This window comes from Atractosteus spatula, chromosome 5, assembly GCF_055471065.1.
Source record: "Atractosteus spatula isolate fAtrSpa1 chromosome 5, fAtrSpa1.hap1, whole genome shotgun sequence".
Lineage (NCBI taxonomy): Eukaryota > Metazoa > Chordata > Actinopteri > Semionotiformes > Lepisosteidae > Atractosteus > Atractosteus spatula.
The window spans coordinates 15,456,925-15,529,013 of NC_142710.1; the positions used below are offsets into that span (position 1 = coordinate 15,456,925).

At 41.2% G+C, this 72,089-nt stretch overlaps 3 protein-coding genes across 3 annotated transcripts; 2 read left to right on the forward strand and 1 right to left on the reverse strand.

Annotated features, from left to right (window-relative positions):
• Positions 1-906: 906 nt before the first annotated feature.
• Positions 907-5,535, forward strand: fuom (fucose mutarotase). The gene is made up of 6 exons (XM_088917325.1): positions 907-1,044; positions 2,162-2,230; positions 2,462-2,532; positions 3,628-3,726; positions 4,090-4,163; positions 5,187-5,535. Exons 1-6 carry the CDS (start codon positions 960-962, stop codon positions 5,251-5,253), a joined length of 465 nt encoding a protein of 154 aa, XP_088773451.1. The 5' UTR covers positions 907-959; the 3' UTR covers positions 5,254-5,535.
• A 417-nt stretch (positions 5,536-5,952) lies between these two features.
• Positions 5,953-10,202, reverse strand: LOC148834593 (uncharacterized). The gene is made up of 4 exons (XM_088917413.1): positions 10,133-10,202; positions 8,560-8,626; positions 7,795-7,832; positions 5,953-6,767 (listed from the first exon to the last, which is right to left on the reverse strand). The coding sequence occupies exons 1-4, from the start codon at positions 10,138-10,140 to the stop codon at positions 6,233-6,235; spliced, it is 648 nt and encodes a 215-aa protein (XP_088773539.1). The 5' UTR covers positions 10,141-10,202; the 3' UTR covers positions 5,953-6,232.
• A 1,926-nt stretch (positions 10,203-12,128) lies between these two features.
• On the forward strand, positions 12,129-33,562 carry caly (calcyon neuron specific vesicular protein). Its single transcript, XM_088915373.1, has 5 exons — positions 12,129-12,248; positions 22,540-22,683; positions 23,256-23,375; positions 23,484-23,597; positions 29,170-33,562. The coding sequence occupies exons 2-5, from the start codon at positions 22,555-22,557 to the stop codon at positions 29,371-29,373; spliced, it is 567 nt and encodes a 188-aa protein (XP_088771499.1). The 5' UTR covers positions 12,129-12,248; positions 22,540-22,554; the 3' UTR covers positions 29,374-33,562.
• The last annotated feature ends 38,527 nt before the right edge of the window (positions 33,563-72,089 follow it).

Genomic DNA, 72,089 nt, shown 5'->3' on the forward strand with positions numbered 1-72,089 from the left:
TACAGCAATGCTATAGATTGTACATCAGAATGTACATGAAATAATAAATATACATGTCCATGAAAAGCTATCCGCAGCACAGCTCGAGTCATGTTACAGCACAAGAATTTATACCGAGTTACTTCCACCCCGATAAAGCAACCAACCCGGCGCGCAGTACCTGTCTTCGCCGACAGAGGCCGCTCCGCATATTGGACTAACAAGAGCCGTGCGGACCAGAGGCGGACAGAACTGCCTCCTCGGATTCTCGCCACCAATAGGATATTGGAGAGTATTTTTAGAGCGGTTAATTTTTCACACAGTTTGTGATCTGTAAAGACCAACATTTCCTCACGGCGCTCAAGGGTTTTACAAGACACGAGCGTCGTCCTCCCGAGCAGTGAAAAAAAGAGATCTCATGCCAAAGATTACATTTGGTCACCGAGTAAAATGAAATAAAAGGTTTCCGCTTTGGGGTGGGTGTGTGTGTGTGGGGAGGGGTCGATTTGCTGATTCAAAACACGTTGCATCTAAACGGCCAAAGATAGCAGGATGCTAATCACGGCTTTACATCCCTGGATGAAAACGTATTGAATGCTGTGGTCCGGCCACTCAGTGCGGCTGCTCCGCCTGGTCCAAAAGAACCGCATCCACCGGCAGAACCGCGGACACGTTGCTAGCCCTCAACTCAAATGCTGCGAATCGTTTTGGATGACAGCCGTCTGACACTTGGGCGCGCTGAGTACACTTTCAAGATTCAAGTTAGTGCTCCCACGGCGCTTGGATTGGGGTCCCTTTCAGCTCCCCGGTAAGGTAACGCAGCCCCCCGCAGGCACAGGGCTGCATGTGCACAGAGAGAGAGCGAGCGAGCACTTCCTCATTGCGGACCAATCGCGGAAGGAGACGGCCGTCATGTGACTTCCCTATTTCCACCCTCCCGAGTCTGTGTTGCTGTGTCCAGGCGGTGCTCTGCTGCAGAGATGGTCGTTTTGAAAGGAATACCGCCTATCATTTCTCCAGACCTGTTGTATGCGTTGGCGAAAATGGGTCACGGCGATGAGCTAGGTAAACGAGTGATTTCGCTCGGACAGTGCGCACGTACAGGCCTCTCAATGACAACAATATACAGGCTTATAACACGACTACGGCAACTATTTACTATACTTTACCCCCACCGGTCTTAACTTACTTAAAATACTATGCGGTAGCATGAAAGGGGAATGACTTCAACTTCCGTGTCCTTCATCAGAAATAAAGGCTGTAGAGAGAAGGAAATCTGGAGACGAGCCGGAAAGGGCGCTTTGACTTGCCTTTTAACTTTGGACCCCGATAGATGCGCATGCGTCTTAGATGTGCCCCGTTCGCTATTAAAGGCTTTCACCACTCAATAGTTTCTTAGTGCCAGCACTTTTCTTTTAAAAGGCAAACTTCCTTCTCTTGCAACGATCTGACCGAATAACTCAATGCTTGAAAGCCCTTGGGACCTCCTTTGATATTATTGAAGTATAATGTCCCCAGTTATCACTGAAGGACAAACGCTCAACTGTAGTTATAAAGGATTATGAATAAAACTGTATCGTTTCTGTTGCTATAAACACACACATATCACAGTAAAATGTTTGCACCTGCTGAAGTCAACTGAAGTTTCTTGTTGTTAGCTTTGTCACCCAGGTAGAGGAGGTTTAATGTGTGTCCACTAAGAGCACCGTAGGTAACATACAGCAAACAGGAGAGACCTGTACCAACAACCTTCCAGCTGCATTGTTAGAAAAAGAGATCCAGCAATCAGACTTTTAATGTAGAAAAGAGCAGAAGGAAGGTTGCAAACAAAACATCGTTCTGTCCACCTTACTCTGTTGATAGTTTAGTAAAGTCGGTCAACAACATGTATTCCAGCCCTGTCTAAATGGGTGCTTCTTAAAAACGAAGGTGTAAAAGACATTAAAACAATCTTTTAATGCCTCCTTTGTTTACTCCAGTGAATTGTAGGAAAAAAAAAGTTTCCTGGCTCAAAAACTGATTTGAAAAGCAAGAAAAATAAGACATTCCCCTTTTCTTTCCCTAGTCTGGTATCTTCATTTCAATTCGGATCAGGCCCTGCCGTGAAGCATACAGTACACACCTTGCAGTGACATCTTTTCAGCAGGGAGCTGCAGGACTGGGAATTGTTTTCTTCTTTCAGTTCTTGCAGATGCGAACTTCCCTACTTCTTCCACGTGCCGGTGTGGGCCGGCTGAAATCAGGGCTGATGGTAAGGGAGCCCCTCTTGTCCTTTTTTTTCCCCAGCTGGTAGTTTCTGAGCTTGGTGGTGTGAAAGCAGGTCTTGGCAGGTCCAGCCTGTGGGATGTCTGTGTCAGACAGTGAAACTGTCCTGAGGGGTGTGTGAATGGGGGAAAAACGGTGCGCTTTTTTTTAAAAGGTGCCACGAATTGCACATATCGGTTTGCTTCGTCAGTTGCTCTCATGATAAATTTCTTCCTAGGCCTGCGCATTCCAGAGCTCCTGGGAGCCATATTGAAGCTGTTTCCACTGGACACTTACGTCCCTTGCCCGGTAGGTTCGTACACAGGTCTGTCATTACAGCTCCTTTAGTGTCATTTGTTCTTTCCTGGTACTAAATAAAACAAGAGATGAACTGAATAATGACATCATTGCCTCATCTTTGGCTTTTGTATACAATGTTAATGATCTTATAAAGGTGGTCATTTAAAACGGTGCCTTTTAAGAATTATTTCTAAACTGCCACATCAGCATGTCTTTTATGTGTCCCACTTGATCTCCTGAATTTGAAGGGCCCAAATCTATCTGCAGCTCCTTCTGCAAATTTAGCCAGAGAGACAAATGGCTGTCAGTTGTCTTCCAGCAACACAGCCTGTCGGAGTCATTATTGCTCTATACACACTCCATACTCCACATACATTAACTCCTACACCACTACATACACGACAACTGAATGTAAGCCGAAATTGTACTTAAAACTGTACAAGTTGCACTATTTGTACTCTTTATTAATCGCCGTATTACTTTTGCACTGTTCGCCGTATTACTTTTGCACTGTTTTTTTCCTGTTTGTATACTTTCTCTGTTTTGCGGATTTGCACAGTTTTGGACAATTTTGCACTGGCACCATACTGCTGTTTACACTGTTATTGTTGTTGTCTTTCTGTCAATTCTCTTGTCTGCTGTTCTATTTATATACTGCACCTGAGAGACTAAGTGTAAGTATAATGACAAATAAAGTTGCAGTTCAAGTTTGCTGGTGGGTCAGTGAGTTTCAGTCAATCCCGTGTGCCGCGGACCTTGGGTAGGCTGGGTTTAGAAAGCACAATCTGGCCACCTCTGTTTGCTCCCTTCATTCAAAGAGCAAGGCAGTGGTCCCCCAGTATGAAAGTACAGTGCGTGATTGCTGATCATCCAGCTTATGACTTCCATATGTCAAAGTCGTGTTTAAATTGATAATCCCTGCAGGGGGGGTCTAAAGAAGGAAATGTCATGTGCCAGCTCACACTAGCATCTCGGCACTCTCACGAGCTAGAGGTGTCAGTTCCAGCCGCAAAACTAAAATGGTGCCACGAGTCCTCTGTGCACTGCTCAAGTCAGCGATGGCGCCCTTTCTCTAATGGCCAGCGTCTGTGTCTGCTGTGACAGGCGGCTGTGATGGACGTGGTGGACAGTGACAAGCAGAAAGGGGTGGAGGTGCACGTGTGGGACGTGTATCAGGAGCTTCTGCATCAAGCTGGATCGGATGTCAGTGAGTTAATATTATAGTGCAATCAGGCGATCAGATGAGTCTTAGGGACTTCAGCTTTTATCAGCCTTTTGCAGCTTAAATAAAATGCATCATGTGCTTCTTGCTTAATATGTTGATGTAAATGCATGCTCCAGTTCAGTCATACTGTGGAGGATAACTGATGCTGAGTGGCCAGGTTTTTTCTCAGAAGCAGCTGTCTTTGCAGAAGACACAGAAGTCATAAGAACTGTTAGGAGGTGGTATATCAGCAAGGTTCCTGTAATTTGCATTCCTTCATTTGGAGTAGAAGATGGTATTGTAGATAACAGGAGGCTTTTGGTAAGTGTGTCTGAGGGATCTGATTTCTTTCATTCCTCCAGAAACCTTTAGAAATGCTGGAAAGGTTTGCATTTTATGAACGGGCTAAGAAAGCATTTGCTGTTGTCGCCACAGGGTAAGATTTATTTATTTTTTATAGGTTTTAAAAGAAGAAAATAATAATTACTCTTAGGTGTATTAAAGCTCATCATACTGGGCGTGTGCAGTAAACAGATGGAACAAAAGATTTTATTTGAGTTTCCTTTCAGTAATTCACTGAATTCCATGTTAAGCAATGTATGTGTCTAAACATCAAGTGAAGTTAACCCTTTACAATCAGGCCAGAGCAGGTTGTCAGCAGGTAGTCACTTTTCTATATATGAAACGTCCAATAATAATAATAATAATTAATAATAATTGCTTACACTTATATAGCGCTTTTCTGGACACTCCACTCAAAGCGCTTTACAGGTAATGAGGACTCCCCTCCACCACCACCAGTGTGCAGCCCCACCTGGATGATGCGACGGCAGCCATAGTGCACCAGAACACTCCCCACACATCAGCTATCAGTGGGGAGGAGAGCAGAGTAATGAAGCCAATTCATAGATGGGGATTATTAGGAGGCCATGATTGGTAAGGGCCAATGGGAAATTTGTCCAGGATGCCGGGGTTACACCCCTACTCTTTTCGAGAAACGCCCTTGGATTTTTAATGACCACAGAGAGTCAGGACCTCGGTTTAATGTCTCATCCGAAGGATGGAAATATGGTCTTGTGCATAAATCCCAAATTAAAATCAGCCCACTCAGTTAGCCCAAATGTTTGTTCATTGACTGGCTGCAAATGGTGAGAACAAGCGTTACTTCCACATGTGAATGTCAAACTTAGGCTCTGCTGCTGGTCAGTACCCAGTTCAGCTGGTAGGTCCAGTCAGAATCGCCTGACCTTGCCTTATCAGAATTCCCTAGCCTGAAAAGAATAAACCATTGCTTTACTGGACATAGATTTTTAAATTTACCATTGAGAGATAATGAAAAACAGTATTCAGGGAATGTCATTGAAATAATAAAAACTGGATATACTGTATAGGTCTTGATTTCCATGCACTGAAACTTGATCTTTACTTACACAGCACCTTGTCTTGCATCTGTTCTCAGAGAGACCTCCTTGTATGCTAACCTGATCATCAAGAAAGGTGTCATAGGAGCGGAAGACTCCTGCTGACTGGAAAACTGCCTTTGATCTCAAGCTCAGGGTCCCGGGACATCTTAAAAAAGTGAGGTTCTTGTCAGTCTGCAAGCAGGGAGAGGTTTTTTAAGAAAAGTTTGTTTGGTCGGAACCCGAAACAAGGCAAACAGTTACCTGCACATTAAATAAAATCAGTCTTTTAACATATTCAAGGGATGCACCAGTTTATACAGTATATACATATTGTAACATTGTTCAACAAAAGTTGTCTAATGCATTTGTAATAAATGTTTAGCTTTCTGGGGGGCAAGAGTTTCAGAGATGTATTGTGCATTTTTACTGTTCCATGCTGAGACACTGCTGCATGGCTGGAAGTCTGGAGCAGTGAGGGGGGTTCAGGTTGATGGCACATTGGGGGTCCTGACACATGGGACCTGTAGAGGGGTTGCATTTGAGCCTGAGGTCCCCAGGTGCAATGGGGAAATACATGTGTAGAATAGTTGAGAAGTATTTAAAATAGAGAAGTGGGATGCAGGGAACTCGCAACAGGGCAGCTCTGGTGGGATCAGAAAAGCCCTGGGCAACACCAAGAACAATCTAAAACAACTCATCCATTCTTACACGCTTATGCCACAAAGCCGAGTATGTTCAAACCAAAGCAAATACAGACTGGTTCTAGCTGTATTTTTTTATGAACGCTCTGGCTTCTTTTGAAAAATATGACAAACACATCAAAACGGTTAACAATAGCTTTTATTTTAGCCAATTTATGCAGAAGTGTTCCATGTTTAAAGAGGATTTCAGTTGAGATCTTACTCGGCCAAGCTTTCAGTGTGACAGAAGACAGTCGCCTGTGACGAGAGCGAGGTTCTCCCCATTAGAAAACAGCTCTTACAAACTAATCCTTCTTCTGCGCATTTAAAGACAAGTCGACCGAGTAGCTTTGGTTAGGCCTGTGATTTAGCATCAGTTATTCAGAAATGAAGCAGATGGAAGAGTGAACCAGCCCTGGTTTTTAGACGCCGTGGTGGATGTGGTCCCGGTCTTCTTCTGGTTGGTGCTTCACCTCGTAGCTCACCGGTTCCGTCTTGAGCGGTGGGTTGTGTCGCGGGCCAGGCTGGGGGGGGTGGTGTATGTGATCCACATCGTCTTCAGGTTCCTGGTTCTGCGAGGCGTACAGGCCCGCAAAGTCCCGGGGGAGGTGGAACTCTGCATCCTGGCGGGCCTTTGCGGAGTCCTGGGCTCCGGGAAAGGCGTGGTAAAGCTCGACTGCGTCAGGCTCTGCCTCCTGGTGTCTCTCGGCAGCAGCGGCGTTCCTGATGCCCAGCTCGGGGGACTGCCGGGGCCCGAGGGCCTGTGCCAGGTGTTCGGCAGAGAAGGGGTGGTCCAGATCGTCCCTGTCCTCTTCGGCTTTGAGATGGGTGTGCTCTGTCATGTGTCTCACAGCTTTCCAGATTGCCATTCCAGGGTGGACATCCTCATCAGTTATCGCTAACCCTTCCGGAGGTTCGATCTGCCTGATGCCCACAGACAGCTTCCCATCTAGATCTCTAGATGTATGAGAATAAAACAGGTTATCTCAATATGGTCTCCTAAATATGTTCTGTTTTAAGAAAACCACCATTGAGGTGGCTGGCTGGCAAGAACATCATTTTAATATTATTGTCATGACGTGGGATGTTATCACTGTTATTTATGACCAGGTTCTGTCAGCTAATGCTGACGTCACACTACATGGCTCGACCCGACTTCTAGTTGGAGAGCATGTCAAATTTCACGACTGCAGTTGCTGAATCTTGCTGCCTTTTCTGTCCTAGAGGGTGTCAAATTAAATGACTAGGAATCGCAGGGGGTGACAAAGTACACAATTCCCTCACAACTTTTCATCACGGTTCCAAATCTCGTTTTGCACCGTGAAAGTACCGCAAGGTCGCCTCATTTTGGCAGCCAATCAATGTGGAGCACACCGGAATAAGAAGAGGAGCACCACACAAAGGTAAACAAACAACAACCACGAAACATCAAACGGACGTCTGTGCTGGCTCCAAAGTTCGACGAGCCTCTCCTCCATTTGCACAGTTCTAAACACTCACTTTCCTTCCTTCCTTGCAGCCACCATTGTTCTTCACTGTTTGTGGGCATTGTCTGTATTGTACTTCTGGATGAGCGCTCATTGGCTGTTGACTGTTGCAGACGCTAGAGCCCACCTATACAACTTGTGACTCGCCAGTTTGATTTTGTCGTAGCGAGTCGCAGAGAGTTGTAGGGGCGGTATGACTGAGTCGCTGGGGGTGTCACACTACACAACTGACGGTAATGACAGCCGCGCTGTGATTTTCTTACGATTATGTAAAGGAAGGCTACGACTGAAAACCCTAGGAAAAGTCCTGTAGTGTGACGCCGGCATTAGACAGCTCACCAAGTCTTTGGCTTTCCTTGGGCTTGAAGAAGCAGAGTGACAAGCGAAGAGCAAAGATGCTGCTTTTCAACAGGAAGGCTTTGGGTTTTATCACAGTAACTACCATGTGTTCTAACCATCTCAGTAAGGGATTAACACAGGGTAAATAAAAAACTTACAACACAACATCTTGATATTGACCAGGGTCCACTTCTTCCTGGAAAGATATGACAGTGTTAAAAAAACCTTCATGTGACACTGCAACATGACTTCACAAATCAATTATGCTTCACAACTGAATGACTCACATGTGGAGTAAAATAATAAAATTGGTTGGAAATTAATACTGGATCCTGTCCTGAGTACAGAGAGCATGTAGTTTTATGCTCTTTCAAGAGTGGGCACTCAGCAGCTAAACACAGTCAGGTATATCAAACTGCTGTGTTTATACATTTCTGTAAAGCAAAAATCACTGTTGCTTAGCATTTAATTGATTAGGTGCCAGTGATCCACATTGTCTTTCAACATCTAGAAATTATAAAAGTATACTGCTGATACTAATGATTAATTGCTTGCATTTACTGTATATAGCTGTGTATGAGGGAACCCACTTCAAATTGTAAAGACAATTTAATTTTCTACCTGAATTAACGCAGTTGTTCGCTTTAAAAAAGCATCCTGGCCAAATTCCCCCCTGGGGCTTTACCAATCATGGCCTCCTAATAATCCCCATCTCTGAACTGGCTTCATCACTCTATTCTCCTCCACACTGAGAGCAGATGAGTGTACTGGTGTACTATGGCTGCCGTCACATCATCCAGGTAGATGCTGTGGTGGAGGGGAGTCCCCATTACCTGTAAAGTGCTTTGAGGGGAGTGTCCAGAAAAGTGCTTTATAAGTGTAAGGAATTATTATTATGAATACAATACCAAGATCATACCTACCCAGGTCAAATGTGGCCTAGCAGTGCTGGCACTGAGGAAGACAGAGATGGTGGACAAAAGGAAAAGCCTGAAAGAGAGTAAGGACAAAAGCAAAATAGGGATTATGGTGAACGTTTGCGTCTAAGAAAACACTTTGTAGTGCACAGTGGACTTTATAAATTAAACTTCTAATTTGGCTCTTGCCTGATTACTAATTAAACTACTAATTTGCCTCTGTCAGCCAATCATGACTCAGTCATGTCAGTCATGCGTAAACAGTAGCAACTGAAGCCCATGATTGTATCTTTTGCATTCATGAAAGCTACATCTTTTTAATTGGCTAAACTTATTCTTAATCAACTCACTTTGGTTAGTGTAACCCAACACCACGCATAAAACTGGCCACCCAGCCTGTTTCTGAAATCATTCCTTGAGCTCAGTGTTTTGTTACAGCATAGAGCAACACTTCTCAATTATAATAGTGTTATAGTACAATGCTCTGTTCTTCCAGTCTTGAATAAATCCTGTGTTTTAAGATAACCTTAATGTTTCTACCATTTTTTCCAAAAAAATGAACATATTTTCTAGTCATACATTTCACAATACATTAAAATAAACGAGCAGTAAATTATTTTTGCATGATACAGTACGTAACTGGTAATTAACTACAAACATCACTAAAACAGTCAAGTTTCAAATCAGTACAATTAGTACAATGGTACTAAACAATACAATTGCACTAAATCAGTTCAATTTCCTATTAGTGTGGCAAAACTGTAAACTACAATGTCTGATACAATAAATTATACAAGAGTTCTAATTTCCATGTAGACAGTTTAACAATTATAATGAAAACTTATTTTATTTTTGTTCGATATGCTACATTTGCTGATTATCATAGCTGAGTTTCTAAATAGGCAGCAGATGGTTTATAAAGAAAACAGACAAGGAGTTTCTGCTCTTGACAGTATGAGTATCTGTCAACCCCTAATTTGTCGTTGATTGTCAGTAAAATTATGGATAAAAGACGTTTTGGAGGATCATCACTTTTGAGTGCAGTTTTTAAATTATTTATGAAAATAAATTCCTACAATAAATTCTTTATTCATATCTATTTAAAAATGTCATTTTCATCAGATATAAAGTTTATTGCATATATAGTAAATATAAGATTTATAAAAAACAAAAAAATCTAATTAAGCCACCTACATATAATTCAAGCTGTCTTTTTTGTTTCTCTTGAACACATAATCTTTTCTGACAGATGTTAATGAATTGTTACATCCCATTAAATAGAATTATGTAAAGATGTGGTTTGCTTTGTAATTTTCATGTTTTTGCAAAGGCTTTAATGAGTAAGTATCTCTAAATGGAGTGGTCAGCTACAGAGGATATGAAAATGTTTTTAAAAATGTTGGTAGATGTCTGTTTAGATGGTATCTGGGTCTGTGTAAAAACCATAAGTTTAACTCTCAAACTAATCTGGGTAAATTTTAATGACAGAAGATTAGCTGGAAGTAAAAGAGTCATGTTTCCTTCCCTTGTCTTTCACTTCCACAGTCTAAAACAGAAATCGACTTTAAAATATCCTTACCTGAACATGGTTTCGTCTTGGATGTACCCGTTAATTAACACAGAAGAAGACAATCTGAACAATCTGGCCACAGAATAAAACCACAGTGCTATAAAACAGGGTAAAGGTCGTATAATAAAGACATGCCTGGCACTTTGTACCTTCTTGTTAATTGTTTACTCTCTCAAACAGTGCAGGCTAACGCAGCTTACACGTAAGAGGAACAAGAAATGAATTTGTCATAATTCACGTATACATTGGTTTTAATACTAATGCAACCTGCCGTTTTCACATTTCTTACTGAGCAATGCCATGGCACTGGCTTCTGAGAATACAGAAGCAGCAAATATTCTGATGCGTTAGGAGTGTCCCATTTAATGAGGAAAGAGACAGAGAAAAGTATAAGGGGCACTAAAGGATTTGATTAAAAACAATTTGATTAAAGTGAAAAATAATTAAACGTACAAACTGACAGACAGGGTATTTGTCTTTTTGTCTGATCTCAGAAGCTCAGTAAAGCTGGACCTGGTCAGTAGTGGGGTGGGTCAGTCCTGGACCGGGTCAGGACACTGCTGCTGTAAAGCAGTTGGTGGACCAGTAGGTGGCGCTCTTCCCTCTGAACCAGAATTTCCCAACCAAAGCCCCAGTATGGTGATGGCGAACCCTGTCCTGTAGGAGGCTCCACCCATTCGATGAGACTTTAAACCAAGGTGCTTGGTCAATAATGATCTCATGGCACTGCTTGTATGTATAGAGGTGTTAATCTCGGTGTCCAGTGTAAATTCCACTCTGGGGTTGTGAAAGCTGACCTTTCTGAGTTCCCCCCTTGATTCGATTGCTGAAGACATTTCTCACTTTCCCACCTGGTGTGCCGTCTGTGTCCAGCTGGTGGTGCAGAACGGCTGCTGTGTGTCAGTGGGGAGTGAGACCCCTCCTGTATGTGCAGCTCTTTGGGATGCTTTGGCATGATAAATGCTATATAAATGCAAAGAATTATTATGAATTATTGGCACCCATCCCTAATAATGCATGAATCCAGCTTGCTGACTGTGTGGTGTAGTCCTTAGGGCCCTGGCACAGTAACTGGAGGCCTGTGAATTCTGCTGAGAGAGTTGTGCTGTTTTGCAAGCGGTACTTTGCTCTGATGGCAGCAGTAAAATGCCAAGCTGTATAAAGGAGTACAAATGTCAGCTGCTTTGGAACAAAGCACCAGGCCAATAAATTAATAATAACAGACAATAATCGAATTAGTATTTTATGATATCGGAGTGGGGAGCTGTGCAGTGTGTGTTGGCTGTAAAGGACAACGCAAAGTTTGATTCCACAATGAAAAGTGGAAAGAAAAATCTCAACGATTCAGCCGTTGAGTGATCTTCAGATGTGAAGAATTTACCTTCACTTGTTCTTTTAATATTTAATGAACCGATAAATGAGAGGTAATTTTTTTAACTACCTCCTGAAAACAAGTGTATCAATACTAGGCAAGGGAAAGAGTGGGGTTTCTGAACTCAAGATGTTGGATTGAAAGTGCAAACTAGGAATTATTGTCAGGGATCTTTCTCTGGGTGGTTTTGGTAGATTAATTTACACCCTTTGTTTTGCTGACAGTAACTAACAAACAATTATGACGTTGGTTCTCCTAACACACACATAAAGAGTGTGTGAGATGGGGCTCAGTAATTGAAGCCTGTCTCACCTCGCTATCTTTCCGTCGTGACTGAAACAGTAGGTCTGGGGAACTTTTCCTTACGAAAATCTCTTCTGGTCCCCTGTCCTGTGAAGACGGGTAAAATATTTAGATAACATTTTGTGAAATTAGCATAACATGGAAAACTGAAACGGTAACGTGTTCGTTGTTGATAAAAGTGTGAGAATTACACATTCACACTTTTTGAGCTCACATGAGTGCCGTTTTAAATTAAATTAAAAGTCTGAGCTGTGCAGTAACTCCAGCAGCCAGCGCGCACGGAGAGCGTCTTCCAAACGCCAGCCTCATCTTCCTGGAGGAAGCAGCGAGCGCCAGAGCACTGAAGACCGCATCACCACGGCAACCAGTCTCCTCCAGCATCCTCCTGCTCTCACGCACTGTAGAAGCACCGAGGGCGCATCTCTACCGTCTTCAGCACCAGCAACAACCGTAAGTCATTACATGCTTAAATGAACATATGCTGCAAACTGTGCGTGATTTCCTGGTTCTTTGACTTTTAGATGATATTTCTGGGCTAAAGTAAACTGTGTATTAATCATAGACCGAAAAAAGCAAAAGACAGCTAGGGATTTAAAGAGGTTTACTAGGACAAAGGATAGCACCGGCAAACCCGCTTCTTCGGAGAAACAAGCTAAACCTTATAGTGCAAGATTTCACCCCTCCGCATTTTTACAAACAGAATGGTCGTCAACTTGACATGCTTCAGGATTAATGCGTGTCTACAATTTTATGTTTTACTCTCTCAAGTACTGTGATTTGGTCCGAGCACAATATCGATTTTTGCAAAACGGTTAATATTGGTGTTTCGGCGTGAATTCGACGCGTTTCGTTTATGGCATATAGCCTGTTTTAATCAGGATGCTTTACATAGTGACATTTTCAGAAGAGGAAAAACGAAGAAAAGTCCATTCAGTGTCAGCCTCCGCCCATGCGGATCTTTGAAAGACAAAGAGCAGTAAGATCACAGGCAGAGGTTTTTTTTGTATAATGTGGCACCGAGTGCGAAGAGGGGGTTCACTGTGCACAGAGATATTCGTGGTGGTGTTTTTGTCCCTCTGGTTTAATGGCTTTAGGAGTGGGTTTTCATTTGTCTGGATTTGAAGAATATGCAGTTAACCGCGGCGCTTTGCACCCGGGACTGCAGCAAGGAGTTAGATAAATGATTCGTCTAGTGCCCGTAGCGACCGGAACCGCACGTCTTTCTAATACTAATCGATAGCACAATGTCACCCTTTTAGACGAGGCGTCACATTAAATATCAGGGAACATAACCCGCTGAATTTACTACGATGGGGGGTATTGATTTCAGACTGTGTTCCGTGTTTCGGTCAACTGTAATGTGAAAAATCCTAAAATCGTATTAGATTGAAGTTAGGGTATGGGAATGTTCAGGACAAGAATGATAAATACGTTTGAATTTGTATTTATGCTTGAATGATATTGAAAATGTTATGCAAGGCACACAACAATAACAACATTTTTTATACCATAGAGTGAATCCTGTAGCATGTATCGTCTTGTTTCATTTTGTTGTAGTTACAGCTTACTGTATGTTGAGTCCTTTTTACACAGTTGTAGACTTTCTGGAATAATCTAAAGGTTTTTGTAAGCACAGTACTGCTGGCAAATGCCAATAACCTGAAAAATATCCAGGAGTAACACAATTTATGTTTGCAGTTTTTGTTGAGGAAACGTCAGCAGAGTGTAAGACTATTATGTTGTACATTTATAGAAAATATACTTAGAACTAAGCTAGAGAATCATCTTGGCACAGTAGAATCCTAAGGGACAGTCTTTGAGGATAACAAATAGGCAGGTCTTGCTTAACTAACATCTGTATGGCAGCTGTATGAGATCCTTGGAGTAATTAACGAACTACTGATAGGTGGAATGACCTCCTCCTGTAATAAACGTTTTTACGTTCTTATGTTGAAGGTTAATGCCTGTAACTGGAGTGAGAACTGGTTAGTTGACAGAAAACAGACAACAGATACATTGTTGATGTTCAAATTATGGTGATGTATTACCACAGCAATCTATAGTAGGACAACTGTCCTTCTTAATTTATATCAGTTATCACTATTCTGCTATAGCTGCAGTGGTTAGCATTGCTGTCTTGCAATGTCTTGGGGTCCTGGGTTCAATTCTGGACCTGGGGTGCTATCTGCATGGAGTTTGTTTGTATTTTTGGAAAACAGGTCCTGGTGTGAGTGTGTGCGTATATCTGTGTCTGTGTGTCTGTCCTGCAATTGTCCTGCAAACATCCTCCAGGGGACACAAGTGGAAACTACCCGGAACTGCATTTAAAACCAAGAACACGAGACACTTCTTTACACAAAGGGTTGTGGGAGTCTGAAACAAGATACTCAGCCTTGCGGTTGAAGCTGATACCCTGGCTTCTTTCAAGAAATGGTTGGATTAATTAGTTTCTGGCAACCAAACAGCTAGATGTGCCAAATGGCCTGCTCTCAATTTGTAATCATTCTTATGTGCTTAGGTTCTTAAAAAAGCTGTGCAACAATATCTGTGCTGCTGTTCATGCAAGTAATCTTTATTCAGCCCTGTTCCTAGAAACAATATGCAGTCGAGTTGTTATTCTGCTCATATTTTGCTCATTCATCCACATTCTGGTTTACTGGGGCTTTACAGCTGGAGTTTTGAAAGGATGCAGACACAAGACCCCACTGACACACAATCACATGATCGGGTATAGCAGGTATTGTCTAGTACAGCTCTGCAGACACCTTCTGGTGTTCTCCTAGTTCTCCTCACACATATTTCCTCCCACTGTAGCCTGTGGAACTGTGGTACACAGCTGTCCCCTAGTCACTCTGCTCTGTGAATTGCAGTTTAGGAGTGACTAATTGCAGTCTCATCTCAGTTCTGCAAAGCTGCCGCTGAGAAAGGGAGACTGAAGACAGGCGAGAGCCCTCTGATCTCAGTGCCATGACAGATCCCCTAATTACTCCGCAGCCCTAATGACAGGATATTGGGTCACGCCCACCTGGCCACACCAGAAGCTTGACCAATAGGGAGCCCTGTGGCCATGTGGTGAACTGAATCAGCCAGAGCCACAGTTCCCAGCCCTCCACAGGAAAGCATGGATGTGCCCAGACATGCAACACCCATCCTCACACATCCCTAAAGGGCGGAAACCTCTCTTCGTCCAGTTTCTATCTCCTCATTTACCATGTCCATGCACATGCTGGTTCAGACAGAATTCGCAAACCTTTCAGATGACTTCATAGCCAATAAAAATGTAAATAACAATAGTGATTAAAAGTGTAAGTGAGTTTTATTTCCTGAAAAGATTTACGTCTGCCGTAAGTTTGCTTTTTATTCCCCGTTAGGGATATGCAGTCCATTAAAAGGGAATTCCTTTTTTTTCCTCCATGTGTATCAAAGTGATGTTGAGACTATGTCTTACATCTGGGAGTTTTACGAGAGATGTGAGACCATTCTTATTCATTCCGCTCGTGACTTGCCCTGGCACATACCTTAAAGACGGGGATCGCTTTCTCTTATTACTGAAGCAACTTGCCGTTTCCAGATAAACACAGACACAGATCCACACACACTCACACCAGAGCCAATTTTCCCAGAAGCCAATTGACCGACTAGTATGTCTTAGGACTCTGGGAGGAAACCAGATTGGATCCCAGTGGGAACCTATACAAACACAATGAGAACATACAAGCTCCATGCAGGCAGCACCGCAGGTCTGGAATTGAACCCTGGGACCCAGTGCTGTGAGGCAGCAATGCTAACTCCTGCACCGATTAGCATCAATACTAATACCAGATGTCACCCTTGGTCTCAGATGCTTATGAAATTTTCAACTGATGACCAGGAAAAGCTCACACCCTCATCTTGCCCTCTTCTGCTTTTCCGCATATAAATGTCTTGCCTCCAGAGCACCCACTCACGAATCTTCACTCGCGCCCCTCACTCCATCCCATCATCACCCCTGCAGCAGCTCTATGGTCATTCGCTCAGCCAGGCAACCTAAGTCAATAAAACAACTAATCTGAATCTCGCCTCTGCTATATAGTAACGTGAGGTTGGCCAGAAATTCATCAAGTAATGTTATTCTCAGTCACAAAATGAACAGAAATGCGGAGAGCACAAAACTCATAGAAACGTCACTTTGTTTTGTTCCCATTCTTCTTTCTCGTGGAGGAATTTCAAAGCTGTTAGTCATCTAATGTCCCGGCCAAAAAGCAAAAGCTTTTAAAGGGCTGCAGAGACGTCTCCAAAGACAAGAAAAGAGTGCCGGAATACCACAGATGAGCAGATGAGAGGAAGAAGTTCTCTGAGGCAGGTCCTCAGTGTATTCATTTGCAAATTCAAGCCAGTCTTGGAAGAACACAGAACACACCAGCCTGTTGATATCTGAGCATTAAACAACAGATTGCACTGCGCTGTGAAGCTTGTAAAGGAACCGACTGGCATGGGCAGTGTATTAGCTGGGAAGACGAGAGCTTGTGTTTCTTTGGCAGCAAACTGCACTTCAGTGTCCTAGCTTGAAGAAAGAATCCTTGGCGCAGGATTGAAGGCACGTTTGGTTGTAGAACGCAGTCATCCCTCACATGCAGTGAAAGGTAAAAGGACACTTATTTGCTTAATGAATGGGATGCAGGGAATGTGAGGGGGTGGAAACCACGATTACATAAGGAATGACATCCTCACCAGGTATAAGTGAATGAAAAAAGGTAGATATAAAAGGCATGTTTCCATTCTGGTTTTCTGCTCTTCTCGTGAGGTGGTTTAGTACTTGCATTTACATTTATTAATTTGTAAGTCTCTTTTATCCAAAGCAACTTACAATCACATTCAGATGACAGCAGCATAAAACAACAATAAAACCACAGAGAACAGCAACCACAACATGAATTAAGTGTGAGAATATTGCACAATGCAGAAGAGCCTCAGTGCTGCTTGACAATAAGTAATAGTAACGTATGAGCATAGGCAGTAAGGAAGGGTCAGTCACGGGCCTCTGGGGTCCAGTATGTCCTGAAGAGATGAGATTTCAGATTCTGTTTATTCTGGAAGATGATGAGTTAGTGTGTAGTTCTGACTGTGACAGGCAGATCGTTCCACCACTGGGGAGCAGCACAGAGAACAGTCGGACCTGGGACTCTGGAGGTGTGCAGGGACAGTCAGGCCGAGGAAGCAGATCTCAATGCCCCAGGAGAACATGGGGTCTGGCAGTGCTATGGAGGTGTGCAGGGACAGTCAGCCAGAGGAAGCAGATCTCAATGCCTTAGTGCAACACAGAGCCTGGCAGTGCTCTGGAGGTGTGCAGGGAAAGTCAGCCAGAGGAAGCAGATCTCAATGCCCCAGGGGAACATGGGGTCTGGCAGTGCTCTGGAGGTGTGCAGAACAGTCAACCCGAGGAAGCAGATCTCAATACCCCAGGGGAACATGGGGTCTGGCAGTGCTCTGGAGGTGTGGAGAACAGTCAACCCGAGGAAGCAGATCTCAATACCCCAGGGGAACATGGGGTCTGGCAGTGCTCTGGAGGTGTGCAGGACAGTCAACCCGAGGAAGCAGATCTCAATGCCCCAGGGGAACATGGGGTCTGGCAGTGCTCTGGAGGTGTGCAGGACAGTCAACCCGAGAAAGCAAATCTCAATGCCCCAGGGGAACATGGGGCCTGGCAGTGCTCTGGAGGTGTGGAGGGACAGTCAGCCCGAACAAGCAGATCTCAATGCCCCAGGGGAACATGGGGTCTGGCAGTGCTCTGGAGGTGTGCAGGGACAGTCAGCCTGAGGAAGCAGATCTCAATGCCTTAGTGCATTCCAGGGGAACATGGGGCCTGGCAGTGCTCTGGAGGTGTGCAGATACAGTCCTCTTGGAAGCCCTGTAAGTCAGCATCAAGATGATGCTTGCAGAAGGCCCCAGACAATAAAACTGTGCCCATGAAATACACAAAAGAGGGAGATAAATGGGAAATATATTATAATGACTTGATTCATAATGTTGATTATTTTTAAGCTCATGAAGCATTAATGAGCACTTGGATCAAGGGTATGGCTGGCATTAGCACTTACACTAATTAAATTGTCAGGGCAAGTTCTCTCCATCTCTCTGTAATTCACACCAATTGTTCAGAACTGTGTAGGAAGTTTTAACTACATGTCATATGTGCAATTTCATTATTACACTTTTCTGGTACCATGAAATGAATTCACATGCAGAGGTTTTAAAGAGTTTTCATTACCAACTGCAGGTTACTGTTGCTTGGCCATAACTGCACCATTATATAGATGATAATTTCTCATCTGTCCTTTAACGTTAATGCAAAGAGTGTTTCTGGGTTAGCGAGCAAACTTCAGTAAAATGCAAAAGTCAAAAATTAAGAACTGTAGTCATGCTTTAGGATATATTATGAAATCTTATTGGAAGCTATCCAGTAAAACTGTCAGAAAAATTATTTACATGAACAATCCAAATTCTTTTTTATATGCCACTTCATATTCAGCTGAGCTCAAGCTGAGGTTTGGGGGAAGTAAAGACTCAGGAACAGTCCTATCTGTCACAATAGGAAATAAAAATAACTTCACACTGACAGAGGGGGCATGACCTCACAGCTGGTCATACAGCAACAGGAGTCTATACAGGGTGCCACCTGCCGAGCTCAGCCAATCAGGAGCTGCTCCTCAGACAGCTGGCCATGGATAGTGGGAGGCACAGCTTGGATTCAAACTCACCACCATCTGGATCTGTTCTATTTGCAAATTCTGCCAAACGAAAATAATAATAATTGAATTTCTGTGACAGTTTAAAGTCTATTCTGTTTTTTAGCATCTTTCTCAAATGATACCTCCCTTCAATGTCTTTGCTTTTGCTATCTTGTTGACAAAGAATGGCTGTTTCCGTTTAAGGCCTCCAATAAAAACCCTCTTCACATGTGGGAGACTAAAACAATTGCAACTTCATTCCCAAGATCCTGAGGCACTAGTGTGGAGCAGGAGGATTTCTGAGATTTAAAATCCCATGTGGGACACTGCTGTTGTGCCATTGAGCAGGCATTTTCTGTCAAAAATATTTGACTGCTGCATGATGTTATTTAAATACTGGACATGGAGGGCTTACCCCAGCTGAAGTGCAGGTTTGAACTATTCAAAGTTGAGAGGGATTTCAGCACAAATGCATTCCCTCTTGCTCATCCAGTCCCCTCAGGGAGGGTGGTGCCCTGGAGTTACCAGAAAAATCACCACGTCTGCCACCGGTTGTCCTCATCCCTCCTCTGGAACAGACTTTAACTTCCTGTTCCAGCCGCCGGGATACCTCTCTGCCATAAGCCCGTCCTGTTGTACCTCCCGAGTCACCTGACTGATTGACCGGGATGCGTCAGAGAGCTGTTGGGGGGTGGCGCAGGTGTTAATTGCTAAGGGCTTTCTCTCGGTTTCTGTCTAACAGCCGCTCCCGAGACGTGTCGGACACGTGCCAGCTCGCAGTGACGTCGGGGAGAAGTGTACCCCTCCTCTGCTGTGCCCCCTGTCCCGCAGAGAGCAGCCGGTCTGCAGGCCCTTGCTCTGCCTGCACGGTGTTAGACACAGCTGCAGGGCCATGTCTTCAAACACTGTCACATCCAAGCTGGCCGAGTAGACCAATATACCAAACCACTGGCATTCCAACCTTTAATTGAAACTCAACATAAAAACAGTCTTTTCCTTGGTAATAACCGGACACTTGCCAGTTTGTGTGCACGTAAAGTTGACCCAGGTGGCAGAGTACAGATGACGGTTTCTCATTGGGCTCCCACTGTGTTTTTGGGATTGCAGAGGATACATATTTTTCTCCGTTCATTTTACATCATCTCCAGAGCACAGTTCCCTCTTGTGTTCATGAACTACTGCTGACACATGTAATCCCAGCTTTTCTAGATATTTTAAGGCCCTAAAACCCGTAAAATGTTCTCTGGGATAAGGAAAAAAAAACATTAGTCTAATTGTTTCATAAAATCTAATTAATATCTTGGCGATAAAATTCCCCTTTGCTCAATAGTTCCATTACTGGGATCAAAGAGAGTATAATTACATTTCAAGCATTTGAAAAAGTCACACTGTCAAGATTTGAAAAATTCACAATTACAGTACGTCTTGTAAGAAAGAAGCTGGTACTTCTGGTATTTGCCAGTGCTTTACTAAATAAACCTGAAGACACATTATCCTAAGGTGGTTAAAAATAAAACAGAATAAACAAAACTTGTCACTTTTTAATACAATTGATTCAACCAAACTAAAAGCTTGAGTATAAATGTGAGGTTTAAGACATGATTTGAAAGTGCTATCTGATTTTCAAGACCTGATATGGGCTTGGGGATCATCCCATGACTCTGTTCTTGGAGCAGCAGAATAAGCAACAGGAACTCCCAGTGTCTCCCAGGCTTTTCCAGACTTGTCCAGGCTTTCCCAGGGTTCAGGGTTTTTATTGAGCACTGAAGGAAGTCAGAGTCTGAAGAGCACACGTCACGTGCTGGTGTGTAAAGAGACAAGAGTTCAATGTAGTCAGCAGAGAAACTGTTCAAGCCCTTGAAATGCAACAGCAGTGTTTTGAATTTTCCACTTTTCCATTTTAATTAAGTTAAGAGATTGTGCAGTTGAGTTCTAAGCATTTCATGGGGACAGAACATGTTCTGCACGCACAGACCACATTCCCCTACAGTAGGTGCACTGTTGCTTAATTTTGTCTCTTCATTTTCCTTTATTTATGGGGAGCTTTTTTCTGCATTGACAGGGAGTAAGGTTCTGTACATCAGCCATTATAACAGGCATAATGAATTGCCCGTGTTGTTGCCGAGCTCTTGTATGTAGTATTTCTAGGTGCCGAGCTGTAGTCTTGATTAATGCAGAGGAGAGACTGTGTAAATGTGCTGCTTGCCAAGTACAATCACAACCCCCTGACAGTTTCCATCTTTGCTTAGATGTGAAAGAGCAAGTGTTGACCAGGAAGATTACAGAATCCTTGGTGATACACTAAAAACAAGATCTTCCTATCCTACACTGTGCCCCTGCTCTCAGACAGTTGCCAAGACAACGCAGGAACATGTGTGATTCCAGCTCCCAGCCTCCCAGAAACAGCCGCCTCTCCTCTTTGCTGTACAAACATGCAGCTTTTGGTTCTGCAAGATGTTTCTTTCACCCCCGGCTCCTCCAGCCTTATTTAATCATTTTATCTTGCGCAGTAAAATAAATGAATACATTTATTTTGATTTGGTTATTCCCTGACATTTGCATTGTTAAACAAATGAAACACTAAAATACAAACATTACTGTAGTGGGGCTTATGATAGCACTGCCATCTGCTTTAGGGTAAAGTGCACTGTGTCATTACCACTACAGAATGACAAGCTTCTTACAATAACCTTCAAATATTAATAACAGGCAGTCAGAACAAAAGCACAATTCCCAAAATTGTAATGGAAGTGTAGCTTATTTTCCACTGACTTCCTGTATTTTTAGAGGTATTCAATGTGCATGTTATCTGGGAAAATCCTTGCTACTAGATTCTCAGAATCTAGAATCTAGAATCTCAGGGGATATGTGGTCAACAATTTGCCCTGCCCTTTAGGAGGACGTCAGAGATTTCAATTGAAAATCAAGTCATAACAATAATCTCAAAGTCTTTCAAGAAACAAAATGTAATATTTTGCATGTTACATCATAAACATAACCAACCATGACATAAAGTAAAGAACTTCAATGTATTGGCAATACATTTCTTCATATAAATGTGTGTATTTCAGATGCCATTGTATGTGAGATAAGAAACTACAGCCACCCATTTTCCAATCTCTTCTCCCATTTTAGTCCACATTACACATTTTTAGCCTAACCTCCATCCAACTGCTTAAGCCAGTTCCGGGTTGCGGGAGCCAGAGCCTATCCCAGCAAGCAATGGGTACAGGTGGGATACACCCCGGACGGGACACCAGTCCACCGCAGGGCAGACAGACACAAACACAGGCACGCATGCTCTCACACCTATTTTCCCCAGAATCCAATTAGCCAACCAGTGGGAGGAAACCAGACCGCCCAGAGAAACCCAAACACGGGAGGAACATTCAAACTCCACGCAGATAGCACCCCAGGAACTGAACCCAAGGCCCTCGTGCTGTGAGGCAGCAATGTACTGTACAACTGCGCAGCACACCGCCCCAGATAAGAGACTTATTTAATCAATTCAGTGAAGGCTATTTTTAAAAATCAGATATTTTATGGTTTGTCCGTTTAACAAAATAAATATGAGAACCCTGAATAGATAGTACCAGAGAAATAAGGTGCTGTGTCTGAAATTTAGAAGTGAGAGCTCTATTGCAATGTCATAGCTGTTGCTTGATCCTGCTGTATAGCTGTGTACTACACCTGTACAACAAATCTCCCTTTAATATTATTGAACAAAATGCATACACATTGCTAAAACTTTGGAGAAATACTTTCGCTATCTAGTTTTGCATGAAGGTTTTGTCAAGAAATGGCCATTAGCAGTCTTATTCTATGCACTGTCTGCCTTTCCTTTCATTGTGATGCTAGAAGGGTGCCTTCCCTCAGCTCTGTGTGTTTCTGATTTGCGGCTGAAAGTGGTTTATTAGAAAGTCACAGGCCACCAAGGAAAATCGCAGGCTTCCCCTGTCGTCAGGCGCTGTTCAGAACAACTAGAGAAGCTCAACACTGCCCAGCCTGTTATTGTGTCTTCTGTTTACCCCCAGAGCTGCCAGTCAGAGATGGTGAAGTTAGGGAGCAATCTGGCTGAGAAACCAGAGAAGGAGCAGGCCCTGGAAGATGGGTTTGATAACATCCCTCTGATAACACCCCTGGACGTGAGCCAGCTCCAGCAACCGTTTCCCGACAAGGTAACACAGCTCTCATTACAAAGAGGGACAAACGAGCTTGCTGGACACTTGTCTCTTATTAGGTGTTTTTATTAATCCTGTTCTCTCTTGCACACTGTATAATTAGCTATCATGTGTGAGTGCCTTGATAAAAATAAAGCAATTTAACATGTATTGTACTGAGGCCAGTCACCTTAAAGACACAGTAGACTCCTTTTTCACTTCTAGTGTAAGATGCTATAACCTCCTGCAGCTATTACTGCAACTACTACTACCAATCCAATATCCTTTTTGATATCCTTGGGAAGACTGCAGCACCAGAATACCACAGCTTGCAGTTCCATTCAAGAGTCAATCGTACTTCTGAAAAGATCTGTTTTTAATAGTCCGTAAGCCCTTCACAGCTAACAGTTTAAGCCATACTGGAACAGTTTCAGTGACTGTTTAAAAAACAAAATCAGCTATCAGTGCAACAGTCTTTACAGAAACATTAACATTGTGATGGATCAAAAGCTTCCACACACAATAGAGGACTTGACTCTCTCGATGTTTTTATTTCCAGTCGTTAATGCATGTACACGGTCTCTTCCCAGGTAATTGTGAAAACCACAACAGAGTACCAGCTGCAGCAGAAGAAGAAGAGAAAGTTATACGTGCCTGGCATTAAGAAATTGAATATAAACCTGTACGATGAAGTGTCAGAGAAGGTCAAGGTAATGCCTAGTATTCAAAATGTTAATGTGTTTTGTGTTCTCTACAGACTTGCAAGACTCTGGTTCTGTGTTTCCGAGCCTCACAGAGTTTCTATGTGTTTGCTTTAGCTAACTGGTCTGATCCTCATCACGATGGCATTCCTGGCATGCCTGCTGCTGTTGGTAATGTACAAGGCCCTGTGGTACGACCAGCTCAGCTGCCCAGAGGGCTTCGTTTTCAAGGTAAGACCACCTGAACAGCGAACCTTTCGAATGATTGCCCATGCGCGGTCATTTTTCATTTTGTACAGTGAGCTAAGATTTTGCAACATTTTCTAACTGTATGTTTCTATGCAATACTGATTAACTTAAATATATTCATGGTATTATTTTAATATTATAATTGTTCACCTTATTTCATATCATTATTATAGATACTATGCTAAGCTTGTTCTCTTTTCTATTTTTACAAAAGCTTTTAAAACTTCCTTATTGCATCTTTTATTCTGGCGTGCATGGCATGCAGTTGTTAGAGTAATACCAGATTGTTTTTTTTTAAACACATGAAGTCTAGGTTTTAAAGACTATTTTTCACTATCTTGTAAAAGTATTCAGACGCTTCCTATGGTGTCCCATTTTGTGAAATGCCAAAATGATATGCACACACTAAAACTTAGAGTTTTATTCAAAACCTGAATGCTCAGACTGAGACATCTCAGTGCAAGATAAGTTACAGTAATGAAATAAAAACTAAAATGTGTTGATCGCATATGTATGCAGACCTGTGATCTCAATATTTGGAAGAGGCACCCTTGGCAACAGGTTTTTCTGGGTTAGTCTCTATGGACTTTGCCCACCTACGTGGTGAATTTTATTGCCCATTATTCTTAGCAGACTTGTTCAAGCTCACTCGAGTAGCTTGAGGATCAGTTAAGGATAGCAGTTTCCAAGTCTTTCCACAGAGTCTCAATAGGATTCAAGTCAGGACTTTGACTGGACCACTTTCTTACTCGGTGCCCCTCCTTGTGTTTTGACTCACTGTCCTGCTGAAAGGTTTGTTTTTGTCCCAATCTGAAGAAGGGTTTCCTCCAAGATTTGCCAGCACTTAGCTCCATCTGTGTTCCCATCAGCCTTGACAAGCTTTCCAGTCCCTGCTGATGAGAAGCAGAACTCTAACATCATACTCCACCACCAGGCTCGACAGCAGGGATGGTGTTGACTGAGTGATGCACTATGCTGGCTAAATGCAAAGTAAATCTGCATTTAGACCAAATACTTCCAATTTTGTTGCCTGACCACACCATGTTTGCCACATGTTTGCAGGATCTCTCAGGTGATTTGTTGCAAACCCTGTGCAGGACAAAAGATGTTTTTTTCCAGTTCCACACAAGTGCCATTTGTGGAATGACCAGGACATAGTTGATCCCTGGACACGTCTTCCCATTTCAAGTACTGAACTCTGTAACTCTTTCAAAGTCACTGTTGATCTCACAGTGGTATTCCCAGTCAGTGTCCTTACCTGGCTGCCATGGTCTTCATGGTTAAATTTTTGTTTGAAACTCACTGCTTAACTGAGGATCTCAAAGAAATAGGTAGATGTATTCATTCTGAAATCATGTGAATTAGTATCAGTACACACAGACAGAGGCCACTCAGTAACTGTGTGGCACATTAAGGGAAGTTTGTAAACCTAAATTTAGGTTTGCCAGAACAAAAGGGTTCAATACTTACTGTATACAATCACAACTTTTTCATTTTTCTTTCATATTATCTGTTTGCCTCTTCAAAGTGTCATGACTGTAGCTTTCAAGTAACACAATGTGAAAACTGTGCAAGGGTCTGAATACTTTTGCAAGGCACTGTATATTACTATTTTGCTAGAATTGTGTTTCAGTTTGAGCGTGATTGTATGGAAAGAAATTGGGGTTACAAAGCACAAACAAGCAGATAGATTACATGCTGGCTGACTTTAATAACTGTGGTCGTATTCTGGAACATAAATAATTCTTTACCATTTTCTTGAAAGAGATGGATATCGAGTTGGGGGTGATGCTGACATTTTGTAGTAATAATTAATGTGATGATATTATTCAGATGCCACTTTGTTAAACCATGAGCATGAAGCCTGCCTGGTTGATAACTGGTTCACAAGGCACCACAGGAAACCACAAAATGATTTCTGAGATATTTGCTTTATTCTAACGGATAATTATGGCAGACATCTTTTGATTTATATTGTATTGAAAGTCTCCTTTTTGTGTTTTGTGGTTGTATTATAAAATGAGTCAGAAATAATAAAACCGAAGAGTGGTTTGTGCTGCCAGTGAGAGAACAAGTGTGTTAACTGTCCTGAATTTCTGCCTTTTTTATACGTTAACCATTGCTCCCAATCTTTATTCTGCCAGTTTCACCTCAATATTCTGCAAGAGACATGTCATCTCCAAATGTGTTTCCTTTTCAACTTTTGTTAAAACTCCAATGCATTGAAATAATCATGACATCTCCTGGTGTCTTTAGTCGATGAATGATACTGGAGCGAAATGTTCTGGGAGCACCTATGATAGGTTTTCATTAACAACAACTTCATGTTACCACTCAAATGGGCATAATGCATGTTTCAGCACTGTGATCTCGTGCCTTTTTTGTCAGCTTAAACAAGAACATTGTCATCTTATAATTTCAGTTTTAAGAACATTTTTAGATTTTGCACATAGCTTTGCAAGGAAGATGATGCTTATTTTGGGTTGTGTGACGGAGAGAGGGGGCTGTCACTGGACGAAGGTGTGGAACCAGACACACCTGGGCTGAGTGGGCGGAATCTGTGGAATTCCATGTGATTGAAAGGGGCAATCAGGATTGGCTCCTGTGGAATTAGCCACACCCCTTACAATAGCCTTGAGAGAGAGGGAGACGAGAGAAGGAATAATGTAGTAAGATGTAATAATAGTAATGTAATAACATATCAAACAAGTTGCTGCCGTGTCAGCGGCACTGATGTCCAGTGTGGAGAAGATGTCCCTGACCAGACAGGATCAGCTGGGACAGAGTAAGGCTATACAGACAGCAGTTCTTCTCAGCTAAAATCTCAGTAGGACTCTGTGAGCGGAGAGGCAGTTTTTAGAAAATCAAGCAAATGATACTGTACAGCAGGAAGTTACAGGCATCAGATGACCTTATGATGAGAGTGTCAGAGAGAGAGTAATGTGAGAACTAGTGTTTTGTGAAAAAGGGAAAGCTAGGCGCCACGGAGAAGGCTGGAATGAATGCTCCTACGTGCACTATTATGAGTTTGTATTCCCGATGTGGGAAGAGCTAAAGGATAAAAGACCAAGATGGCGATGAGCTGACAGGATAGAGAATCCTGAGACAGAACACCCTGAGGGAAAGGGTCAGAGTTCAGAGGAGCAAGAATTTGCTCTTCCAGAAAGGGATCAGTGTCAAGCTATGATCCCAGAGGAAATTGGAGAGTTCAGGCAAAAATTGTAACATACTGTACGTCTAGTGCAAGGCCACTAAAAACGTTATTTGCATGACAAGGTTAGACTGAGATCGCAACAGACTGAGAGTTAGTGCTGACACGGTCTCAGTTGCTTGTGTTAGGAAGAAGCTAACACTCCTATTCCCCACTGATTAACATGGTAAACACTGATAAACCTCACATTGGAGGTTTTGTAATGGAGACCACAGGTGTCTGCATTAGGCACACTGTTCATCTTAGTTTATGTGAATGTAAATCATGTTTCTGGAGTAGCCGGTAAACTTGTAAGGGATGGCAAACACAATACCGTTGGAAAAGTAAAGACTAGGATGCAGTAAAAGACTGTGCCGACACCTAACACAAGAAATATAATGCAGATAAGAGCAAAGAAATACATGCAGGAGGTAAAAATGTTCTCTAAAATGGGTGGCACTAGAAGCCAGTTAGCTATTAAATAGACAATGCAAATAAGTTGAATGAGCAGGGATATATATATATACAGTGAAAATTACCAAAATTAATTTGAAAGATGGACAGCTCAGTTTATATAATATACTGGTTGTACCTCACTGAGAATGATGTTTACAGTTCTGGACATCGCTGCTTTAGAGAGTCTCAGAAAAGAAAACAGAACAATCCCAACTCGGAGGGTAATGGCACACACAGAACAGAGAAGACTATAATTATTAATCATCAATCAGTCTCGATACAGATAATGACAATCCTAAAAAACAGTCAGATTACTTCAGACGCAAGGGCAAGGGCACTTTATTACACAAAGGGTAGTGGGTGGCTGGAACAAGGTTCCCAGTCATGCTGCTACACCTTATACTCCGTGAACATTCAGGAAATGGGTTACTGAAATCTTCCTCTTGGCAACCACAAGACCACGGAAGAGTTGAATGGCCCACTCTCCTGTTTTTTGTGTTGCATTTCTTTACAATTTTGTGGTTTTCAGTAGATTTTCCAGGTTTTTGGCTGTGTTCTTTAAGTTCCTGCAATCTTTTGGTCTAGGAACAAGTAAAGTTTATTCCATGCTGAAAAGAGAAGAAAAGAAACACAACGTTTCGGCGGTGGAGCCTTCTTCTTCACACCCAAAGAAGGCTCCACAGCCGAAACGTTGCGTTTCTTTTCTTCTCTTTCAGGATGGAATAAACCTTACTTGTTCCTTTGCAGCTCCCTACTTGAACTACTTCAGTCTTTTGATCTCGTCTGCTTTTTTACTATGATGATACAGTACAACAGTGTGAAGAACAGCCACCTTGTCTCTAAAGCAGCTGCAGGATGCTGGCTTATTCAAGAGAGAGTTTTTTCCCCACCAAAAACATGTGGCGTAGAAATTCAGGATGGCGATAATTAGGCGTGCTATGACTTAGCTGCAATTAAAGTATTTAGTGGTGGCTTTTAGCATTCCGACATGACATTTTTTAAAATTAAAAGAAATATTATAGCACATTATAATGAAATGATTATCATTTGTTGTGCAAAAACAAAATGCGAAATTCTTTCTTTCAATAAACGGATCTGTAGGTCAGATGTCTCGATTTTCCGTCTGGGAATATTTCAGTTCCTCAGGCACATTCTGGCTCTTCCTTGAATCTTTCCCTGGACAGTTGGTGACATTAAAAATGAAAAACGTCTCCATCTTCTTTGAACACATCTAGGAATTTAATTCATTCTTTTATGCAGATTATCTCAAATAACAGATCTATGGCGGATGTGCGTTGAAAAATAACTTTATTGGGAGTGATATATACTGAGAAGTTATATATAAAGAACTTCTTTCTTCAAAATGAGATATGGGAATGCAGTACTGAGAGATTACAAACCTATTAAATAAGTCATCATTATTTTTGTTGCACTATTTAGTTATTTTAAATAAATTGCTAATGTAAAACCTTAAATCCTGAAATCCCCAAAGCTGGTGTTATAAAGGGATTATTTTAAAAATGAGTTTCGGTATGAATTTAATTTTTAGGCTTTCTTCAATCCGTCACATAACCTAGCCTTTTGTCCTTAGCAGTTCTGGCACTCTTTATAGAAATGTTCATGTTCAGCTCTTGAAAAGAACAAATTAAGAACAGCGAGAGGTGTCTGGAGCAAACGGTTCAGCCATGTTTTTGAAACAGATTCTGGAATTCTTCAAAAAGGGGTAGAACAAGATTTTTTTTTGTGGGGGAATCAATCAGTTACTGGTAATCAAAAGCACGACACTGTCTTAACAGCCCACCTCCTGCATTTGTAAGTCTGCCCTTGTTCTTGTGCATGCACTGCAGGCAGGGGCAGCAGTCTTCTCTGCCATCGTTGTCAATGTCTGGGTTCTGCTCTGTTCCACAGCACAAGCACTGCACCCCCGCAGCCCTGGAGATGTACTACTCACAGCAGGAGCCAGGCGCAAGAGGGGGCCTCTACACTGCCATCAGCCACCTTACCCAGGCCAAGAAGACGATACCCGAGCTGCCGTCTCCGTGGCTACCGGTAATCAATGCCTTGAAAGAAGCAGAGAAGGCTAAGGAAGAGTCCAGCCATGTCCAGCAGTAGGACTCCACTGAGATAATCAGAAGCAAATGTATCACACGTACAGTAACACGCGTATTGTAACTATCAAGGCATAATACTTAAAAAATAGTTTAGGAACGTGCCTGATTCACATACTGTTTTCCCAGAATATCCTGAAATAATGTGTTATTCAGTGCATTTTACTGATAGGGGATGTAATTTGTGGCCTGGGGCGGGACATTTCTGCTTCTCACCCGTCTCAAGGATTTATGAAATGTACACAGCCTATTGAAATCACCCTCTTCAATACCAGATATCCTCGGGAAGATTTCACAGGATAGTGTTATCAGTCCTGAGTTTTATACAGTGTCCACGAACACAAATGGAAACTTCACTCTAAAACACTTGAACTGCCCAACCTTAGGAATTACATTGATTTCAAGGATTTTCTTTTCTCATCGACAATGCAAATCTCACAAATAAAGTAAATTGTGGTACAACTTACCAGGGGATTTTTAAATGAATACAATGTACATGTCACATACATGTCATATTCCCAATTCTTCAGCTTATTTGAGATGGCGTAGACAAATATATTAAAACAAAACTCTGAATTTGAATGCACTGCAGAACACGTAATGAGTAAATTTAATCTGTTTTGTCCAACTCCAGGTTTAAACTGTAATTAATCCATATTTTGAGAGGTAAACTATCTGAACACACTAAAAGCCTTACTAAACTATTTCATTTTTTAATAAACTGGTGGAACCTCTTTTTGCATTTTCTTAATGAGTTAAAGTCCTTTCTCCCACCTGGATACATGTCATCTAAGCTGAAACCACATGGGCAGTTTTCTGTGTCTGACACATGTGTGAATTATCGAAGCTTAAAGCATAGTAAAAGTTCATTAAAGAATAAGTATGCATGGTTAAAACTACATAGATCAAAATTCATTCTGAAAATGTAAGCATTTGTGAGTACTGGCAACATGAATTCAAATGCAAAGCGTCCATAATTTGAAGCCCTGAAAATTGTTCTAAATTCGACATGTAAAAACAAAACACCAATCACCTGTCATTATTACCGAGCTCTGGATAAGACCCAGACTGACACTATAGGCACAGTGTGAATTGGGGTTCTTTCGACCAAGGCAAAAAATGTTCACTTTTATCGCCCACACTTCCACAAGCAGACCCGTTGCAGAAATTCACTGCAAAGAATGTGTGAAGTATTGTTAAACATGTGGAACAGGATGGGACACTGGAACTAATTAAAAAGAAATGACTTTGACAGGGTTTATATTTTATCCACCTCAAATACAACTTTTAACTTGCCATTACTAATACTATTGCTATTTTTTGTAAGGCTCACATTACTCTTTTGCATGTTGTTTAATTCACTGGTCCATCATTGAACTGCAGTAAAGGATGTCATCATGTGTGTCTAGTACTGTCAAGGGCCAGTATAGTTGGAGTCACTTTTCTGTTGAAATTCCCAATTCTAAAACAAAGGAGCATCATAAGTGTGATTTTCTCTAGATATTTAAGATTGGAGACTTTGGATGCAATCTCTGCGAAATGGGTAATTACAGGAAATCCAGAACATTTAAAAAACTGAAAAGTTAAACTAAAATTTACCTGGAAACATAGAAACACACGCACAGTGTTTTTGATGTTTGGTCTTTCATCGATTTCTGTAAGGCTCTGCTGGTCACAGGACACTGCATTCTGTGGCTCGGCATAGGATTGACGGGGAAAGTATTTCAACAATCTCAGTTTTCAGATGCACAAGGGTCATGGAAAACAATCATGTTCTTAAAGCATTTTTTTAATTTCCTGAATGGTTTGCTAATTGAGGTATTTAGCACCTTTGGCAGCAAAGTTTGGAATGATAATGTCCCAACGACAGCAAGCATTATTTTTGTTTCCCCCGTGTAGAACCAAAGTTACACATTTAAAACTATTTTTATTTAATGCTTGGATGGACTTAATTTATCCAGCAGTGCAGTCACGTGATCCTCCCACTTTAAGAAACTGCAGGGGTTCCTGAGGTCTTTGGCACAGAAGAGACTCCAGCATTCGGAAATACTCATCTGCAAGCTGCTGTTGTGAAGAAATAATGGTTTATGACAAGTGCATGTAAAATATGTTGTTCTGCCATGATGTTCCCATCCTTTACGTGCAAGACACATTGACTTGCCTTGAATTCAAAACAGGGCACGTAAGAAACATGGAGCTGCAGGAAACATGAAGTGTCTTTGATTTGAATATTGTTTTTTACATTCTTGTCGAAGGGCCACAGAATTTTTTCTTTTCCATTCACATTTCCTAAAATGATTCATGCCGATGTTTGGTACAGGGTATATGCTGGTTTCATTCCAGTCTGATTTTTCTCCTCATTCTTTAGCGAAACACCATTCTAATTTTTTTTTCAGGTTTGTGAGCAACTAACACTGCAGTAACTGTACCTGCTTTTATGAGCCCTTTTAAAAATGACTACAATTCAAGATCTATGTACCAATGGAGCTTTGAAAATCTGGGATCAGTACGTGCATTTCAACAATGGATATTTCAGATACCTGCTCAAAGCGCTGAAGTGTGATCAATCTTCCCAAAGCCTATCCCTACAGATGTGTTGTCAAACAATTTTGCTAAATACTTAATCTGAGAGTCTGAAGGTCTTCGCACTATGAACCAGAGAGAGAATAACGAGCTCAGCAGTACACAAGCACTTCAATAGCCATGGGTGTGATTGAGGTCTCCCCTACAAGACTCCTTCTCCTCCCAGGACCCCTGCTCAGAGGTGCCCTGTTTTATAGACCCTCCAGGGGTGGGGGTAATTAAAGGGGAGGTGAGGATGCCACCTGGGACAAAGCCAGTAATTCCTCCTCTCACGTCCCCTTGTACTGTACGTTAGTAACCACATACAACCCTGGCGTTTCTGTGCCCTAATAGTTCATGTTGGCTGATGTCGTAAGCACAATATATAGAAATCATAGCAAAGAGCCTTAATGGACAGAATGCAGTTTAGATTTAAATAATGAAACGAATATTTCTGCCATTTCGATTACACCTAATTCATTACATTGAGGACTACGCAAATACACGTCTCCGTTATAGAAATAGTTCAGATTTTAAGCACTCGTTGCTACCCGCTTCCTGCGTGTGGAGACTACTGTTCCCACTGGAACCTTGGCCACTCAACTCGCCCCGTCAGAGCTCTCTCTCTGTGGTGCGAGATTTACTTCCTGTAATCCTGTACATACCCCATTTAAGCGCAATAGTAAATTCGATGTAGATCACAATACTTACCATTCATGCGCAGGTCCACGAAACAGCTTGTAATATATTTTATTTTTGTAACTGTGTTCGGGTCTACTTTGTCTTACAACAACAGTGTTCAGCTCTTCATTAGATGACCTTCCTCTGTCCGTGTGTAACACAGAAGCACATAATCGCGGTGCTTTACGCGTCTCCTCGCTGCATATCAGAGGTTAATGTCGTTCTGGGTGCACACTAATCCGATCAAATAAAATTCAAACCGATTGCCAAACGGACGGATCACACAGGTGCACTGCGCAGCTCACAGATGAGTGTTTCAAACGATAATGATTCCCACAATCGGATGCAGTGTGCAAAAACCGGATTTTAGGACGGAAAACAAATGCGACGTTGCATTCTAAAATAAAAGGACTCATTGGATGGTGCCCCGAGAAATCAATTTAAAAGCACTTTAATATGAGTCCTGTGCCTGTTTAACCATAGGAAGGGCGTACGAAACTGCAGTGTTAATCTTATTAAACTCTATGCTTGGAACAGATTATTGCCCTATACTTCTGTTTTATTAAATCATTCTTAACATTGGTTAAATGACTGATTTTGCTACAGTGTTTGCCTCACAAAGGCTTAATTAAATCTAACACTCTTGAGTGTTGTAACGAATTGTTGCAGGTCATGGTGCCCTTTCCCAAGCCTTGTGAATATTTTAAATGCTGTATAATTGTTGTGACTCTCTGGTTAACCACTTGACTTGCAAAGCATTTCCTGATCGTTTTAGTTGTATACTTTGATTTTGACAGCTCTTTGCAGTTTTTTTTTTCATAGAGAATGTGACATTTTGTGTTCGCGATACAGCAAACACCACCTATGTGTGAAGTGCCAACATTAATGTTGTCATCTGCCTTGATCTGATTTGAGAAAAAAAAATAAAGCCGTGTTGTTAATTTTTCTCATTACGTTTGTACGATCATTGTTATTCCAAAAACACCCTTTTCAGACAAACGAAAGGTTACAGATGTGCGTCTCAAAATGCTTGACCCCTGCCGGTTCAAAAACGTCCGTAGTTACGATTCATTAGTTTTCATGGTTTCAAAGTTACTCATTACTGAACAGGTAATAGCGAAGCAGTGGGGTTCTGAAAGTATGTCTTTCTGGATTACACCTTCTCTGTCAGGAGCGGAACCTTTGTCTGTAATTACGGACTGGAGGAAAAACAGCTGTTACATATACAGCTGGCGATAAGGGAACTGCACTGGCATTTACTGTTTGTAACACGGTGGTTCAAATCACGTATTCAGTGTAGTGTAGCAAACTGTTTATTTAACTACAGGTACCTACAGGTACAGTTTACTAGTGCTTATAGCAGCAACTGCAAGGCCAAACCTGACTGGGTTTCTGCTTTCACTTCAAGCCTAGAGATATTCCTGTGCAGCAGGGGATGGCAAGTTCGTTCTCATCTCACCTACCTGCTCAACTCTCATTTTCACAGGAACAGCTGCAGCAGGTGGGTCTGCATGTAATTATCATCTCTGTATGTATCGCTGGGCTCAGCTTGGGGAGCTGGCTCTCACAACGCATACTAATTACTCTTGCGCTGCCAATTAAGGTTTTATATTTCATGTTTCTTGTAGTATTTTTTTATTTTTATTTTTGCACCGGTTGCAGAATGACAGATTTTGGAAGAAAATAGCCCACAGCATGGAAGTGGATGAAAACAATCGAGGAATTTTCATTGCACACCTTGTGTTCGTTGTATACTTTGTTGTGGGCTGAAAAGTTATATAGTAGTATGGAAAATAAACGAAGTAATTAGCCAAACAATGTTAATGTTGTCAGTTTCCTTTGAACGCCTCTTACAACAACATTCCTTGGCCTGTTTTTTGGAAGTTCCAACGACTGGACTTCAAAACTGGTTTGCTTTGATATGAAAAGATCTCAGACTGCCACTGTGTTTTGATCCAACTGTTTGTAGGTGGACACAAAACCAACATAAATAACGCACATCAAAAACTGTTTCCATTTATGGTATTATGGTATTCCTGCTCATGTCTTATAGTTGCAGTTAGTGAGCAGATCTGTTTATTTTTACTTTCTAGCTTTTATTTCCGAGCAAAAGGGCATTCATGTTCAGTGCGTCTGAAGTGCAGTATTTCTGTGTTGTGAGCACAGCAGGAGCAACCCCAGTATTCATCAGCTTAAAATAAGTACACCTGAAATTATATTTCTAGAAAGAATTTATAAAGATACTCACCAACCAAAGATGCCTTTTAAATCTCACCCAAGCTGTCCTTTTCCTTGTCTGATTTCTTGTCACCTCTCCCTCTTTTCCCTGGGGAAACTATTGGCATCTTCATCAGGCTACAGCCAGCAGGGAAGAACTGTGGAGCTTCATGTTTTCATTGTCCCCACTGCTAGAACTGGCTCTGCTGGGTGTCTGTTTGAAAGGTGCATGGGAGATGAATTATTACCCAGCAGCTCTATCACCCTGCTACTCACAACTGGCAGCCTACTGAAGCTCAGCAAGGGTGAGCCTGGTCGGTACCTGGATAGGAGACCTCCTGGGAAAGCTAAGGTTTCCACTGGAAGTGGTGTTAGTGGGGCCTGTAGGGGGTGCTCACCCTGCAGTCTGTGTGGGTCCTAATGCTCCAGTATAGTGATGGGGACAATATACTGTAAAAAAGCTGCTGTTCTTTGTATGAGATGTAAAACTGATGTCCTGACTCTCTGTTTGTCAGGGTGTATCTCAAAAAGAGTAGAGTATTACCCTGGTGTCCTGGCTAAAGTTCTCCCTGGCCTTTACCAGTCATGGCCTCCTAAAAATTTCACTTCTCCTCCCCACTGATAGCTGATGTGTGGTGAGCATGCTGGTACACTTTGGCTGCTGTTGCATCATCCAGGTGGGGCTGCACATTGGTGGAGTGGAGTCCCCATTATCTGTTAAGCCCTTTGAGTGGAGCGTCCAGAAACATGATATATAAATAGAAGGAAATTATTATTATTATTATTATTATTATTATTATTATTATTATTATTATTATTTTTATTATAAGTGTGTGTTAATACTGTTTATCTCAAGATCACCAAGTTAAACCGTAAACACTAGAGACAACATGACAGACAGATCCAGACAGATCATGAAACATCTCTCCGGATGAGGACACAAAAACATAAGGATTTCAATTACAAAAGAGGTAACATAGTCAGTCTATCCTGTGTGACTGCTGTTTGCTAATTGTTCCAATGATCGAATCCAGCTGTTTATTGAAAGATACCAGAGTATCAGATTCTACAACATGGCTTGGCACAGTAGCTTATTCTAGTCTCCTGTTATCAGTTTTATATTTTCCTTCCTTGTAGTTTCCACCAGTGTCCTCTGGTTCATGTTTCCCAGTTTGAAGAATTACACTGGGTAGACTTTGTCAATGTCTTTGATTCTGAATATTTGAATTAAGACCCTTCATAGTTTTTTTTTCACTTTTCCACATTAAACATCATCTACAAGAATAATTATTTTCACTGAAAGTACGGTTCATTCATTTACCACTGGAACTGTGCAAAAATCTATTTTAAGTTTATTTTTTATTTGCTCCTAAAATCCTCCTGTATTTATACAAACCCAATTTCAAAAAATGTTTCTAGCAGCCATTAAATTTACATGAAACCTAAGACATCTGGCATGTCCAGCAAAAAACACCACCCTAAAAGATCTGAAGTGGGGTTAATTACCATCCTGCTGAATTTGGATAGGAGAAGGGAATTATAGGAAAATGCTTCATTTTTGACCATTCAGGTGGAATCTTTTATCAGGACACGAAACCGTTCCAAAAGAAATACCATGAACTACCTGGAAATGGAGTTGAAATGTAGTGAAAATGCAGGCTTGGTCTCATTGTAAGAGCAACACAAATTGGATTTCTGTTCATTTACACAACCTTAAAGAGTTCAGTTTGTTTTTTTTGGTTGTTCTCCTAGTTCCAACTGCGTGCATTTCTTTTAAGCCTCCTGAGGAATGTTCCTACGGGCTACAGAATATGAATATCATTCAGTGAAAGATGATGACTGTGTGAAATTTTGGTCTGAGTTGCCTTCCAGGGCTTGTTTACACAGTATGGAACTAATAATGCCATGGAGCGATATTGTGCATAATATTGAACAGTTTAAATTTAAAAACTCAGATCCAAAACCAAAAGTGGCATGTATTTATTTTTTCATTAAGGGAAATTGCTGAAGAAGAATTGCACACTTTCACGGTTGTGAAATGGAATCATTTTTCACAAGCTTTTTTATTGTTCTTTTACATGCCTGTGTTTTAATATTTTGCCCCTGTAATTTCTATCTGGAAAGGAGAGAAATATATAAGACAACTTTTTTTTTTCCATGTTGGAATCTTACAGCAGTGCAGCATTTATGTAGAAGAGACACCAGTAAAATGCTTATGCCAAATTCCACAAATTAAGCAAAAATAAGTTTATTTTATTTCAATGTCTGAGTACTCCAGTTTTCTGTGTGGACACATGCGGCTGATTTCTCTAGGGCCTGTATGCTGTGTAGTTGAGGAGTTGAAATGCATTTCAAAATCACATTTCCCTGCTATTCTTGGTTGACACCCGAGGAAAGTATGGATAGCTGGTTCTTGATTAAGGCTCTACAGCACATTTTTTATTTTATTTCTAAAACACGTTTTCTGATTGGCATGTACAAGGCCAATTTAAGATATTCAGCTAACGCATGGAGACTAAATGGAGACTGGTCAGTGTTTCACTTATATCCTTATAACTGGTGGACTCAAATGGAAACTACAGGGAAGAACATTTAGAACTCACAACAATGGGCATCCCTGTACACAAAGGGTGGTAGGAGTAAGGAACGAGCTACCTAGCTTTGATGTTGAAGTTGATATGCTGGCTTGGTTTCACAAATCAGCTGGTTGAGTCAGAAGACTTACTGTGTTATTCAGTGTCAGGGACAGAGGAAAGGCTACAGTTCTTAATGCATCTTGAGGGTTGTCTTAGCTAACATTTGTCCCATTCTGCGTTCAGTCTGTCAGCACAGCACTCAATGTGGCCTTGGAGTCACCCAGTTCCCTTATTTTCAACATGGAATGAACCTCTACCTGTTCCTTTGCAGCCTGAGCATGCTGACTCAGCTCCCTACTGGAATGTTAAAAGATATCACGATTGACTATTTTTATCAAGGGCAGGAACTAGAGTTTGAAAAACAGAAAATAAGCAGATGGAGTTCATTTTAATTAATGATAGTACTAATACTGTAAGGTAGTACAATTATAAACTGTAATGTAATAGAAGTAAATAAAAACTTGGTCTTTATGTCTATCAATTTGAAGAATGCAGTACTGTACGTATGTTACTCTTCCTAAAGACCACTTACTGATAGTAATAAACTGGAATGATCTGGGGGAAAAAGCTCCAAATCAAATGATTTGTTGACTTTGAGCAGATTCAGCAGGGCTGTTCTTCTAAAGGAAAGAAACCAAAGTGAAATTATACTGCAACCGCAATATAGAAACCAGAGCTTAGCTTCATCCCTGGGACGACGGACAGAATAATTAGGAAATCGCAACTTCAGTGTCCATGCATTCTGGTTCACATTACAAAAGCCTAATTGACTGGCAGTAAAGACAAATCACAGCGATCCCAGAAGAGGCCAGAAGGAACGTTCAAGATCGAGGTTAGCAGTTGGCCTGACGCAGCAGCGACTGGCTCAAAACATGGAACATGTTTCAAAGAGAATCACGAACAAAATTGAACATTAAAAACCAGCTTAAGCGGCGCAGAAGTTAAATGAAGTGTACGTTTCTCCTTCCTGAAAATGATCACTGTGAAACCAAAGAAAAGGGTAATTTTGCTTTCCTGCATAGTTCCTGTATTATTTTTTACTTTTGTATTCTTGCTGTTTGGTGCCGAATTCAGCTGCCAGATAGAGGAGTGTCAGTCACCTGCCACAAACCCCCTGAACCCCACTGTGTGTGGGCTCTCCTCTGATCCGGAGTCGGAGCTGAAGAGGGTCCGCAGAAATGACACGTGTCAAAAACACATAAATTCCCAGCACATTCCGGGACTTCGGGCTGTGCTCTGATTGGAAGGGTCTTGAAAAGCGAAGACTATAAGATTCAAGTATTCAAACTTCCTAAAGCCTCTGACACAGCCAACCCAGTGAACCCTCCCAGTTTCAACAACGAAACACGAACCAGAGGACACGAGTGGAAACTACAGGAGAACAGGAGGCACATCTTCGCCCAAGAAGTGTAGATGTGTGGCAGAAATACCCTGCCATGTTGTTGGGGTTGGTTCCATTGCTTCATTCAGGAAAATTGGCTGCTCAGTTCAATTAGCCTTTAATTAGGATAACTAATTTTATCAGTTCATTAGGATGAGCCAAATCGCTTCCACTCATTTGGAGCCCTTTATGGAGAGGATTGGACAGATAAAATTAGGTTGTATAAGGTGCTTCTTTTATTTCATGAATATTTGTTTTTGCCGTAGCACAGTATTGATGCAGTATGGTGTCTATTGATTAAGGTCAAAGGTCAAAGGTCAAAGTTACAAAACATTTTCCTATTCAGCCCCAGACCTCCTTGTACTCTGTCCTTTGGTGAGAGATCAGACTGAAGTTCTTTGTCCTTCCCTAGTCTCTGTAAGTTCTTTGGACTTAGCTTTTGCTAAATGCATAATTATCTTATCTATTGTGATGAGAGTTGCACTCCCAGTGAGTCGGACTTCAAGTTCTGCACCAGAAAACCACCACATACCTGCCTGGTCACAGACACCCATCATAACTGATACCAAGTGGCTTCCTGTTTTCAATGAGTTTTAATTTACGTAAACAGACAAAACAATTCACAACAGCAAAACAACAAAACAAACAAACAACAGTAAAACAGCATTCACATAAGGAAAATTAACGAGTAAATGGTTCTATCATGTGAAACAATTTCTACCATTTTTTCTTAATACTAACATGGACAAAACTTAAATTTCAAAGAAAGAATGACCTGTGAAATATTATACACATTAACAAGTAAAATAAACATTTTCAGATGTACGAGAGTTGATGCAAAATATCCTTTGTTCTCCAGAGTGCATATATTGGCTGGCAGAGAGCATAACTCTTTCAGATTTTTCTTCTGCGATATAAAAGTCCAAAGTTATTAATGATAGGCAACTGAGCAAGAGGATGAAAACCTAAGCAGAAAAAAAAAATCATGCTGATCTCGGAGACCACTGCTATTTATTCTATATGCAGTAGGAACTGTTACAAACACATTTTTAATAAACATTATTTCTTAACAAATAACCCTGGCCGGAGTTCTGACACATTGTCTGAGTATGTCAATGCCCATGGAGCTGTTCCAAAGGCCTGCTGGTACAAATGGGAAACAGTGGCAGACACTTCCTTCTCTTGAAAAAGGATGGCTCCACATGGTCTAGAACTATCTGGGATCACCAATATGAAATCCATATGGGGCTGCTGCTGTCAGACAGCATGATTCTGAATGGAATCTCTACACCAAGCTGCCACCTAGAGGCACTTTTCCAGATATGCAGTAAGGAATTCATTTTAGGACACATGGAAATCCCTGGTGCCTTTATTCTTTACCGTGCGTTAAGGAAAAAGAGCTGTAATGGACAGTTTAGCTCACAAAGAGGCGTGTGATTAGAGCACTTCACAGTCTCGCTTCTCCAAAGCCGTCCACAATCTTCCTTTTGCGCTATTAGATTGCAATAGCACGTTTGAGTGAGTCCTTGGTGCTGCTTCATTGTTTTGTGGTTTTTTGCAGGATTACTAAATTAACGATTTATACAGAACTGTTACAAAACAGGCAGACTCATTTGTTTTTATCATCTGATAGGAGACCTGTGGACAGTCCCACCTGTGTGTTAATGCACTAGTGTTTCAGCTTCTTCTTATTTCATGAATACAGGTAGTCACAGAACACAAAGTGCTCACCATACAGTATATTCTGCCGTGCATCTTCATGTTCAGTTCTTTTATGTTTGCGATTCTATTGATGCTGGGAAGCAGAAATTCCTTCCTAGCCCTCACAAGCCTTTTGGTTCCTGTCTTCTGCGGATCCTGGTTTCAAGTTGTTAGATTGTTAGGTTATAGGATTAATAGGAAGCTTGACGGGAAGGCTTAATTATACATGCTGAACAGGATCTGTTGATTAGTTTCCACCCCACGCACACATTTATGGTGTATTTCATAGCGCATGAGGAGGAAGAGACAGCTATAGCTAAACCCTGTAATGCTGAGAAACAGTACGCCATCAGAGTGATCTGAATGGGGAAAATTGATACCTTTCAGTTTACTTCAAGTCTGTTTTATTGCAGTTCTAATCAAGTCAAGAAAAATATAAAAGGCTGAATCTAAAATATAAAAGGCTGAAAGGCGCACAATTAGAGACCTTTTTATAATCATGCGCACATTTTCTTAAAATCTCCTGATACGGAAAGATAGCCTTGGATGAAAAGGGTCTTGTTGATTTATCTGGTTAATGCCCGTTTTACTGAATACTTCTTCTTTTTGATATATCGCTTTAGAAAACTGATGACTTCAATTACATAACTCTTTTCATCTGTCTGCGGTTGTCTCAACGGCTCAAGTCCATCTGTTTTAATTTCTTACCGCTTTATTAGAGTGATTTGAAACATTTACATATTAACAGTTGGGTTTTTGATTTGGGCACAGTGAATCATAGCCATCTTTTTTTATATATCGACATTAGTAAATGAGAAGTCATGGGTTCCTTTTGTGAAAAGAGAGCTTGGCCCAGTGCTTTCATCGGAATGGCCAGATTTATGGATCTGAAGGAAAACAACCTTTGAAATTTATGGGATGAGACCGGCCTCCTCACTAATGAAGCTTCAGCAGGAGCTCCAGAGCCTCAGGGGGCTGGTTATAGAAAGATGTTTTCCTGTTCCACATGGACCCTAGCCTGCAACAGCGCACTGACACAGACACAGACTCTTGTTACAGATTCAGCCCAACGACAGCCCACCTGACACCAGAACCATCTTGTGTCTGTATGCAATAAACATGGGCCCAGGACAGGGCAAAACTGAAATCACCCAACTAATCTCATCATTGACCTGAAAGACGACTCATTGTAATTCATTATCGTGAATGTTCCTTAAAATAGAGCCCCATTCAGAGTCTTGCTTCGGGAGATTTCCCAATGGTTATTCTAGGAGTGTTTGTTTGTGGGTCCTGGTGTCCTCTAGGATGGGTTAAGTCACCTAGGAATCATCAGAAAAGGCTACTTTAAGCCTGGGTGGGTCACAAAGGTCAACACGATATTGAAACATTGTGTGAGGCAGCTGCTTCTTACTTGGAGGGTTTATTTAATGACTTGGAGGGGTAACGGGAAGCTATTTGTGTCTGTTTTTATTATAAAAATGATTAAATAAACCGAGCCCATTTTTGTGACGTTCCTAGATAAATTCAAGTTGCTGTCGCTGGTGGTTCTTGTATTCCTGGGTGATCCGAAGTTCACGTCTGGGCAAGTTCTCGCCAGCTGCCACTCGATGCGCTCTCCTCAAGACTCTGGCATTTTCCCCTTCGGTGACTGGTTAAGAGCCCTGTGCCGAATAAATACAGTGATAAACAACCGCAAGGATCATAAACCGGACTCAAGATTTGGTTTTAATCAAACCTTAAACCTCTCTGAGGCAGGGTGGTGGCAGCTTCCACGCCAGGGCCAGCGTTTCAGCCCTCGCCCTGTCCCGAGCAATCTCTCAGCTCACCCCAGCCCGAAGTGGCCTCGAAGAGGGCAGTTAACATGTTCTCTCTAGGGAGGGGTTAGTAACAGCTTCTTATCTGTTTTATATGAATAAAAAGCAAAACTGAGATCTCTGTCATGGGTTTCACTAAAGAAATAATTCATATAACCATGTTTTCCATTCATTTTGAAAGGCTGATAAAGCTTTTCTAAAAACATACCCAGACGGACACCCTTGAGGGAATCTGCATCAGGCACCTTTCTGGCAAGTCAGAAAAAAAGGATCCCTCCTCTTTTTATTGCATTAAAGACTTCGCATCTCGTGTGTGCTTTTAGCCATAATCCTTGCTGTGAGGAGGGTAGCAAATCAAGAGTCAAGAGAATTTATGACCGTTCTGAGCAATGAGTTACACAGTGAAAGTTTCATCAGCAAAACAGACAGAAAGCTTTCTTGTTGTGACAAGGAGAAGAGTATCAGTTACCGGCTATCTGTTTCCATAGTGAGTGTTACATGCTAATGGTGGGTGCTACCCAGTAAAATAACATGGTCCAATATAGAAGGTTTAGCAACTAAAAGCCAGATTCAAAGAAAAAGCTCAAGGTACAGCATTTTTTAAACTTCTTTTTTATCCTCAGCACAAGAGTATTTTTGTCTGCAATCTTTGTCAACTGTCTCAAAGCGGTCAGCTCATCTAAGGTAGATCTTACTCTGAAGAACAGCAGAACAGCATGACCGTACCAAAAAACATGAATTCAATCTGATTAGTCACTAAGTTATGTGGGACAGAGTTTCGTAATGTAATTATTTCTACTTGTAAACAATTTACCCACCCAGAGGAAATAAGGCTAATCTGCTATAATGCTAGTCATGGTATTGATGAGAGTCAAATAGTTGCTTTGTGTGACCTACTTTAGGGCATAAATATTGTCATTAGTCATAGGCCAGATCATTTAATGACATCCTGTGATTAAATTGGGGTTAATAAGCTAATGAGACAAATGAATTGTAAACAAGATAGTTGGTTTCTATTACAACTGGCATCCCGGCCAGCACACGCTGGTTTGATTTAGGTTCTGCAGGGTCTAATTTAGACTCAGACGGGAGAAAATTAAATACAGCTCGGTTTGGATAAGTCTGTGTCTGTAAACTCTCAAACTGGAAGGATCACAGTTTCGATTAATCCCTGTTTTGATTTTAGGAATTCCACCAGGTCCCTGCTTAATCACAAATTGCCTTGTTTTCATCTCAGAATCCCAATACTGAGTCATGCAGTACGGACAGACAGGTAAGTCATGATGCACTGTTTTTGTAATGGCTATGAATACCTGTACACACAAAAAAACAAACCATGTAAAACATATAGATATGCTGGTCATGATTAATCCAGGAGCAGCGCTCCCCATGAACACCGTCAGTACTGTATATCTCGCTGCTGACCGGCCATTTCTTAAGACATGCCTCCGACCGTCTGTATTCCAGGTTGGAGCCTGCTGTCCTCTGAGCCGCGGAGAAACAGTGACTGCGTGGCTCTCACTGCTGCCATGCCTAACTGTACTGTGGTGAGTGCAGACTTAAACGCAGAACTGAGAGAGAGAATTGCTTCTCAGTGCTCGGTTTATTCTCCTTGCCTCCCTCTCATCTATCTTGTAGAAGCCTGTTGCTCACAGTGGAGGGACTCTGTAATGTTGGACAATAAAATGATATGTGATGATGAATTCTGGGGGAATTAAAGTTAGTGTAGCTTGCAAGCCTTTCGACATGGCTGACAATGTGACAAAAGCTCTAACACACGTAAAAATAAATGTCTCGCTCACACATAATGACGGACGGCAGGCATTGGGTGTCCTTGTGTGCACCACTCCAGGCAGATCGGCGCGATCTGTGAATGGACTGTCTTTTAGGGGGTTTTATCTAGACGCCAAGAAGGTATTAACCTCTCTATGGCTTCAGCTGGCGGCCCGAATCCTGCTACTCAAATTGATCCTTGATGTTGCATATTTTCGCTCCTGGCTAACACAGCGCCTGGGCATTGTGAAATTCAAGAGAAGAGAATCTTGAAACTTCAACAAGGCACAATAAAGAAGAAACAACCAAGAACTGTCAGCAAATAACGACTGTTGGCAACAAAGCATGAAGCACTCAGATTGGCGGGGCTTTTGGTAACAAGTAGGCCAGGAATAAATTGTCTGTCTGTAACTATTTAAATGCAACATTAAGTTGTGATTTATGCTGAGAAGAATGGTATTACGAGGGAACATTTTCCAAGTGTAGCAGCTTGCAGCAATTTAAGTTATATGGGGGAAAACCGCTGAAATGAATATTTGACTGCGTTCCATACTGAAATAGATATATTTATACAGATTAATTTGGCTGAAAGGCCAGTAATAAATTTTAGGCTTTATCAAGGGATTTCAATGTTCTCACAGCAAACAGTTCAGAAATGTTACAAGACAAGGAATACATGATACTTGGTTGGAATGACAGATAACCAGATCCTCTTTCTAGCTCAGCTGGCATCGGAGAATATTAATTCCAGATTGTTGTAATTATGGAAGCTAAAGACGGAAATTTATTGTACACACTGCCCAACAATTAGATTTTGTTCTGCCACTCTGATGATGAAAGCTTGCATACGCGCAGGATTAATTGTTTTTTTGAAACCCTGGCTTAACACTTACTCTTCCAAAACAGCAAAAAAGCCGTGCTTAATAACATGTCAGCAGATGCTGTGGTATTTTCCCTGAGGGAGACTTCTCCGGCCTAAGAGGTTGATTCTGCTTTGAGTGATTGCTATGCCTTCCTCTTTTCTGCCCCATACGGACTCCTAGCTCAGTGCTGTGTTCCGTGTCTATGGACTGATCTATACAACGTCTCACGAAACTGTAACCACAGCAACGACATGCCGTTCAGTTACTGAGGTGGCGCGGATGTATTTTTAGTTTTTGCATTTCACACAAACGATTAATTCACAACAGCCAAGCCCACGTGTGATCTCTCTTATTGCTTGATCACATTAAAAGTCCCGGTGCCGGCTAACGTGAATGTGACAATGAGTGTGTTCACACTCACAGAGAGCATTCTCAAGACTTTGGTAAACTAAAGCAACACATCTGACTCACAAAACCGTATGAGTGCAACAGCACGAAAATTGACTAAATATGATCCTTTCGTTTTGTAAAAAGGTGGAGATTTACATATTCTGTCAGTTCGTGTTCAAAATTTAGATTGAATTCCATGACGAACACAGCGCGAATGGCCTGCATAAAAGTAATTGAACAAAAGCGCTGCTGTTGTAACACAAACCGAATTTATATATTAAATAATAGATATTTTATTAAAATTAATTACGGAATTGGCTGAGTGATTTCTGAGCGAATGTAACAAAAAGTAAGCCATTTAGGTATCAGTATAAACACACGATTTTATATAGTAATGCGTCTTTCAATATTACACCTTACATTGTTGCATTTTAGAAAGTAGGGAGCAATACTATGTTCAGCAGATAATGGGTGCCCAGGCAAATAAGCACTATATAAGCGCACACTCAACGGTTTAAATAGCAAAGCTATTGAAATAACTGGGTTCAGCTGTGTAACCTTTGTGGCCATATAAGTGCAGTTTGTGTCCGTCGTAACACAAATATAATGTGTTCGGTTTTCTCGAGAAAGGATGACATCGTTTCAACACGAGACCCCACATTGGCCTGGGAAGTTCCCCGCTATCCACAGATTCAGACAAAATGACTCTCAGAGCTGCTTGTGAACGCTTGTACGGGAGGCATTCGCAGGAACCTTTCTGTCTGCCTTCTTTAACGCACAGGCCTAATGAAATCTCAAAACGTTAAAATCCCCCCACAGAAAGCAATAATAATTTCGCACCTGCATGTTTTGAATACAGTGACCCCAGCGTCTTACTTACGGTAAATGTATTCACGTCCCTGCTGGGTTCGTTTTTAATTCAGGTGGTATATACAGTATACATACAGGTATATCTTTCAAACCCGGAGCCATGTTCCTCCGATAAACTCCTGTTCTACATTCTGTAAATTAATTTTTCATTTTTTACAGGACAGTCAAAGGGCTTCTGTCGACCTCTGGAACAGTCCTGGTGTTTTTACCGATATACTACTTGGTCTTCCCGTTCTGCGTACCACTCCGTTTACATCTCTGTATGAACCGTATACTGGGGCCTCCCGACACAGCGATCCGCTAGCGTGAACAGGCAGTGTGTCGAGGGCTGGATTCTAGGTTGACTGTGTTATAAGGTCTAAATAACTTGAACCATGTTCCTCTTGTGTCAGAAGTTGACAAAGCAAGATACACCGTTATCACGACAGCGATGGAAATTATAGTGGTTCTCCCATTCAAGCGGGGGTCACGCAGAACTCACACTAATTTTACGTACCGAGCAAAAAAAAAAGAAGTACCCTTAAGTTAAACTCTGCTGTCAAATATTTATAAACAAGCCGGGATCTTTTTATTACTCCGGTAATTAAGATCGCACTATTGCCGGTTTTCAACTGACTGTACTGTCAACTCACAACAAAGTACACTGTCGATACCGAACGATCAACGGGAACAGAGCCGACTCTTGTGCCTTGGCATCGCACAATGTGCCACAAATGGCACCCATCTGTTTCTGACACGTAGATGCATTTCTTCTCTATCTGCTTTAAATGATATTTTACGAGGCTGTTGTGTAAATGTATTCATTTTCATATATAATTACCCAATTAGGCCGGGGTCTGCTCCCCAGCGCCTTTGAAAGGGACCAGCGTGCGGAGAGGCAGCCACACAGCGCTGAGGAAGCGCGACTGCACAGGCGAGGAAGTCCCGAGCGCCAGTACAATCCCCATTTACACCCAATACCACAGTAAAAGGATTCCACATTTGTTTAGCACATGCTAGTGATTACAAATTAGTTTTTGGCAGCGGTTTTGATTATGCTGAGGAAAGGAGTGCAGTGTTTGGGCCAGAAACCATAGGCCATGCAATTACACTTTACAATGTGTTTGTTTTTTAATACGAGATTTTCTTTGGTGGCTGAAGCGAAGGGTCCCGGCAGCCTGGCGAGAAGGCTTGTGAGCGGTAGACGCGGGCTTTGATTTCGAGGGCTTTGGATACGTTACTCTGTTTAGATTGCGTTCGACAAACAGCTGCTGGTTTAATTAAGAACTCTTGATCAAAACACCTAAGCATTTAATAATTACCACAGAAAAATAAAATAAAACAGAACATCAATAGAGATTTTCTTCAGATCCACCCATTTCTTTAAAAAAAAAAATCTGTACTACGATCTATTTCAAGATTGCTTTCCGCCCTCTCACCTTGTCTTAAATGTCTGCTTCCCCCAGAGCGTCGTTGCGTTTTAACTCCATGGGCCTGAAAATTACAGCAAGCTTTCAACGGCTGGATTTGTGAGCTGGTCTAGTAAAAGAAAGCAGGTCTCCCAGAGTTAGTCCTCAAAATGTGATCCCCAAAACGCGTACTCCTGTCGTGTTGTAATTGAAAGCAGATAATGATGACAGATACAAATATTTGTCTTAACTGACAAAGTTTGGGGATGGTTCGATAAAAGATATATTTTTTAAAAAGAGAAGAAAATGCTATCATGTTCAAGAACATGAACAATATTTATATGTTTCTTCATAAAAGACCAGCCAAGCTAAAAACCTTCATCACAATTCTAACATTCTTTATTTCCATGTTGTATGTAAGTAACTTTTTTATAGTAATTATTTATTGTAATGGGCAGAAATGTTTTTGATTGTCACAGCATACCTGAATAACACAAACAAGTCTCCCTGGTCTCGCTGAGGTTGGTCGGTGAGCTGCTTTTGTGTCAAATGACCTTTCATGTTCCAATATCCTCATATTTTACTGCACGTTTTTATTTCTCATTTTAGATTTTCTTTTTTTTTTGGCAACTAAATGAGTTCAGTTGCCAGAGAAGAATATAATTAAATAGGCAAACATCTTAGGATTTAAATAATTGCTGCACACGAACATTCAATATTACTTTTTGTAGGAAAAAAAGCATTCTCAATCATCCTTAACTCAACAGCTTTTTTTTTTCTTGCAATGAAATAGGATTCAGTTGCTTCCACATTGGCAGTTTGCCTAAAGAAACATGCACTTAGATTACATTTCAAATGAATTGACTTTTCCCAGGAAGGTGCACCAACTCCTGTAAGGAATTTGGCAGAGCTCAGCCACTTTGTGATTGAATATAACTAAGCTTTTTTGGGGGTAATGTGGCTTAATAGATAACCAGATAACAAGCAGACACAGCTGTAGAACAGTATCATAGCAGCAGGCTGGCTCAGTGAATCCCCATCAGTTTGTAAGGCAAAGATGTGGGACTGGAACCGCAGGCAAATATTACCTGCTCTCTGTCTCTACCTGTACTTTAAGAAAAAATATTTTGTACTGGACGTCTATCCATGATTAAGAAAAATAATTGCTTTTATTTTACGTTACCCTCCACATTTTTTTGTTTACCAAAGAGTTGTGTTTCTGAGAGCAGCTCAGAATTTTTTTGCCCCTGGTAAAACTGAAATAAATAAACCTTGTATAAAGGGTTGAGTTATTTCTTCATGTATTTCAGGAGAGTTGTTGGCTTCCTAAATCTGACCATTTCTTTTTTAAAATCGAATACAGGTGTTCAAGGTGCTTATCACTGTGCTAATGGCTATTGATAGCGATTCTTTTAAGAAGCCTGCATTCAGCGAGTGGGTGCCTGCTCTGTCAGCACTGTTGTTCTGGCTCTCTGAAAAAGATGGCTGGAATGCTCATTCATTTTCCAGCTACCTCAAATTAGTCCGTTTTTTTTTTCAGAACAATTTCTATTAACGAAGACTCCCCAACAAGAACAAACAATCGTCGTGTTTTTTGTTCTGATTTTTATTTATTTTTAGTTTCAAACTCCGCGGCTTTTATCTTTCAAAACAGTAATTAGCTGTGTTTCTTTCTCGGAAGCGTGCCTGAGAGTTGCCACATATTTTGGAACGGAGAGCTCTGTTTGTTATTGAAAAGTAATAGCACATCCTGTCTTTCCTCTGATGAGCTTTTTGATGGGGTTCAGACTGAAGGTGTGACATGCTTATCTCTGCCCAAGGGAGAAAAAAAATCAAAGTGAGAATATTAATAAAATAAAACAGAAAAATTGATATCTGTTTTTTTTCTCGCATTCTTATTTTAATTCATAATCAAAAGCAGCCAATTATGTGTCTGGAGAAAAGAACATTTAAAGGGAAAGGGACTCTCTGCAAACGTTTCAACAGTAGTTTTCAGATAAAACTTTCACCAACATATTGATAGCAGCTTTGGCTAAGCTCTGCACTGTGTTATTAAATTACCCGATACTTTTTATACTTAAGTATGTCCTGAGGATTTTATCCACAAGCAGCAAAAAGAAAGTTTTGTAACACCTCGAAGTTAAAAAAAAAACAAGTTTAAAATGACAGGAGAAAGAGATTTCCTTAAACATAAAAATGAAGATTTTTAAATAATTTAAAGCAAAATGCACAGGTCAATTAAAACTTGAAAGAGTTCTGCAATAACAGTGCTGTCTTGGGTTGAAATTTATACAGCTGTCTAAAGATCAATGGGTGCCTTTTTCCTGTCTTGTCATTTGTTGCAATTGTTTTGTATAGTTTTAAGGTTAGTCTCTCCTCTATTTGAATTAATGAGAATAAAATTAAATTAATGAGAGAGTTCATGGAGTCTGAGATATTTTACACTTTAATCCACTCTTACACAGTTTTTCTTGGAGGATGGAACAGGAACTGCCATTTAGTTAATTAGAGATTTACATTACAACCCTCAAACAAAAATTAGGCTTTCCTCATTTTAATTTAAATGCATAAATTACTGGCTTTCTTACTCAGCAGAGACCTCCCTTAGAGTTTAAACCTAAATATGTGACATTTAACTATATTTAGAAGAAAAGAAAACAACAAGCATTCAATTTATTTGGATTTTAAATTAATTCGTTGCAGATTTGTACCACTAGAAGAGGAAATTGCTTTACAATCCTTTGGTAATTGTGACTACACATACACAAACATACTGTATATGCAGTGTGTCTACATTTAGTTATTTTCAATTCATCAAAACATAAATGATTCCTTGCAATGTCTTGCAATGGGTATTTTTAAATATCTAATCAAATGTTCATTAAAATAAAACTTATAAAGCAGCCATTTTCTACCTCCTTCTTCTAATTCAGTATCGCAGGGGGAGCTAGCGCCTATCCCAGCAAGCATTGCCGAAAAAAATCTCAAGTCTCAGACCCTCCACAGAACTGAAATTTTTTAAAAGACCAGGACATGAGCTGCCTGCTCTGAAGGTTTTAGTCTAATCTGCGGTTTTTTTTTTAAATAACATCATAAATCTTTGCAAACGCATCCTGGAAAAAAAAAAAGCTTTTCCTGACTTTGTGTGAAAGCAGGGTGATTCTGACTTGAAGACCCGCCACAGAGCACTGTAATTATTGTCTCTACGCTTGAGCCTCGCTGGGCCCTCATCCAGCACGACAACTTATTCTCTCAGACAGTCTCATCTGCCTCATCTCCAGAAAGCCCCGTTTCTCTTGGTTGGCCTATTGTGTGCCAGGGATCACTGCAGCAGCACTGTCATTTTGCATTGCTGACACGGCAGAAACCTGTCTGGGTCACAGAGTCACCTGGCACCAGGGGTAATGACTGGTTTTGTGCGGAGCCACTGCTGGGCACTGTGGACAATGGCTGTGCTGAAACACACACTGCGCGATGACAGGTCAATCATCCAATGACAATTGAGCGTAATTTGTGAGGACCTCACTGTGAGAGTGAAGATGGGTAATTACGAAGAAGACAGCCAGGACCCGGCAGACACTTGATGACAGCCATCAGGTGAGTGGAGTATAGTGCTTGTTATATCCTCCACCCTTATGGAACAAGCCAATCGACAATTGAAACAAGAGGCTTTGAATGGCTTTCTAAAGGGGGCGAGCAGACAGCTAAACTGCTCGGGGGGCGGTGGCGACAGGACGAGGCAGTACAGTATATGTTGTCTGGGGAGTTTTGTGGGAAAAGGCGCTGGCCAGAGAAGGGGAATGTTAACACATGCTGTCGGCAGCCATTGACATCGTCAGAAAACTGACATAATCAGGTTCATTTCTCTCTCCAGTGGTGTAAGAGTGCAGGGCCCATTAATACCAGCTTCGCTGCAGGAAATCAAGACCAGTTATTGTTACACACCATTCCCAGGAATCACTAACCAGTTAGACACACAAGTACAGTTTTAGCAATACTTTCATTCATTTGTTCCATTTTTCTATCAAATTGTACCAGGTTTACAGAATAGGTAAGCCTTATCATTTGTTTGGTTTCATGGTTTATTGCACATTAAAGTGTTGTGCAAGTCCAGTTAAGAAGTGTTTTAATCCAAGACAGTTATCGGTTGTATGAAAAGAAGAGAAATGCAAAGGTATTGTTCAATACACTTTGGACTTTCGTTTCGTTAGGTTGTGTGGCCGACCTTTTGTTCTAAGACAGTTATCTTGAAGTATCTCAGTCTGTAAGGTGCTGCAAGGTATTTTACAGAAAGGCCAGGCCAGGTTTGGCTCAGTTCCTTTGCAAAAGAGCATGAGGTTGCAAACGATTCAGCCCCCTTGTTCGATAGCCTGTGGTTAGTGTATCTGAGGATCCCATCCAGCTGTTTCTTAAGAGATCTCAAATTATCTGCTACAGGGTTTAAATGTCACAGATTCACAAAACAGAAAGCAGAGAACCCATTATTTGCTTTAAATCATTGCACCTTTGAAACTTTAAATTTGCAGTGGTTTCTTTTCTATCTTCAGGGGTCCGGTACAGTCTGGCACAGGTGAATAATACAAAACGGTGACACACTGCTGAGACAGACAGAGCAACTGAAAAACTAACATAAACGTCTTGCCTGTAGTCTCCTAATATGGAGACTCTCTGATGGAGAGATTTGGGGAGAGTATCTACATTACTCAAAATCCACTGAAGAACAGATGCCTTGCATTATAACCTATATGCCAGGTATGTTTAAGGAACAAAACAGAAATTACATTGAAGCGAAAAGATCAATTTAAATCAAACAAGACTATAGCCATTACTTCATCCTTTCTTATAACACGTGTGATGTTTAGGAAAAGTGCGGTTAATAGCATATTTGTGAAAGGCTAGTAAATATATATATTTAAAAACCCTTAAGATGAAGCCATGTCAGAAATTTGTTTCATGCTTCAATCAGCACAGGGTCGAGTCTGGTTTGCATATGATTTTACACAAGGATTAACCGAAATGGAAGGTTTTGCCAACAAGACCTTACAAATACTTTCAGATGGTTCCTCCAGGCTCAAGGCATTGGTATGTTTTTATTAGATATCATAAAATGAGAGCAGCAGTATGGAGTAGAAGATGGCATTCTGTATTCAAAGCCTAGAAGGTTGTGGGTTCAAACCCTGAGAGAGAGACAGCTCTTGTACCCCTGATCAAAGTACTTCCCTTAAATGGCTGCTGTGAAATATCCATCTAGAGAGTAATTCGTCAGTAACATAAGACAACTGCAATGGAGCATTTAGTTTTTTCTATTTCCAAGCTTTTGTGTCTGGGGCTGAGAGGCAGGACAGTGTGAAACTTAGAAAGTGCAGGTGCAGCATACTAGAGAATGACACAAGCGAATCGCTCATATCCTGCACTGTAAGTGATGCTCTGGCACGGAGGACACTACAGGGGCCACTGCCACATGGGGGGATATCACTCTGTACTGTAGGGGGCGCTCTGAAATGTCGAGGGCACTGTGGCAAAGGGGCAGACACCAGAGAAATGTTTTGATTTTGTCCACAATGAGTGACATCTGAGTTACACTTTTATACTTTCTTCATGCCAAAGGCATAGATTACCCAAAAGAAAACAGAAATCTTGTGTATTCCCATGTCATTTATTTTTAGTTTTATTTAGTATTTAATTGTTCTCTGGAAGTATTAAAGCCGGTACTTATCCTGAAACTTTCCTTGGCTCTTTTGTTGTCCAGACTAATCTGCTTCTTCACTTAACAGCTTAAGCTACTCTAGTCGAAAAAAGGTCAAAACTAGAGTTCTGGTGGCAGAGAAACACCCATGGTGTTTTAAAAAACTCAATTTATTGACAGTGCTGCACGGGTCAAGGGAGTTTTCATCCTAGGCTCTCTCAATGTTAGGTCACTACTCGACAGTAATGATTGTCACATTAACATCTCCAATAAATGCTGTGTAGAAGTATAAATCACTTTTCTTTCAGCACAGCAGTAATTCTGTGGTGACACCAAGCATCTGAGTATTGTTGGAAACACTTCATCTGTGCAAAAGCCGCTGTCTGCCCACGTCTTTGCCAAGACGAGAGTCATTTTTCCAAACACACTTTCCCCTCACAGATGAGCATCCGCCCTCTGGGAGATCTGAGTTCTGCAGCTGTTTTCTGGTGTGACTGTGCTGTATTGTTCTTACACAACTTCAAGTCCTTTACCTGGTATGGGTCTGTGGTCTTGGCAGATCCCCTGTCCTTTGTGCACATAATACAGTTTTTACATGGACATAAGTTTTCACAACTATGGCTGTACAACATTCATAGGTCTTCATGAGAACCTGGACATATTTATGAAGCTGCACAGAATGAAGACCCTTAAAGATAAGATTATAACAGACAAAATGTAATTTGCCTGCATGTGAAAGTGTTTTATATAGACAATATATTTTGGATAATACTGACCAAAAAACAGACTGTTGTCCTTTCTGCTGCTGCAGTGATTTCTCAGTTCTCAGTTAACTTGATTCACTTGATTTGTTCAACCAAGAGCACGTACATATCCTGAAAGTATGTTTGCTAGTGTAAAGAAATTAGTTCAGTATGTGTCTTATCTGTACTGTAGAAGTCTGTATTATGTTCTCAATAGTTTAAATAGAAGGAGGTTCTCTGCAATTGAGATGTAAGGTGTTCACAGCTCAATAGAAACCTTCAGGGTCCATTACAGGCTTTATGACATGTTTTGTTTGGGAAGATAAAACATAACTCTTGTGGTTTAGTTAAATTCATGCGTGTAATCTTGGATTATTACTAATCTCTGGGAGTGCCTTTTAAAAAAGCTCCTCTAACAGTGGAGATTAACTCAAGATAATACCATCCTGAAACAAGACATCTCCCCTTCAACTAAAGTTTCTGTTTTTTACGTGAAAGTAAACTTTGTATCTTAACTGTGGGAGTAGCCAAGGCTACAGACACAGTTTAGATAATGGCTAGAATTGTGTGAGTTTCACACAATTCACTAAGGAAAAGCCCTTAACTTTAGTCAACTGTTTTGCTCCACGCATTTCTACAAATTAAGTAGAGTTAGCTTTAGGTCTTGAACTTAAGCTGATTACTGTAAATGTAATACCATATAATCTGTTACTTCTACAAAGTTTATACACCGATCAGTACATTGACTGTAAAAGTGTTCTGAAAAAAGACGTCTTTGATCATACAGACAAACAGTCTGAGTTTTTGGTTCAGAAGCAAACTTGCCAATTGCTTTCAGGTGCACTTTTCTTATATTAGATATATTACATTATATATTGTATACAATTTATAAAGAGGTAAAATCTTTTGCCTTTAATACACATCTTTTATTGCTGTCAGCTTTCTTCATTTTAGTACATTTCAGCTTTGAAACAGAGAACAGGCCTTCAGCACACTGAAACATTCAGGTGTTTATTCATGTGAAAGATTCCAATCAAACAACAACTGAGAAAAAGCTGCAAAGCTAAGATGTGCAGCTTCAGCTTATTTGATTATTGTGTTTTCGTTTTTAAAATATCCGATTCTTGTGTATTAGACTGTCAAGAGACAGCCCCCTTGCTGAGTGTAAAAGTGGAAATACAGTATACGTCTTTGTGTTTTGGATGATCCTACAATGTCACAATGTGTTCGTAATGTTTTGAAGCCACAGTCTCCGCTGTGCCGAGTTGTTTTGGGAACTAGTAAATATTCCATTTGAACAGAGGCGGACACGTCTCAGAGAAACCAATAGTTTAGTCTGAGCCTCTAAAAAGCCTTAAGGGCCAATTGTGTTGCAACAGAAGACACTAAAAGGAAAGAAATATCTTTGTGGAAACATGAGACCATGTTTATTAGAAGGTTTTGTCAACAGTCCTGCCTGTTACTCTGGGAAATTAATTTGCAGACACACTCTGGCACTTTTCCTTCCTCTTAGCTGGCCATGGTTTATTAAGGGAAGCCCTGAGCTGTAGTCTCTGTGGAAGGATACGTCTCTAGATGCAGGTCCATACACTCCTGTACTTAAAGAAAAAGCCTGTGGTTCCCGGCATTGGATGTTATATTTCTGTGAGAGGCGAAGTGGAGAGACGAAACAACAGCCATACAGCACTGGGCTGTTTTTTCTGCTGGACATGGAACTTCTAAATACCTGAAAGAAAGGAACTTGAAGAACTACCAGCCCGATTCATATTAGATAAAAAGATTTTTCTTAACACCTGCATGAGGATGATTTGCGGATCGAAGATTCTTCCCAGACTTCTTCATAGGAAAAATTCAATTACCTGCAAGAAGAAAATGCAACTATTCTTGTACACCTGCACATAACACCAGGGACAACTGTGTGTCTACTCTTGAGTAGTGAGGGAGCTTTCTTCCAGCGTAGCTGGGGTTAGGTTTAGGATTAGGGTTCCTGAAAATGTATGTTTTTAACGTCTTTTACTTAGCATAAACTATGTACAAATGAACATCTTTTTGGACAGTAAAATTCTCTCTGTTCTCTCTGTCATTTGTTTGAACTTAGGCATTATAAATACTGGAGCTTTTACGTCTAATGCTCCACCTCTGATTTTAGATTCACAGTCTGGTGAAATTAGCATCAGTGTCTTTACTTGTTTCTTTAAATGTTTTAGCAGATGCCAGCGGAGTGTCTTTGACAGCTCCTTGGTTGGAAATGTCCCCTTTATTGTGATCACAATGACACAGCGACACCAGTGAACTGTTTCAAATAAGCACACAGTCAGAGAATAGAGACCCTAAAAGGTGAAATTCTGCACTTTCCCGTGTCCAGCATGCTTGAGGTAGGCATAAAAATAAAATCCTAAAGACCTGTCACGATCCTCTGAATTGTCCTCTGAATGCACGTTCCTTAAAAAATAACAGCAGCACATCTGCTTTGTTTGCCCATGAAAATCATTTGCTGGACAGTACAAATAATTTAGCAAAAGTTCTATGTCAGTTCACTGCAAGTGGCCATTCTGAAATGTGAAATTCCAAGAATATTATACAGAAAGAATCGATTTAAAAATGTTTGTATCCTGTCCATGCGTAGAATTTGATGAAAGCCCCAGTTTAGAAGCTATGGTTCTTATTAAATTCCCTCACTCACCAAATATATTAAGTAACCATATGACAGTACTTAAACTTTAATAGCTATTTAATGTGATCTGTATTTTTTCATTTAAATGCATTTTCCACTGTGCAAATGTTAGTTTCAGAGAACACTTCTTTAAATTCTTTTGCTAAATTAGATTATAAGTGTGCCAGCCCCTGGGGTGTTTCACTTTTACATCTGTTTCTGAAGCAATGCCCTCATGTATAGGAAAACTTACTTCTGCAGAGGGAAGGAAATGATGTCAGGCTATTGACTCGCATCTTTTTGATGCTGACATCAGGGCTGACAGTTATGATAAAACCTGACCTTCCCAGTGATAAATCAGAGGAGTGTTTTTGACTGGGAAGCATGAGAAAGTGGCCCTGGTGAAACACCCAGCTCTGTACTGTATTATTTGTTGCCATCTACTGTGAGTGTGTGGTGGCGCAAGTCTGTGACAGTATTTTATGTATAACAATAATTTGAAAATAAATACAGTCATCTTTTAACAAATTTCAGGTTTTATTGGTAATAATGTAGCAATACAATAATGCCATCACAGGCAAGCTGTGCATTTTAATCAATTCTGTTTATGAGGTTTATATACATTTCACATTATTATATTACATTTCTATAACTATAAAACTTTTGAATTTGTTCATCACATGTACCACGTGTTTCTATACAGCATTGCCTTTTAAAATGTCCTACCTAAATGCTAATACCTAATACCCCATGCTATTTTAACACTTTGAAATTAAAACAAATGTATTCATTCATGTTTAACATTTATCATAAAAAACTTAAAAATGATACAACTAAGAGGAATTTTTGCCCATCTGGCAGGTTTGGTTATTAGTAAGCAAGTGATCCCAGCATCTCATCTAGCTGTTTCTTGAATGAAGACAAAGTATCTGTTTCAACCACGTGGCTGAATAACTTGCTCCATACACCCACCACCCTTTGTGAGAAGTGAAGTGCCTCCTGTTATTTGTTTTAGTTGCATTTTCTCCTTGTTTCCAATTGCGTCACCTAATGCTTGGTTCACTGTTCTTTTTGTGGAAATCTACTGGATTGCCCACTGACCAGACATGGGAAAGGTTAGTGGAACACAAAAATGCAACTTTTTTATTTAGCCAGGATGAAATTGAACAAAAATGTGTTCTGTGAACTAAGTCCTGAGGTGAGGTTCTAGGATAAGGGGGCTGCTGAGAAACCCTGTGATTTGAACAGTTGTGTCACTGTTGTGATTAAGGCTCTCAGATCAACGATTTGCTCATGAGATTTAACGTTCCAAACTTAAAATAGCTTCCTGAATATGAACTTTATTGTCACTATGAAGCAAAATACTGAGCACTGTCACATCCCCAGACATTCTACAGTATTGTCCGTTCTTTTGATAAAAATCCATAAATAGTCTGGCTCTGCGATTCCTGTTGTGATGCGTATTGTCATGGACTTAAGGTAGTGATTTTCCTCGACAAATCTGCAGCACTAAACCCGTATGCAAGCTACCTGGTTCTAACATTTTCTTTTTGTTTTTTTCTTCGCTCGTTTGCTTGCTCAGTCTCTTAGCTGGAAGAGTCACCGTTTGCCTCTTTCAGAAACCGCCTCAGAGGAGAACTGTGCTGGCCAGCCCTCACCTACAAACCCTTGCTCGTGCTTTTTGATTGACAGATGAGCTTCATCCCTCAGGCCGGTGCGCATTTTCTGCCTTTGACACAGACTCGCCAAAATAAGACTTGGGACCTATTTTCAATCGCCACAGTTCCTTAAAACAAGTAGTTTGTGTTGAGATAAATGAGTGTTAGCTCAAGTTCAAGTTGGCCTTCTACAAATTATTTAAATCAGGAGTTATATTCTTTTATAATTATAATTAATTAATAATAATAATTGCTTTCACTTATATAGCGCTTTTCTGGACACTCCACTCAAAGCGCTTTACAGGTAATGGGGATCCCCTCCACCACCGCCGATGTGCAGCCCCACCTGCTATTATGGATGATGGATGATGACCTTTTCTTGGTTTGTCATGGATAAGACTAACCAGGCTTCATATGTGCCGCTGAGACTAAATTGATTTGTATAAAATAAGTGCCCGTAGAACCTAAATAATATCATATTATTAAATCATTCAATAAAATGTGTCACATATTATTGTTATTATTGTTGTTGTTATTATATACTAATATACTATAGTATAATGTGTATATTATATATTATTAACCTGTATTTTAAAGAGTAAAATTGCATAAGAGGCACTAAAAATATTTTTCTTTCTTTTCTTGGTTTTACAACCAATATCTCTGGCAGTTATCTTTCTTGATTCTTTTATCGCATGTCCTAGTAAGTAACTTTCTGACATCCATGTGATACATATATTTCTGTTCAGAGAAATTTGAGAACAAAGAGCCCACTACTCCAAGACCATGAGCTTCAGGAGAACAGACAGCACACTACTCCAAGACTATGAGCGTTAATGGGAAAATAAGTGTGTAAAATCCAAGCACTATCAGCATAAACATGATACGAAATGCTGTTGGAGGAGATGAGAAGACCAGCGAACTGGTGTAGTGAGAAAACATGAGGGGATCCAGGACAGAACCTTGAGGGACTCCAGTGCAGAAAGAGTGAGGAGCAGAAAGACAGTCTCACCAAGTGTCCTGGGATCCTGGAATGTGTGAGCACTGAGGAGAACCAGGGGTGAGCAGCAGGTCCTGGGTCCTGAGAGAAATGAGAGAATAGGGTGACCCATGGTGTCAGAGGCAGCAGAAAGATTGTGAAGGATTTAAACAGAGGACAGCAGGGACTGAGTGAAGAGAATCGGTAAAGGACAGAAGAGCAGTTTCTGTCAGCTGTGTCAAGTGAAGGCCAGACTGGAGAGGGCCAAGCAGCAGGTTCTGCTGGGGGAAAGCGGGGAGCTTGAGGTCCGCTGCCTGGTCAGGGTTTTAAAGGGAAAGGGAAGAAGGGAGACAGGATGGGAAAAAGGAGAAAGGGTGATTTAATTGCTTGGCCATTGTGGCTGACTCTCATGCTCTTAAACCCCTCCTCTGAAGGACGCTCCAGCCCTGCCAAGTTTTATTCTTGCTCCCCTGCACCTGCCTCCAGTTCCTGCCCCCGTCCTATAAAAGCCAGGCGTTCCTGCCAATCTGGGCTCAGCTTCGGAAGATGGACGCCTGGAAGCCCGCCTATCCACGGCATCCTGACCTTCTGAGTCCGGGATTAGGGAGCATCTGGTCCCGTTACCCCCTTTTATTCCCCCCTCCCTCCGCCGGATCCTGCTTCAGCTGTTAACTTTGTTCGTCTTCGTCAGGATGGATCACCCGGTCTTGGACTATTGCCACTCATGGAATTGCCTCGAATCCCTTGGACTGTTTGCCTCAGCCACACCTCCCCCGAACACCAACGCACCATGAACACGCCCCCTGTTTTCCTTCCATCCCCTTTGCATACTTTTTTCCCTGTGTTTTCCTCACTCCTCCCCAGATTGTGCTGTCTGCATAGGGTCCTGAAAGAACGCTTCGTGACACTGACAAGTTCAAGTGCCAAAGGCATTACTTTAACAAAGGTTGTTGCCGTAGATTAAACCATGTTTCCATATTCAATGGTCTAAAACAACTATTGTTTTTGTTTTTAATTTCAGAATATTGGCAACAACATCAAATCAAGTGAAACCGTTAGATAACCTTGTATTTAGAAGTGCAAGGTCACATTTATAATTAACATTTTGAAACAGCAGATGTAACAGTAACTCTGTAGTTAATGAAGTATATCAAAGATACTGAGAAAAAGTTTTATTTCTCAGTATATCTTATTGTCATTATTTTAAAATGCCCTATATTTTTTAAAAAATCCTTAAGTTGTAGTCACAAAGCAAATGTTCTTCATTTCAGAAAAGTGTTATATTCACCAGTTCCTAGAATAAGCTCAGAGACGGTCACACCATCACTCATTACTGCACCGCCTTCGTAATGAGAGATGCACAGTGTATAATTGCAGGACATAGCAGATGGCTGAAACACGTGGCCTTACATGTTTGGAAAGTAATTAAAATCTCAAAGATTTCCATCAGTTAAAGTGACCCAATATTGTACAGTATATACTGTGTGTATATATATATATGTTTTTACATTTGATCATTTTCCATGTTTGCAAGATTATTTCAAATTAAAACCAAAACTGAATTATAATAAGGCATTTTTTTCTGAACAAAATTACAAAAATATATTTTTAACATTCTCTTCCCTGAGAGAAATGAGACATAAAAATATTAAAATTCACTATTTTTCTGACTAGGAGATGAACTAGGAGTGTATCTCGGTTTCAAACAATGTCTTAATGAGCTGTCTCTGGGGTGGCAGTGAGTTTGGGTGGGTCTGTACAGTGCACTCTGTACCACTGAAGGAAAATTTAGTTCCACATTTACCATAATAGAACATTCAAAACATTAGCTGAAAAACAATTAGTAAGTCACAAGGAATCCAGCAGTTTATATGATTTTTTTGTCACAAGTTTGTTTTTTCACAGCGAAATGGATTAACTGTCTGGTTTTAACAAGGACTGGATCTGTACTTCAGCTATGTTGAAAACCTTAGCTATTTGAGCAGTGTTGCAATGTGCTTTTGAACTCTGCAACACCACTGATGTTAATGTAGTAAAAGAAGTTGTGCTGTCACTTTTGAAGAGTGTGTTGTGCTCTGCATGAGCCTGCCTTTTTTATCTCCAGCAGTCCTGTTCATACGTCATTCCTTTTCTTGGTGTTTGGCAGTACAGACCAGTTGGCAAATTGAAGACTGTCAAACAGGGTGGAGATTCTTCTTTGTTTGACTGTACTTTCAAATAATTGCTACATTCGTAGCTGTGACAGATCCTCAATTAATTTGACAGGTGTACCGATTCAGATAAATGGTTTGCATTGACTATTTTGGGGATTAACATATTCCTGGTAATTAAGAAAATACCACTGATTGCAGCAATAATTAGCATGACAAATCACTCGGCATCATGCTGCCTTATTATTCAAAAACTTGGATACCAATGAATTTTTGTGTGTGATAAAAGGAATTTCTTTAACAGAATAAACTTTATTTCACAATAGACATCTCACAATGAGTACACACTCTAACAAACCAAATAATCTCTGCTTTCGTTGCCTCAAGAAGTTCTTAAAAAGGTGATTGTCCTTTTTCAATCCATGCATGTGGTAGCTGGGGCTGGATTTGCACAATAAAAGAGTCCCTCCAAGCCCCAAAGAGCTCAAAGGAACATATTTCACCTCTTTAGGGTTCAGGGACCACAGTCCTTCCCAGTGCTCCTTTGCTCTGGACAACCCCAGCAGGATGCACTGGTAAGTGAACAACGCTCTCGCTTCCAAAAGTTGCATAGTGTTGTCCATTCTTCTCCACAGCTTTGTGAAGGGACAGCTCCCGAACACGTGCTCCTGCGTCTCCCCAACGATGCACATGTCCCGAGGGCAATGCAGGTTCCTAGTGATCGAGTGCACTTTGGATTACCTGGCTGCGGGTACAACAGAGCCAGTTAGTCCAAAGCTGGCAGGATGTCTGCTTTCAACACCATCACTTTCCCCATGAGGGTCAGCGACCACGTCTTGCCCAGACCCAGCGCAATCCTTGGCAATCCTGGGACCTTGGCAATCCTCTTAGTCCACTTAATGGTCTCATTGACCTGGCTCTGGAAAGAAACCCCTAATATCTTCTGGGGCTCCATGCAGTGCTCGAGACCTTCTGGTGCCATCTTTCTGTCCTTCCAGGTCCAAAGAACTTGAGTTTGCTCTTTCGGCAGTTGAGCTTCGATCCTGAGGAACTCAGGAACTCAGGATACTCTGGACTCCTGGGGGATGAACTCACCCTGATGCCCACTTCAGAGTACAGACCTTTATCAGCAGTTGGAACTCTCTCTGAATCCGCAGCGTTCCAGCACTCTGAACAGATAGCTCCTTTGTCGGAGGCTTTCTCCGGGTCCAGGCTCACTTCCATCGTGGGCACGTTTCGGTCCTCTGCCTTGGCAATGTCATCTCTGGTGAGCTGGAAGTCTAGCTGCTGGATCGCCCTTCCCCCCCATGTCTGGTCGCTGTTGATGATGTGGGGCAGGGCGGTTCTCTGTCTGCTGGACAGGATCTTGACATCAACACAGATCATTGTTGTTGGCCTCCTGTTTTTTCAGGTTGGCGGCTTCCCCCCCTTGAAGAGCAGGGAGATGATGCTATTCCTTATCAAAATCCTAGCTTTCTCTTGGTGGAAGATTTTTTGCGCCACCTCCACCAGATCTGCTGCCAGGGTATCCCAGCAGCAGGTGAGAATTCCTTGGGAAGTCTGTCCTTTCTCCAAGGTCCTTTCTAATGGGTTCCACCCTGAAATTACAAAATAGAGGTTTAGATCCCTGCTCCCTACATTTTCCTGTTACCTTCTGGTCACTTTCATTGGAAGCCATGGAAAAGCTCCATGTATCCATCTGACCGATTCTCCAGGAGGCAGATTTCCCCCACTGCGAGTTTTAGCAGTCCCTAAAAGAAGGAGTTCTGGCCTTTTTACACACGGAGTTAACCCAATAAGGTGCAGGCACAGGAAGAAAGCCTTCGCTGGTCTGTAGGAGGGAGACAAATGCTGCAGGCAAGCCACACAAACATAGATAATATGTGATATTAAATATGATTATGCTATTATGAATATAAATATGATTATGATGGCTAGTAGAAGTATTATTATTATTATAAATTGTCTTTCCATTACCAGGATAAATTTTAAAACTTCTTATTGCTTTCAGCTGTTCTGTTGCCTCTCTTTTGGTGGCTTGTGGTGCCCAACAACAGAGTCCTGTTACCAGTGTGTCAAATTTTGATTATATCATATCAAAGAATTGATTAAAAACCCTTATGTGAGGAATTAAGATACAGCCATGTAATACTGAGTTTAGGAGTGCAGTTGAAGTTTTCAATCATGGAACATAACATTCATGTATGTTGTCCCAGATGACAGACGAAAGTTTTATATCCACATTGCTAGTATCTGCAACATGTTTGCCTTGAGCAGTATCTACATTTTTTTTGTTGTCACATAAATACAAACAAATCAAAGCTATGTCAGATCGTTGAAAGACTAAGATCGCAAAAAAAGCAGAGTCAAAGTCTACTTCCAAACCAGCAACATGAGCCTGGCATTTGGCCACTCCCCATACATGAACTGTTGTACTATTCAAAGTACAATTTAGCCCTTCTTTAACATTCCTATCCTGATCGGAAATGAGGCAATTTAAAGAAAAAAAATCAATAATCAAGTCAGAAAATTGGATGTGTTATCAAGCCAAATTGCTCTTTTTGGAAAATAAACAGGACTATTGTGATTGCATTTATCATGAGCATTTATTCTGTGTCTAACAAAATTATATTGTTCTGTAACCAACATGGCAACAATCTGAAGGCTAATTGCTGTTTATCTGCTTTAAGAGGGGAAGGAATGGCTCTCTAGTGACCTCCCTATTGTCACCAGCTTAAATGGTGGTTTGGCTGGGCTGTGTCTAATACATGAGACAAATTACAGGGTTACTGATCCAAGAAGCTCCGGCTGAACTTTAGCCAAGACTATTGTGTGACTGAAGATGAAATCTTGGAGTGTTTAGTGAGGCTGACCTAGGGGGCTGAGAAAGCAGACCACATGTCCACATGACTACGCGGGAGGAAATATGCCTCGTTTTGGCACTGGAGTCCTTTATGGGATTGTGAAAAAATCGAGTGTGTTAAATCTAAATGAGAAAGAGCCTGGTGCTGTGTTTGCTGTCATGCACAGTGCTGTTGCTGTTGCAATGGGATTAGAGCAGTGGATTCTAACAGGCTGAACAAGCTCATCAGGAGAGCAAGCTCTGTCATTGGGTTTGACCTGGACTCCTTGGAGGTAGTGGCTGAGAGGAGAATGATGTCCAAACTAGAGGCCATCATGGCCATCATCTCACATCCCCTCTATGACATGCTTGTAGAAATGAAGAGCACGTTCAGCAATAGGCTGATCCATCCACAGTGCGACAGGGAGCGCTACAGGAGGTCATTCTTGCCTTCTGCCATAAGACTGTACAACGCATCCACCTTGCGTCTGGGCAGAGGCAACATTGACAGTGACCTGTTTCTGGACTGAACAGTAAACTGTTACATCTGTTCTTTTTCTTTTCCTGTTTACAACCGTTTTTGTGCTCTCTTATGCCAGGGACCTGTGCAATACATTTATATTTATATTGTGCAATCCAACTTTTTTGTGTACTGTTCTGTTCTGGTTTGTTCTTTGTGTGTTCTATACTGTGAGTAACTCTTCTTAGTGCACCCCTCACTGTACTGATTGTATTGTATGTATTGTATTATTATTATTCTTGTATCATTCGTTACACTGTGGCTGTGTTGTCTGAGTTAAGCTGCTGTTGCGCTGCAATTTCCCTCACAGGATCAATATTATTATTCCCTCACAGGATCAATAAAGTATCTATCTATCTAATATGGACCTCCACAAACTCCTTTCCGCTTCGTTTCCAGCTGTGGTGTTCGCCGGTTTCGGACAAACATCGATTCTTTAACTCCAGTTCTTAAATTCACAGCTGTGTACCACTCGGTTACAGTGGAAGCCAAAGGAGGTTGACAGCAGACAAAAATGGCCTAGCCAGTATGAACAGAAAATTTCTATATCACTTTTCAACACAAAAGGATCCCCAAAATATAGAAGGGGTCCCACAGTTTCCACCCCTGACGTGCAGCCCTTATCTGGGTGACACACCGCAGCCATTCTGTACCAGCAGACCCACTGCACAGCAGACTGGGGGGGGGGGGAAATGAGAAATAGCTTCACCAATTGAATTAAGAGGGAATTTTAGGATGGTCAGATTGGTCAAGCCAGGGTGGAAATTAGCCAAGACAAGTATGTTGACACCCTACTCTGGCTAACAGTGATCTTTGACGACTGCAGTCAGACCAGAGTTTAGTGTCTCATGAGAAGGAAGACACCTCCTGCAGCAGAATTTCTCCTGTCACCATAGTGGTGGGGGGGGGGGGGGTGCTGGTTCAGAAATTCTGGGCCAGAGAGAACAGCTCCACCTACTGGTCTTCAATCTCAGTACTGACCAGACCCAGCCTTGCAAAGCTTCTGTGACTTGATGAAAGCTCTATCAATTTTCTTCTAGAAAGAAAATAGTTTTAATTGTCTAAGTTTATTTTCATTCAGTGGTCTTAAGAGTCAGCATTTTCATGGTGCCACGATGGTCAAACTTTTGTGTTTTAGCACCCATTATGGTCTGCCTGCAACTGTCAAAGCATTAATAAGGATAAAGAAAGCCACAGCATTTGATTTGACTAACAAATCATGCTCCATAGTAATTGTGAAGAACAATGGTTTCTTTGAAGTTGAGAACTTTCCAAACAGCCCTCATTTATTACCTTAGGTATTCACTGATTACAAGACGGAACACAATGCATCCATATTCACTCCCAGAAAACGCTTGGTTATTATTGTAGCCTAAAGGTTATGGACAGTTAAGAAATCAAATGACACGTAGATAGCAGGCTAGATAATACCACGTTATTCTTAATGGGCTGACTCTTGTGAAGCAGTCTTGCACAACCCTTTCAGACAGGGCTTGTTGACGTCAGTGTGCTTCACGGCAGCGTGGAGAAACAGAAGCAGAGAAGCACCCACACACTTCAGAAGCACCAGCTCCGCCATTGCGGCCTGTTCCCCTCCCTTCTTGCTTACATCTGTCAGCCCATCTCTTACCGGCCCCCCGAACACATCCAGAAATACTGCGTCTAGGAAGCCAGGGGCACTGTAACGACCTGGTGAACCATCTTGTGAAATCGCGGTCACTCAGAAATATTTCAGGGGTTTTGATGGTGCGTTGTATTGCCACGTCTGTTTCTTTAATAATTATTCATTGCATTTCCAAAGAATCCCAAAGTACATATCTGCAGGAACCCAGTTTATCCACCAAGGAAGCACAGCCCCTCCTGGTGACACACAGCAGCCATCCAGCTGCAGCTGCCCCACAGCACAGCAGATCAGGAGGAGGAGGAGAGAGAAGCCGCTTCGCCATATGAATCCAGAGTGGATCCTAGCCAGCACCCCAGGGTTAACACCCCTACTCTCACAAAAAGTGCCCTGGGATCTTTCAGGACCCAGCAGTCTAGACCTCAGTTTAAAGCCTCATCTGTAAGAGGGCATCTGTATTATTGCACATCCACACGAGCATTGTCCTTCCCCCTTCTTCTTCATCAGCACTCATAACCAAAGCTACTTTTCTTTCAAAGATTTTTCTTTTTCTCGTCTGTCATTTCTGAGAAACGCCAAAGTTTTGATTTCCGGCGCTTGGCTTCAATTACATAAAAATGTCCACGTCCAGATCTGAATATCTTTCTTCCCAGCAGTCGTAGGAACATGGCATAAAAAGCCAGAGAGGATGAAGCTGCAAAGGCATGCCGTGCAGATACTCGCTATGGTAACCCTTCAAGAGGGTCAGGCTTCTTGCTGCTTAGAAAGAGGGACTGGCTGCTAAACAAGACAGATCTCAAAGCTGAAATACCAGGGCTATGCTTCCGCCAGAGCTAGAGCAGACTAAATGAAGGCCGTAATGAATGAAGAACTACATGGAAACCAATTATTCAGAATTAAAGAGAGCTGGCACCTCCTTTTCAGTCAATAAATCTTTGCCGTAAGTCCAGGCCATTAAAATAAAATGCAGGAATTGCTGACTAATTGATAATGTTATAATTTAAAACATTTTTGCAAGCCCTAATTGAAAACATTAGGACTACGCTCCAGAGGGAAGAGTCAAGCTGTCTGGAGGAGGGAGATCTAAACCCGGGCTTTGATCTCAGGGCTTGTCTGCCATCCTGTTTTCCTTCAAGGTTTCCTGGTTTGTTTCAGTAGACACTGGCCCACTCTTGGGGATAGGATGTTAATGGATCACTTAAAGGGGCCTTTTCTTTACTGCAAGGCTAAGTGTTATCAGCTGGGTTAAAGACAGTCAAGCCACAGAGTTGAATTTCTTATAGAGAGGGCTGTCAGATAACCCTGCTGGGTATTACAGTAGCCTATTCTGGGTGGGGGGGGGGCGGTAATGCTCTTTTATACAGCCGAAAAAAAAAACTCAAAGGCTCCAGATCCCTCTTTTAAGCCATTTGTCAGAGTTGCTCAAATCAGAGCCAGAGACAGATTCCAGAGCAGAAAGTGACCCTTCGTGTAAGGCTTATACAGAGGACAAACAGCTTTCGACTTTTCCAGACGCACAGTACCATCATTGCTTATCAGCAGTGACATGATGAGCCCGGAGTGAGCTTATTGCTGTAGTTAATGTACTTTACCTACAAACTTATGCTGAAAGTCAAGTGAAGAGTTACAAGTGCTGTAATAAGAATGTGCTTCACCCCATGGCTTGTTCCATTTATTGCATTATGCCGTCTGTGGTCTCTTGCCATGCAGCTCAAGTGCTGATGTTCACATTCTTTAAATGTAGGTTTAACTGCCTGGACTCGAGAGACTGTTCTTTGCCGGGTCTCGACTGTTTCTGTTCCACAGGATGAAACCAACAGTCACACTGTTGCTTTTTGTAAAAGTTTCTTCAAGTCTGTCTTTTTTTCATTCAACTACCAAGCTGTGCAGCAGAGAAAAGATTAGATTCTGTCTCCACTCTCTGAAGACAGGAGAAACTTCACCTTTTCTTTCTCTCTGTCTTGTACTGGTAAGAAAAAGAAGCTAGGTTATATCTTCAGCAGAGACTGTCATGTAACACCCTAAATGCAGCTGGTAAAATGAGCCAGATCAGATAAGCTGTTTTTTTAATTTAGTGCACACAGTGGCTCAGATGTTTCACAATTCTGGACAATCTTCAGTTATGTTTCTTTCAATTTGTGAAATGCATTGGTTTCACATTAAAATGAGATAGTGAGTTTATGTTTTGTTTTATTATGTGATATAAAGTACTAAATGTTTTGATAAAGTGTGGAATCATACTATGTAATTACTCCTGGCAGCTCAATAGCTCGACAGACTAAGCAGTGCAGGATGCTGCAACACGAAATTAAGTTATTGAATATGTTTTTTTATGAACTGGAGATACTTGAAACTTCAATAAAGATTGCATTTTTATCTATTTTTCTTGGACACTCTGCCAGAAAACGAATAGCACATGAATGAAGCGAGTCTTCAGTTTTTACTTGATTTTACTTTTGTTTAAAGTTCTTCTGTCTTGTATGAGAAATGACCATACTGTGACTTGCATCTGTATATTCTTGCAACTGTATATTAAGAATGTCGCATGGGAACCTGGTGTATAACCAGAGATGAGTGCCAAAGTATCTTTGGATCCCTACTGTTGTTTGACATAAGCATAAAAATGGTGATTTTTTTCATTTGCCCATGGTAGACAGAGAGTTTCCTGGTAGTATTGTCAGCACTGGCCTGGGGCAGCTGTCTTCGGAGTCCCCAGAGGTACCACTGTTCAGGTGAGTTCTTCTGTCACAGCTCTCAGAAACCCCACATTGTCTGGGCCATTCACAAATATCCTTTTACAGCTTGTTTCGTTTATTACCCCTCTTTTGAAAACGGAGCAACAATCCCCACTTTTTTGCTTTATTTGTTTGGCTTTGGCTGAAATGTGGAGAAAAACAAAACATGTTCTGTCTAATGGCAGGGGATTTACAGACGTTACACAACATATCTGACGCTGTCTTTTATTTGTGAGAAATAAAATAGGAGGAGAAATGTGCAATTTGGCAGAATGTCGCCAATCCCAGTGAGCAAATTTCTACCTTTGAAAGCTGCAGTAAAACATCCCATAACATATGTTTCAAATCGGCCATTGGTTATAGATCGGTTTATGAGAATAGCCTGTTAAGGGCCCCAGTGGTGTTTCTTCTCTGGATAAAGCTCCAGGGATGTATGGGTCAATTAGTCTGGCACACCACATTTCTGCAGTGAGCCACTTTAAACATTTTCCTTGTGGTCATGTTACCAGCTTTTCCTGTTGACTTGTCTGCGCCCAGTGGGAAATTGATTAGCAAACTCCCAGTTAACCGATGAAGTGACCGAAGGACAGAAGGAACCAGAGGAGCCCCGTAGGAGCGCTATTTTGCACTGATAAACGTAGCAGACCCGAATCATCGCCCGATTCCTGTTTGTTTGATTCGTGTCTGTTTTACGATCAACAGCGGTTCAGTTCTGTGCCGGGGAGAATGGAAGGAATTTGCTGGGGTCGTCATTTGGGTGAAATGAATAGAACTATTGTTCCAGGATGGTCCCATGGCCCTGCATGTTTCGCTTGGGCTTTGTGGCTGAACTCGAGCTTTACATTAGCCAGCTGATATCTTCAAAACCACCTCTCCGCTCTACATTTGAATTTCAGCGCATTTCATTGTACAAGGTCTGAAGAGTAAATATGGGATGCCTGTTCCATACACTGTGATAGGTGTCTATGCTGCTCCAGCCACTCTGATACTACAGGAAACTTGCGATTCAATTGTGCTGGCATAAATAATGCAATTATCTTAAAAGATGGACCTCAAGCTTCACACAAAACTCCTGTTCCACTAATCTTTCTCTCAGGCGTTCCTCTGAATGATCTGGAATCATCCAGGATATCATACTGTTTCAGTTGAAATGGACCCAATTACAAACTATCAGATTTCATGCACTTTGTGTTTTTCATAAATGTAATCCTTATGAAAGAAATGAGTGTTCAATTTACAAAAGTCATGGACCACGTTCTTAAAATGTCATCAGTGTGACTGATTTTTTGAGGGTATATGTTTATTGGATAAGAACGTAATGGTTATTACAAACCTGTTCTGAACAACTGTTCTGACACAATACGACAGTAATGATATTAATGAGGATCCTGATTGGTCAGTTGGGAACAATAATTTAGTCATGTTGATCTCCAATTCACTTACTATGCCCATCATCCATTTTTGAATTAAATATTAATTTAAGCGTCTTGTACTATCCCCTTGCTTGCAGAATAAGTAACTGACACTCTCATTCTGTATTGTAATTAGCCTTCAATGCTCAGTTTTTGAGGAAACGAAGGCTTTACCAAACGGTAATGTACTGTAAGAAAATGCCTTTAAAACAGAAAACAGGAAGCACTTTTGTACGCAAAGGGTGGTGGGAGTCTGGAACAGACTGCCCTGCCATGCTGTTGAAACCAGTACTCTGTCCTCTTTCAAGATATGGATGGTTGAACTCTAGGGATCACCAAACAACTCAGATGGACAGAATAGCGTCTCATTTGTAAATGCCTGAAAGAGAGGTGTCGGGAATTTAGTCAGGATCACAACTGGGTACAAAATTGTATTCTTGCTGCAGCTCCTGTGTGACATTGCACGGCAATGAGGAAATGTTTAACACATGTTTTGTTGCTCATCAAAACATATTCTCATCTTTTTTGCCCAGTGTCCAAACCACCAAAAAAAAGCACATACAGTACTTGCTTTTTATCTCAAACTTGTTTTTCAAATTCTTGTGGTCTTGCGCTGTTAGGAACACAATAATATTTGGTGTTGAGATTAATCTGAAATTGTAGATCGCAAGTTTTTTTTTTTAATCTTGACAATTAATTCTACATTTTATTGACTTCTCCAACAAACGTGTTTGGGTTGTATTATGTTGAAAAAGTGGATACTGAACTTAAAAATTGGATTTTATCAAATATGAGCCTTTTCGGTGAATTAAATTTGATTGATTTTACCATTGCATTTTTCTGAATAGCCTAAATTATTTTTATGTTTCTTGCAGTAAAAGGCTCGATATTAAATTAGAATGCAGTAGTCCTGTCATAGTAAAAAAAAATTAAAGTAGTTATTTCTTTTTCTAAAATATATATATTAAAAAAAGAAATAAAAAAATCTCATATATGTGGGCAAAGGAATTGAAGGTAGTAATCATACACAGTGAACCCAGTGCTAATTGAAAATCATAAAAAACAACTAAAGACATGCAAGACCCACCTTGGCATGTTTAGTTCTTAATCATCAGCTTACTGCCACACCTCTAGGCTTGTGCTCGTAAATGAGCTCCTGATTACACATTTAACAACACACTCACTGTCAGACCTGTTCACCTCCTCACACTGCAGGTACAACACACTCACTATCAGAACTGTTCACCTCCTCACACTGCAGGTACAACACACCCACTGTCAGACCTGTTCGCCTCTTCATACTGCAGGTACAACACACCCACTGGCAGACCTGTTCACCTCCTCACACTGCAGGTACAACACACCCACTGGCAGACCTGTTCACCTCTTCACACTGTAGGTACAACACACTCACTATCAGACCTGTTCACCTCCTCACACTGCAG

Coding starts and splice junctions, on each gene's coding strand:
- fuom (XM_088917325.1), top strand. CDS start 960: ATGGTCGTTTTGAAAGGAATACCGCCTATCATTTCTCCAGACCTGTTG. Junction 2,533..3,627: donor ACACTTACGTCCCTTGCCCG/GTAGGTTCGTAC, acceptor CTGCTGTGACAG/GCGGCTGTGATGGACGTGGT. Junction 3,727..4,089: donor TGCATCAAGCTGGATCGGAT/GTCAGTGAGTTA, acceptor TCATTCCTCCAG/AAACCTTTAGAAATGCTGGA.
- LOC148834593 (XM_088917413.1), bottom strand. Junction 7,833..8,559: donor CTAGGCCACATTTGACCTGG/GTAGGTATGATC, acceptor ATATCTTTCCAG/GAAGAAGTGGACCCTGGTCA. Junction 6,768..7,794: donor CAATATCAAGATGTTGTGTT/GTAAGTTTTTTA, acceptor TCATACATCTAG/AGATCTAGATGGGAAGCTGT.
- caly (XM_088915373.1), top strand. CDS start 22,555: ATGGTGAAGTTAGGGAGCAATCTGGCTGAGAAACCAGAGAAGGAGCAG. Junction 22,684..23,255: donor AGCAACCGTTTCCCGACAAG/GTAACACAGCTC, acceptor GTCTCTTCCCAG/GTAATTGTGAAAACCACAAC. Junction 23,376..23,483: donor AAGTGTCAGAGAAGGTCAAG/GTAATGCCTAGT, acceptor TGTTTGCTTTAG/CTAACTGGTCTGATCCTCAT.